A 70,384-nucleotide genomic window follows, 5' to 3' on the forward strand; every position below is an offset into this window, starting at 1 on the left:
CCTTGTTGTTAATTACAGCATCACCACTGCATGGCCGCCCCCAACACATCCAGAGCCCCCCCTCCACACCTGAGGGCCAAGACTTGCAACTTGTGTCACATCCTTTCAGCCAGCCAGGCACCAGCGCAGCAACAAACACTTCGGTGGGGATTATGACATCGGCTAGCGTCCTGGGGCACAGTGGAGAGGGCACTTCACAATCGCTGGAGGAGATGGCACGGACAGAGAGTGCCGATGGCGCCAGCAGCCGGAGGACTGCAGGGGACCAGGCACATGCTGAGTCCAGCAGTAATGATGTGCCTCTGGGGATGTCACCAATACAGCAGCTGCAGGACAAGCAGCAGGATGCACGGGAGCCTCTGGCAAGGTTGCATGAGGGTGTGCTTCAGTTGGTCTCTGTGGTGGAGGAATCCAGGCAGAGTATCAGTGATGGCATGAACCTCAGGACAGAGCTTCAGGCTTCCTCCATTGACAGATTGGCGACTCTCATGGAGAGGGGCTTCAATTGGATTGAGACTCTTCCGATTGGGTTACGCTCTGACCTGCAAGCCCTCACAGCGCTAATGGTCACAGGTGGTCATTCCCAATGTGGGAGATGTTCTGGGTACCAAGTGTCGGCGTTCGGTGCCCATGCATCTGTGGTGAGCAGGGAGGTCCAATGTGACCTCACGTCGGCGCAGCAGCTGCCTGTCTTCACTGCGAGCTCCTCTCAGGGCGCTCCAGATGAGGGCAGCAGCTCCTCCACCCCTCTGCCAGTGACCATTGCATCCGTTGAGGCTGCGACAACTGGGGAGGTGCCAGTTCTGGAACTGGCCACTCCCTCCCAAGCGGGGCCAGCACAGGCTCCACGGGATAGAGGACGCCCACCAAGGTCATCGAGGCCAACAGACAGCAGAGTCAGCAGGCTGTCTCACAAGCCACTCCGAGAGATGGGGCGGCACCTAGACGTAGCACCCGCAAACGAAAGCATAAGGCACGTTAGGCACTCCACGGATATGTCACTGGTGATTTTGTATTGGCCCTAGATTAGGGAATATATCATTATGTATGTCAGAGTGACGTTTATGGCTTATTTTGGTGGGAATAAAGTCCACTTTTCTGACCATGGCTGAGGGTGTTTCCTTTGTGCTGCATTTGTCTGTTTCACAGACATCTCATGCGTGTTTGAGTGGACATTGATGTTTCTGTACTAAGCCCTTAGTTGCAGCTGATGAGGTGGAAGATGCAGCACCTAAGTGCCACGTGTGGAAGCTCCAGGCAATGCTGGCCCTGCAGATCCATGTGTGTGGAGCTAGATGAAGGTTCGATAGATTAAATTGTCCCAGGTGTCCCTGCCTCCTTGGTGTAGTAGCAGGTCAGCGTGCTGCCCCTCATCATTGCCCTGTGCTTCCTCATCCTCTGAGCCACTGCTGGATTCATCATGTGCAGCCTCATCCAGGGCGTCAAGGTCTTCATCGTCAACTGCGTCCCCCCTTTCCAGCGCAAGATTGTGCAGAGTGCAGCATGCTACCACTATCACAGAGACGCGATCTGGGTGGTACTGGAGTGCGCCCCCTGAGTGGTCCAGGCAACGGAAGCGCATCTTGAGAAGACCGATGGCTCTCTTCACCACAGGCCTTGTGGTGCCCTGGCTCCTATTGTACCGCTGCTCAGCTTCTGTTCTTGGATGGCAGAGAGGCGTCATGAGCCACCTTCTGAGGGGATAGCCCTTGTCACTCAGCAGCCAACCATCCAGCCGAGCCGGAGCACTGAAGAGCCTCGGCACCTGGGAGTGTCTGAGGATGTAGGTGTCGTGGGAGCTGCCTGGGTACCTTGCACAGACTTGTAGAATCTGCATCCTGTGATCACACACTATCTGCACGTTCATGGAGTGGAAGCCCTTCCTGTTGATGAAGGCACCGGGCTCACCTGCTGGCGCCTTGATGGCCACATGTGTACAGTCTATTGCACCCTGGACACGGGGGAAGCCAGCAATGGCCGCGAAGCCTCTGGCTCACTGTGTCTGACTTGCCTGGTTGCAGCGGAAGTGGATGATGGTCAATGCCCATCTGAACAGAGCGTCTGTAACCTGCTTGACACAAGTGTGGACAGCTGATTGGGAGACATCGCAAAGATCACCCACCGAGCCCTGGAAGGAGCCAGAGGCATAGAAGTGGAGGGCAACTGTGACCTTCAGAGCCACTTGCATGGGGTGTCCGCCCACACAGTTAGGGAAGATCTCAGGGCCAATCATCTGACAGACATGGTTGACTGTCCCTCTTGACAGTCGGATCCTCCTTCGGCACTGCACCTCAGTCATATTGAGGTAGCTGCTTCGCCGCGTGAATGCCCTGGCAGCAGGATAGTGGCGTCATCTGCGGCCCCTTCCACCTTGAACCACCTCTTGGCCCTGCGCCCCTTGTGCCTCCCAAAGGTGGCTCCCCTGGAGGCTGAATGTCCAGTCCTGGCCTCCTCCTTATTCTATCCCTCCCTTCCTCCTCAGAGAAGCTGCCTCCAGTGGAGATGTCAGAACCCATACCCCCAGGCTAAATGGAGGCCTCCGGAAAGCTACAGGCCCAATAAAGATTACTGTCTGTAGACTGCTGAGCTGAAGCTTCAAAGTATAGAGAAAGCTTTTGGAAATCGATCTGAACTGCTAACAATCACACAGGCAAGTTTAAAACACTTTCTGCATTAAACACTTCAGAAAAAACATTAACCCCTCTGAGCCCACATATCCCACCAGTGGATGAGCTTTGTTAAAAAAATCAGTTACCCGCCTGCCCGTTGGGCCTGTGCACCGAGGCAAAGATCACACGGGCTCTTCAAAATCAGCTTCAATTGCCGAGTTCAGGGCCTTAACAAGGCCTTTAATTAATGGCGGGCGCACGTCACGCTTCATAGTGCACCCGCCCATGTAAATATCACGACACTCGCGCGACATCAGCGCGCAACATTTTAAGCACTGATGTGTGGGCTCCACCACCCGCACGTCACTCAGAAAATTCTGCCCTTAATGTCTGGAGACCTGTAAATCATTATTTGACATATGATAATGTTCTTACACCCTTTTTTGTCTACATAACTCATCTTTCTTTTGTGCAGCTTGAAATTTCTGATCTATTTCTTATAATTAGTAAGTCAGGTTCAGTGAAAGACACTGTTATTAACAAGACTGACCTGATGGCTTATTACGCATATAGATAATTACACTATGCCTTTCTTTATAACTCTTTGTATTTACAGATGCAATCAATATTAAAGTGAAAACATGAGAAAACCACATGGTCAGAATTGAAGTTAATGACAATTAAATATAAACTTTAGTTCTCTAGGCTTTTGATTATTTTGTTGTTAAGATTTTATGTTAATTAGAAGCTGAAGCAGACCCAGAACCCAGTCATCAATTAGACATACAGTTCAGAACTTAAACCAAGTGAGGCTTATTCACCCACAGCAGTTGTGTCTTTAAGGGTAGTCACAAATAAAATAGTAACACATATTTCAACCTACATCATCTCACCCTCAATTCCTTCCTCTCCAAACTCTTCAAATGAACTGTTTCCCAACTTTTTATCATTATAGGCTAGGTATTGTTCTTGATTAAAGGCAATTAATATCAATGGTTCCTTAAAGTTATACCACCTTGCCTTGGTCCTTCTGACCAATTATATAACTTCTTAAAGTTGTACCCCTATCACAGATACAGAACTGTCAAATGTCTATGGCTCACATATCATCCCTTTCACTGTTAAATATTTCCCCCGCTAGTAAAGGGCCAGGATCTCGAATGATTTCTGAGGTAAAGCACAACATTTGAGAGAGGGCATTTGCATTCCACGCATCAATCTAGCTCTACTCTCAACTATAATTATTGAGGTCAAGGAACAAAAACCAATGTGTGACCTGGGAACTCTTTTCCTCATTTGCCCTCTTCCAATTAAGAGGACATGATCCATCACCAGCCTGAAAGGTTCTTTCTAACAAATAGTGCTTTAGTGTCTTGACTGCCGTTTTGATCACTAAATGCCCCTTCTGAACAGTAGCATAATAGTGTTTTTGAAGTAATAACTTTCTATTATTAATTTATTCGTTCATGGGATGCGGGTGTCATTGGCTAGGCCAGCATTTATTGCCCATCCCTAGTTGCCCTTGGAAAAGTGGTGGCAGTCCATGTGGTGCAGGTGCACCCACAATGCTGTAACAGAGGGAGTTCCAGGATTCTGACCCAGCGATAATGAAGGAACAGCGATATATTTCCAAGTCAGGGTGGCGAGTGCCATGGAGTGGAACTCCCAGGTGGCGGTGTTCCCATCTGCCTGCTGCCCTTGTCCTTCTAGATGGTAGTGGTCGTGGGTTTGGATGATGCTGTCAAAGGAGTCCTGGTGAGTTACTGCAGTGCACCTTGTAGATGGTACACACTGCTGCCACTGTACATCAGCGGTGGAGGGAGTGGATGTTTGTGAAAGGGGTGCCAATCAAGCGGGCTGCTTTGTCCTGGATGGTATCAAGCTTCTTGAGTGTTGCTGCATTCATCCAGGCAAGTGGAGAATATTCAATCACACTCCTGACTTGTGCCTTGTAGATGGTGGGAGGCTTTGGGGAGTCAGGAGGTGAGTTACTCGCCACAGGATTCATAGCCTCTGACCTGTTCTTGTAGCCATAGGATTTATATGGTTAGTCCAGTTCAGTTTCTGGTCAATGGTAACCCCCAGGATGTTAATAGTGGGGGTTTCAGTGATGGTAATGCCATTGAATGTCAAGGGGCGATGGTTAGACTCTCACTTGTTGGAGATGGTCATTACCTGGTGCAAATGTTACTTGCCACTTCTCAGCCCAAGCCTGGACATTGTCCAGGTCTTGCTGCATTTGGACATGAGCTGCTTCAATATCTGAGGAGTTTCAAATGATGCTGAACATTGTGCAATCATCAGCGAACATCCCCACTTCTGACCTTTTGATGGAAGGAAGCTCATTGATAAAGCAGTTGAAGATGGTTGGGCCAAGGACACTACCCTGAGGAACTCCTGCAGTGATGTCCTGGAGCTGAGATGACTGACCTCCAACGATCGCAACCATCTCCCTTTGTGTTAGATATGACTCCAACCAGTGGAGAGTTTTCCCCCTGATTCCCATTGGACCCAGTTTTGCTGAGGCTTCTTGGTTCATGAGCACAAAAGAGCTCAGAAATCTCCCTGAGGCACGGAACTGCCTCAGGGAGATTAAGTTCAATATGAAACTTTAAAATAAAGAAAGATTAAAATTATTTAGACATGCCCCCTCATGTGACAATGTTACATGAGCTGGGACATGTTTATGAAATGTATATAATATATTTGATGAGGTTTCACGAAAAACCTGAAGGCCGCTTAGGCTCTTTGCCTGCCTGCCACCCTTAAGGTCAGACATGCAGCTCTGTCAATTAGTTCAATTGGTTTATTAATGGCCCTAACAGGCCTTTGACAGTTCGGTGGGCACACAGCTGCCTCCGGCACACGGCCACCGAACGGAAGGTCATAATGATGCGCTGTGATGTCAGGACGCACGCCACCGCACGTCATTTTACGCATCAATGTGTGGGGCCCGCCCCCACACGCCAAAGAGAAAATCCTGCCCTGTGGAGTTTGGTGAGGGAGGGTGTAGGTGGGGGGAAGAATGTGTTCATTCCCTCTTCCTTTCTTTCTCACCCCATAGAAATTGGTTCTTGCCCTACTACAGGCAAAGGAGCTAGCTGTTTAGTGAGTATCTGGAAGTGGTTAAGTTCTATTCTAACCCTAAATGTTTAAAATATTACACAAATTGATGATAAAATTAATAAAATATAGAAGAAAACAACATAAATAGGTGATTAATTATAATTAAGTAATTACTTAAAACACATTAAGGATGGCAGGACAGGTGATGTGTCAAGGCTGCAGTATGTGGGAGCTGCTGGATAACATTGTGATCCTGGGGAAACACATCTGCAGTAAGTGTTTGCGGCTTGAGGAACTTCGACTCAGAATAATTGAGCTGGAGGCTGAGCTACAAACTCTGCAACACATTGGGGAGGGGGAAAGTTACCTGGATGCTTTATACCAGGAAGCAGTCACACCACTTAGGATAGGGTCTTTTGATTTGGTCAGTGGCCAGGGACAGGAGGGTGTGACTGCGAGTGAGGCAGGTAAGGGGACCCAGAGGGCAGGAGTGAGAGCCTCTGCAATTGTCCAATAGGTTTGAGGTTCTCTCAGCTTGTTTGGATGAGAGCGGGGGCTGCAGGGTGGACGAACAAACTGACCATGGCGCCATGGTACTGGAAGCCATCCAAGTGGAGGGAGCAAAAATGAATGTAGTGGTAGTATGGGACAACATAGTGAAGGGGATTAACACTGTTCTCTGTAGCAAAGAGCGAGAGTCCAGATGGCTATGTTGGCTGCCTGGTGCCAGGGTTCAGGACATCTGTTCAGGGGTGGAGAGAAACTTGCAGTGGGAGGGGAAGGATCCATTGGTCGTGGTCCATGTAGGTACGAATGATATGGGCAAGATGAGAAAGGAGGCTCTGCGTAGTCAGTATGATGAGCTAGGCGCCAAATTAAGAAGCAGAACCTCAAAGGTAATAATTTCTGGTTTATTACCTGAGCCACGTGCAAATTGGACAAATAAGGTTAGAGAAATAAATGCATGGCTCAAAGGCTGGTGTAGAAGCGGGTTCTGATTCGTGGGGCACTGGCAACAGTATTGGGGAAAGTGGGATGTGTACCGTTTGGATGGTCCACACCTGAACCGTGCTGGGGCCAGTGTACCCATTGTACTGGCATAACTAGGAAAGCAGAGAGGGTTTTAAACTGAATAGTCGGGCAAGGGATCAAATTTGGGAAGAGGTGATAAACCAAAGAGCAGAGACAAGGCAAGAGAGACAGGTATTAATATGGGAAATGATAAATAGACTGTGACAGGAAGGGACAGAAAGTTCAATTCTAAGAGTAAATCAGCAGATGAGTCTAGATGCTAGAAAAATAATAAAAGGACAAAACTAAAGTCCCTTACCTAAACGCACGTAGCATTCAACACAAAACAGATGAACTGATAGCCCAAATGGAAATCAATAAGTACGATCTGATAGCCATTACAGAGACGTGGGGCAGAATTTTTGGGTTGTTGGGCGAGCGTGGTGGGAGGACCCAGGATCCCAACTAACAGCCAGCCAGTGTGAAGCGTGCACTGAGAAGCTCAATGCTGCCGGGGTGGGGGCGGGAAGAGGGCGAGCGCTGATGTCAGCGCGGGCGTGGTGGAGCATGGAATGAAAGCTCCCTGAAGGCAGAGAGCTGCCTCAGGGAGCTGAGAATTTTAAAGACAAAAATAAACAGCATGAAATTCTGAAAAAATTGACCACACATCGGATTCACTCACCTAAACATATTGATAATAAAAATTCTGCCCAAACATTTTTTTAAAAATTAATCTCGGAAACCTCATCCCGCCCTCGAATGAGATTTCCTCAAAAATGCAAAGGCTGCCTGGCCAGTTCGCCCGCCCGCCAACCATAATGTTGGACAGGCAGCGAAAAGTCAGCTTTTTAATGGCCTAAATGTGCCTCTGAATTGTCGGCGGGTGCGCTGCCGACTCTTGCGCATGCCCGCCAACCAAAATATTGCGCGAGTGCATGATGATGCTGGGATGCTCACCTGACATCATCTTAACACCCAATTGGGTTAGGCACGTGCCCCACCACAGGACGAAAAATTCTGAACATGGCTGCAGGATGACATAGATTGGGACCTGAATATTGAATGGTACATGACATTTAGAAAGGACAGAAAGTTAGGAAAAGGTGGAGGGGTGGCTCTGTTAATTAATGATGATATTAGCACATTAGAGAGGGATGACCTAAGTTCAGGAAACCAGGATGCAGAAGCGGTTTGGGTTGAGATATGGAGCGATAACGGCAAGAAGTCACTTGTGGGAGTGGTGTACAGGCCCCCTAATTGTAACTACACAGTAGGACAAAGTATAAAAGAAGAGATAATGGGAGCTTGTCAGAAAGGTATGGCAATAATCATGGGGGATTTTAACCTACATGCAGACAGAAAAATCAGATGGGCAAAGGTAGCATGGATGAGGAGTTCATAGAATGTTTTTGAGATAGTTTCTTAGAACAGCGCATTCTGGAGCCAACCAGAGAGCAGGCTATACTAGACCTGGTATTATGCAACGAGATAGGATTAATTGATAATCACATAGTGATGGCACCCCTAGGTAGCAGCAACCATAATATGATTGAATGTTACATTCACTTTGAGGGAGAAACGAATGCATCCAAACTAGTATTTTAAACTTAAATAAGGGCAATTACGAGGGGATGAAAGCAGACTTAGCTAAAGTGAACTGGCAATTGAGGTTAAGGGATAGATAAATAGAGGCTCAGTGGCAGACATTTAAAGGGTTATTTCAGAATACACAGAATAAATATATTCCAATGAGAAAGAAAAATCCCAAAGGAAGAGCCCATCATCTGTGGTTAACTAAAAACATTAAAGAGAGATGCTGCCAACTTAATAGTCTGGGGTGGGGATGGTGGGGGGTGCAAAGGAACCAGAGGCTCCATCCCCCAAAGCGGGAGCCACGGGCAGAAAAGGCAGCCCCTGGAACCCCAATGAGCCATCTGGGGGGGATTTCCCATGCCTTCTTTGCCCCTCTAAGATTTTATTTTGAACCTACCCCTCCAAGGCTACCTCTCCCTCTTGATCCCCAACCTGCCTCATTAGTACCCACCTCTCCTGATGGGGCTGCCAAGGCTTCAGGATTGCCAACCCTGTGAATGTGCCAACAGCACATCCTTAATATGAAAGTGAGCTTGAAGGTGGCCAATTAGGAGGCAGATTTTGGGAAAATGTTTCCCTCGGCCTCGGTGACAGCAGATGTGGGCTTGGGGCCCCCATTTGATCCTGATGTCAGGGTCCCGAAGTGTGTGGGAAAACCCTGCCCAATGTTTTAGGTTGATAACCATGAATACTTACTAGCCCATCTGCAAGATAAAGTCAGCGACGCATGAGACTCTTGACACCCAGTTCATGATCAGCTAAAGGTAGCATGCACCAATTGGCTTTTTACAGTTGTGTCTGAGGTCAGTGATTTTTCTTGTTGACCGCTGCAGCATAAGGGAGGGGAGCAAGTGAATGGCAGCTTGCATGAGGCTCTGGATTGGCAAGGATAAGTCAGTGGTGTTGGGCTGGTGGTGGGTAGAGGGGGTGGCACTATGGAGAACGGTTAGGGGCAGAGATGAGTGGAAGAAGGATCCAGGGGACGACAGAGGGTGGAATCTGGGGCCTGGAGGAGTGAAATGGGAAGGGCCTGGTGTCTTGGGTGTGGTGGGGGGGTGGTGGGTGCAGTCAATCAAGTGAGAAATTGTGGCGCCTGAAGGGCAGTGTCTGTACTGTCCAAATGTGTGTCCATCTCAAGGCATTGGCTGGCTTTAAGTTCACCTATAGCATTTCAATTATCCCCACTGAGAGCGATCTCAGACACTGTCCTCTACAATGCATAGAAGGGGGACCAGCTGAGCCTGCAAAATGTCCTACAGGGTGGCGAGTACAACATTGGACACTAACATGAACATTCCATAAAGAGTGAACAAAAAAAACCACATTGTTTCTTCCACAATAAAGGAAACATTCCTAACTCCCCTGTAACCATCAATGTGTGCCAACCATGAGGTGTGCCAGTACATTCAGCTCTCTGACTCAACAAATAAGGATGATGCACATCTGAATAAAGTGAAACCAATGTTATGTGAAATATTTATGTGAAGTTTAATTTTGATAAACACCCATGCCACCTTTGTGCTCTAAAGCCTTATATTAATAGCAATGGAGTTGGGCGGACAGTTGTGGCCATGACACAGGGCCTCACTCTTTGATCAGAGGCTCTTTTATAGCCCATTCCTAGCTGCGGCATTGTCAGCTGACAGGGAGTTTCACCACTGAAATGCTTCCCCGCTGCATGATTGCTCATATTTTCCATGCATTCCGCCTGCACTTAGAATTTTAATTGTAATCTCATGGGAAACACAAAAAAAAGAGAGAATGTTAGTTCTGGTCATGACGTTGGTGTAGGAGTTAGGAGTTTCCTGTAGTTATAAAATAGAATCAAAGTATCTAAACGTACTTTTTGTATTAGGTTTAACTTCTGTTAGTGAATGGTTAGTTTTGTAACTATACGATCCCTTTTGACTTTTATTGCTCATGACTGTACCAACTGAATGTGTAAGAATATTTTACTGAGCCCACTTTGTAAATACTGATGATTACATAGAAACATAGAAACTAGGAGCAGGAGAAGGCCATTCGGCCCTTCGAGCCTGCTCTGCCACTCATTATGACTATGGCTGATCATCGAACTCAATAGCCTGCTCCTGCTTTCTCCCCATACCCTTTGATCCCTTTTGCCCCAAGAGCTATATTTAACTCCTTCTTGAAAACATACAATGTTTTGGCCTCAACTACTTTCTGTGATTTGGAAAGGGTTAATAAGGCTTGCTTTTCAGTGGTACAGTGTGCAGAAAGCAGAAAGAAGACAGCAGAAGAATTTCAGAAGAGACAGCACCCCTGCCAACCGAGAACTGGTATTCCATGGTGTATCGGCTGAGTCCACTACCTTATTAAGTGCCACTTCCGTTGTACTGGTTTTGATAACTTAATAAATTTGTGAACCTTGTCTAAACACACTCATACTTGGAGTGGTTTCGTTTTTGGTCAGGCTCTGTGTCTTACAATTAATGTTAAATTGGATTTCAGAATCCTAAAACGGGAATGGCACACTGTTGGCAAAACCCCAGCCAAAGCAGGTAAAGAACATTTGGTTGCCTCGGCCCCTTCAATTGTTCTGACGTTGAGCAGTCATGATGCTATTCACTGGGAAAAAAGGTCAGATTTTTAAAATTTGATCATGGGATGTGAGCTTTGCTGGCAAAAGTAGGAAATTCCAGGATTTTGAACCAGTGACAGGGAAGGAACAGTGACATATTCCCATGCGTAAAGGAAATATCACTTTTTCCCTAATATTACTGTGGGGGCTGTGTGTGTGTTATGTGTTGTGTGTATGTGATGAGTTTAATTAAACTGAAGATAGTTGGACTGCAATGTTTAAATATCAAAGGGATTAGGTGTAAAAGCTGGCATTTTCAAATGGAAATGGATAAGCTAATATTTGCATTTGTGGATAAATTGAGAGGCAATTTGAATTTTAAAGAGGAATTAGAAGGAAAATGTTTGCATCTTGCATGAGTTCATAGATAAACAAGCAGTGGGGATATCATATTTTTATTGACCCAAAAGCAAAGACAAGATGGATACATGAAAGATCTTATATTTGGAAGAGTTTGAGTTTCAAAGGAAGTTTAGAACAATGCATTTAGAGATAAAAGAGGAATAATATATTGAAGGAAAGATTGAAAGTTGTATGGGGATCTTGAAAGGTGGGCTGTGCGAAGACAGACTTGTGAAAAAGCTGTCTCTAACCACCCCAGAGAAGTGCTTGCTTGTTCCAGAAAACAAGGTTTTGTTAAAAGCCTTGGAATTCCATTGTCAAGTGAGAGGAAGAGAGAAGCTGTGAAATACCTCCCTTATAGCAATATTGGGTGCCTTGCAGTAATATCGCTGAATGTTTTATAGATTAAGAATCTATTTGGACTGTTGCCTGGGAAAAAGATATTTATTTGGGAGACTAGCTAAGTAGAAATCTCTTGGGAAATGTTGTAAGACTAAATTTAACTGTGTAACTGTAATCTTGTGTGTTTAACTTTTCTTCTCTTTTGTTAATAAATATTTTAATTTAATATTTAAAATCGCCAAAAGTGGTAGGGGAAGCTTTACTTCTGACTTCAGTGCACATACCTTCTCATAATAGAAAAAAAAATTGCAAATCATTGTGATAGCTTGGCCAAGTTTCCCTTCGGGATTTGGTCAGCCCAGTAATTACAACCTGCCATATCATGACGCATGTCAGAATGGTGTATGATTTGGAGGGGAACTTGCAGGTGGTGTTGTTTGCATGCTGTCTTGTTCTCTTAGCAAGTAGAGGTCATGGGTTTAGGAGGAGGTTATGGATCGAAGGAGGCTTGGAGAGTTGCTGCAGTGCATCTTGTATATGGTATTCACTGTTGCCACTGTGCACCTGTACAGCCTCCTCCTCAGATTAGTTGTTCAATTGCCCACCACAATTCATGACTAGATGTGGCAGGACTGCAGAGCTTTGATCTGATTCATTGGTTGTGAGATTGTTAACTCTATCACATGCTGCTTCCACCGATGGGCATGCAAGTAGTCCTGTGTTGTAGCTTTACAAGTTGACATCGCATTTTTAGGTATGCCAGATGCTGCTGCTGGCATGCCCTCCTGCACTTTTCATTGAACCTGGGTTGATCCTCCAGAGATTATTACCTTGAAGTTCTGCTTCTTAATTTGGTACCTAGCTCCTCATACTGACTTTGTAGAACCTCTTTCCTTGTCCTTCTTATGTCGTTGGAACCTACATGGACCAGAACAATTGGATCCTCCCCTTCCCACTACAAATTCCTCTCCAGCCCTAAGCAGGTGCCCTGAACATTCCTGTGAATACTGTCATGAACAGATGCATCTACGACAGGTAGATTGGTGAGAACGAGGTCAAATAGGTTTTCCCCTCTTGTTGGCTTCCTCATCACCTGTTGCAGGCCCAGTCTAGCAGCTGTGTCCTTCAGGACTCAGCCAGCTCAGTCAGCAGTGGTGCTACCGAGCCACTCTTGGAGGTGGACATTTAAATCCCTTACCAGAGTACTTACTGTGTCCTTGTCACTCTGAATACTTCTTCCAATTGGTGTTTAACATGGATGAGTACTGGTTATCAGCTGAGGGGAATGGTGGGCGCCATAGGTGGTAATCAGCAGGAGGTTTCCTTTCCATGAGACTTATGGGGTCCAAGGTCAATGTTGAGGACTGTCAGGGCAATTCCCTCTGGACTGTATACCACTGTGCTACCACCTCTGGTGGGTCTGTCCTGCCTGTGGGTCAGGGCATATTGAGGGATGGTGATGGTGGTACATTGTCTGTTCATTGTCTGTAAGGTATAATTCACTGAGTATGGCAATATCAGGCTGTTGCTTGACTAGTCTGTGAGACAGCTCTCCCAATTTTGGCTCAAGGCCCCAGATGTTAGTAAGGAGGACTTTGCAGGGTTAACAGGGATGGGTGTATAATTGACCTTTCTGGTGCCTGGTGGATGCTGGGCAGCCCGTCCCATTTCATTACTTTGTGACTTTGTAGTGGTTTGGTATAACTGAGTGGCTTGCAAGGCCATTCCAGAGGGCAATTAAGAGTCAACCACATTGCTGCGGGTCTGAAGTCTGGAATCACATGTAGGCCAGACCAGGTAAGGACTGCAAAGTTATTTCCCTAAAAAACAACGTTTACATCTACTGGTTCCCCCCTCATCAACCCTACTGGTTACACGCCCCTAAAAAAAAATCTAATTAATTTGTCAAACATAATTTTCCTTTCATAAAACCATGTTGACTTTGTCTGATCATACAATGATTTTACAAATGCATTAATACATCCTTCATGATAGATTCTAGCACTTTCCTGACAACTGATGTCAGGTGAACTGGCCTGTAGTTCCCTATTTACTGTCCCCCTCCTTTCTTGAAAGCAATGTTACCTTTATTAAATAAACTTGGAATGCAGGGTTACTTTCTTGTTAGAAACAGTAAACTTCATTTACAGACTCCTGATGAGGCTACATGCTTGGTCCAAGACCAAGGCTAAAAAGATTCCCTGCGCTTAGGGCTGAATCGTTTGTACAGTCACATGATCCCCATTACAGTAAGAAATGGTTTAACTTACAATTACTACATTCCTCTCCCTTTAATTGTGTTTTACCCTCTTAGTTACAAAAACATCTTAACCCATATTATATACAATTATGTACAGTTCATGCCATTATAAATTTAGTCTTTGTGGAGGTTTTCGGATTCAGGTGGAGTGACGCAACTCTACAAATAGAAGTTCTTCCATTGAGTCAGCTTGACCAGGAACTGCAGCTTCAGGGACATCCTTAGACCTTGGCAGTTCAGAATTATTTACTTCAACAGAGACATCAGGGATGTCTATTCTTTGTTGATCTGGCACCTCAGGTGTTGAAGTTTCGATTTCGATTTCAGGTGGATTAACTGGTTGGTGGAGGGCTTCTCAACTTCTGAGATGATCCACATGTTTCTTAACAATCCTGTTTTCCACTTCGACTTGATAAGATAAAGGTTCTGTTTCAGAGACAATTATACCAAGGAACCATCTCAGTGCAGTTGCAAAATTTCAAACAAAAATTGTTTCTCCCACAGTAAACTCTCACCCTTTGCTGTGAACATCATGATTCACTTTCTCACTACCCTGGTTTCTCTCCACCTTCCCCACTAAATTAGGGAATACTCAATCTTGTACAAAGTCGGCATTTCATTAACAATTCTGAAGATGTTAAACCATTAGTCACATGAGGAGTTGTGCAATAGCTGAACAGAAATCTTGAAAGTCGTGTTCCCAACGTTCCCTCTGAGTTTCTTCATGCCTGTTTTAAATGTTTGTACTGCTCTTTCTGATAACTTATTGGATGAGGGATGATACAGTGCTGTTCTGACGTGTTTAATCCCATTTAGGTTCACAAATCTTTTGAATTTAGTGCTAGTGAAAGCAGTACCATTGTCTGACACAATAACTTTAGGTAAGCCATGTCCAGAATCTGGAGTCAGATGTAGGCCAGACCAGGTAAAGACAGCAAAGTTATTTTGCTAAAAAAACAATGTATACATCTCCTTATCAACCCTATTAGTTACATCCAAACTCTGGCGCAGTTTTTCAATGGTTGCAGACGAAGTAAACAATCTCACTTCAAACATGTCCAGTTTAGTGTAGAATCTTCCTCCTGTAAATTTAGCAAACAGATCTTCAATCTCTATGATTGGGTATTTGTTTAATTTCACAGCCTTGTTTACAGTTAATTTATAATCTCTGCAGATGTGGATGGTTTGGTCCGGTTTCATCACAGGGACTATAGGCGCTGCCCATTCTGAAAATTGGACTGGTTGTATTATTCCTAACTTCTCCAAATGACATAAATCCGCATCTACCTTTTCTTTTAGAGTGTAAGGCACAGGTCTGTCTTGTTTTAAAAAAATGAGGTGTTGCTTCAGAGTCCATGCATATTTTAGCTTGTAGATCTTTGATTTTCCCCTAACTCATCTCAGAATACTATGTCATACTTTTTCAGCAACTCTGTAATTCCTCCAGTCTTGACCTGAAAAATTTCCAACCAGCTTAGTTTGATTTCCTTCAACCAATCATGGCCCAGAAGGTTAGGACCTCCTCCTGTTACAACAATTATTGGCAGCTGAGCTGTCTGTTGTCTGTATGATACAGGTACAGAGGTGAAGCCTTTCAACCGTATTGCTTCTCCTGTGTATGTTTCTAACTGAGCAGTGGTTTTCTCCAAGCTCAATGGTTGGGTACCCTCTCTGAGGTATTTAAAGATGTGCTCCCCCACCACTATAGTCGATGCTCCTGTGTCAACCTCCATGGGCAGAGGCTTTCCATTTACTTGAAGTGTAACATTGGTTCAGTTTCCCTGGCCTTTGGATTGTGTAGGGAATAAACGTCAGCCTCAGTAACTTCTGGCCCATCTATATTGTGCACTTGACTTGCTGTCTGAATGGCTGTCTTGATTGAGTTCTGCACTGTTTAACACCATGCCCTTTTTTGTGGCAGTAGCGGCATTCTGCCTCTAAATCTACAGACTTCGGGTGCATGATTTCCCCCACAACAGTAACATTTTAACTTCTGGGTTACTGGTGAGCTGCTTCCAGCACTTCTTTTTGTTTTTCTATTGGTAGGGACCGTGTCCTACTTTGTGGTAGCCTCCCTGGTCTTTGCATCACGCCCGGCGGCAGGTTCCCGACCTAACTGCGGAGCGGCGCCATGTTGCACACTCTGCAAAGACTGCGAGTCCCTCTCAGCACTCTCCATTGCCAGCGCCATCTCCATGACGCACTTCAGGTCTATCTCAACTTCTGCAAGCAAATGGCGCTGAATGGCGTTATCATTTATGCCACAATACAAATGGCCTCACAACCTGTCATTTAAAGTATCACCAAAGTCACAGTGCTCCGTTAACTATTTTAACTTCACGATGTATGTTGTGATCGACCCACCAGGCCCTTACTCAAGAGTTAAACTTGAATCTTTGCATGGTCACTGAGGGTTCAGGCTGAAAATGTCCTTTCACAAGGCCTATTAGCTCAATGAAGGATCTGGAATTTGGCACGTTCGGAGCCATCAAGCTACGGATTAGGTTACGCATTTTGCTTCGGAGATGCTTAGGAGAATTGCCTTCTGTTTCTCCTCCGCCGTTATATCGTTAGCCACAATGTACAAACGTAATTGCTCAGGGTACTGACCCCACTCATCGACAGATGAGTCATACGGGTCAATCCTGCCAAAGAGAAGCATTGCTGGTGAGCATACTTCTTTTCTCTCTTCCCTTAAAAATATCGAAATACTCACAGTCGCGAGGTGAGGTGTTGTGTCGGTGTAGACTCATAGACTCATAGGGCAGAATTTTCTGCCTGTTGAGCGGGCGGGCCCGACCCAATCTCCGGCGGGCGGGGAGCCGATCGCCACCAGTGATTGGGGCCACACTGCCATTTTACGTGGCAGGCCAATTAAGGCCCGCCCAGTGTGACATCCACCGGGAAGCGCTATGCGCTCCCTGTGCGGGTGGGGGGGAATCCCTGAAATCGAGAGTGCGTCTTTCGTGCGTACGTCCAGGGAGATCGCCTGGACCTTTAAAAGTATTAAAAATAGAAAAAAAAAATTCCCTTACATGTCCCCTCATGTGACAATTTCACATAAGTTGGGACATATTCATAATTTACAGAACAACTTTATTACAATTTATAAAACCCTACATGAAACCTCATCCCGCCACTGGATGAGGTTTCATGTTTTCTCTATTTGCCGCCGGGGCTCCTGGCCGACCCGCCAACCCTAAGGTTGAACGGGCAGGTCCTTTAATTGGTCAAATGATCCTGTCAATGGCCTCAATTGGCCACTGACAGGTCGGCTGGCCCACAGCTGATTTTGCTGTGTCCCCTGAAAATTTAAATAGGGCAGGGGGACGTCGGGGGTTCCGCCCGACGTCATCCCGCGTCATTTTACATGTCGGCGAGCAGGCCCCGCCCCCTGCATGCCGACGGCAAAATTCTGCCCATAGACGTCTACAGCACAGAAGGAGACCATTTAGCCCATCGTGTCCATGCCAGTCAACAAAGATCTGACTACTCTAATCCCATTTTCCAGTGCTTGGCCCATAGCCCTGGAGGCTATGGCAATGCAAGTGAATATCTAAACACTTCTTAAATGCTCAAGAGTTCCTGACTCAACCACCCTTTCAGGCAGAGACTCCCACCACCCTCAGGGTGAAAACATTTCTCCTCAACTCCCCTCTTATCCTTCTACCTCTAACCTTAAATCTATGCCCCCTGGGTATTGACCCCTCTACTAACTGCCTTCCTATCCACCCTACCTATGTCCCTCATAATCTTATACACCTCTATCAGGTCCCCTCTCCACCTTTGCTGCTCCAAGGAGAACAACCCAGCCTATCCAATCTTTCCTCATAGCTCAGACCCTCCAGCCCAGGCAGCATCCTGATAAATCTCCTCTGCACCATCTCCAGTGCAACCACATCCTTCCTATAATATGGTGACCAGAACTGCACGTAGTACTCCAGTTGTGGCCTAACCAGCATTTTATACAGTTCCAGCGTAACCACCCTACTCTTATATTCAATGCCTCGGCTAATAAAGGCCAGTATCCCATATGCCTTCTTGACCATCTTATCTACCTTCCCTGCTACTTTCAGGGATCTATGGATATGCACACCAATGGCCCTCTGACCTTCGGTGCTTTCCAGGGTCCTACCATTCATCGTGTAATCCCATGCCTCGTTAGCCCTCCCCAAGTGCATTACCGCACATTTATCCGGGTTGAATTCCATTTGCCACTGCTCTGCCCACCTGACCAGTCAATTGATATCCTCCTGCAGTTTATGGCTATCCTCCTCACTATTTACCACCCTACCAATTTTCGTGTCATCTGCAAACTTCTTAATAATACCCCCTACAATTAAGTCCAAATCATTTATGTACACCACAAACAGCAAGGGCCCCAGCACTGAGCCCTGTGGAACCCCACTGGCAACAGACTTCCCATCACAGAAACATCCCTCTACCATCACACTCTGCTTCTTGCCTCTCAGCCAATTTTGGATTCAACATGCCACTTTGCCTTGGATCCCATGGGCGCTTACTTTCTTGACCAATCTGCCATGAGGGGCCTTATCAAAAGCCTTGCTAAAGTCCATGTAGACCACATCAAATACATTATCCTCATCAACACTCCTGGTTACCTCCTCAAAAAATTCGATCAAATTTGTCAAACACGACCTTCCCTTCACAAATCCATGCTGACTATCCCAGATTAATCCATGTCTCTCCAAGCGCAGATATATTCTGTCCCTCAGAATTCTTTCTTGTAAGTTCTCCACCATTGAGGTTAGACTGACTGGCCTGCAATTTCCTGGTCTATCCCTTCCTCCCTTTTTTAGTAATGGGACAACATTAGCAGTCCTCCAGTCCTCAGGCACCTCACCTGTGGCCAGAGAGGATTTAAAAATTACTGCCAGGGCTACAGATATTTCTTCCCTTGCCTCCCTCAACAGCCTGGGATACATCTCATCCGGGCCTGCGACTTTATCCACTTTTAAGGCTGCTAAACCCGCTAGTACCTCCTCTCTCTCTCTCTCTATATTAATTTCCTCTAATATTTCACAGTCCTCCACCCTGATGACTATACCTGAGTCATCCTTTTCCGTTGTGAAGACCGACGCAAAGTATTCATTGAGGACTGTACCCACATCTTCCGGGCCCAAACACAGATTATCTCTATGGTCCCTAATTGGCCATACTCTTTCCCTAGTTATTCTTTTGCACTTTATATATTTAAAAAATCCCTTTGGGTTTTCCTCTATTCTACCCACAAATGCTTTCTCATGCACTCTCTTAGCTTTCCTAATTTCCTTTTTAAGTTCCCTTCTGCACTTTTTGTACTCCTCTAAGTACTCTGCTGCATTGAGCCCTCGATATCTGCCATAACCTTCTCTTTTTTTCTTAATGCTAACCTTTATGTCCCTTGACATCCAGGGTTCTCAGGACATGGTCCCCCATTTTGTCTTTACGGGAACATATTTGCTCTGTACTCCAGCTATTTCCTCTTTCAATGCCTCCCACTGCTCTGACACAGTTTTATCTGCAAGTAGCTGCTCCTAGTCCACTTGGACCAAATCACATCTCAACTTAGTAAAATTAGCCTTCCCCCAGTTTAGAACTTTTATTCCCGGCCTAACCTTATCTTTTGCCATAACTATTGTCAAAGAATAAATACAGCAAATGCAGGTTATTTCAGGAAAGAGTGCAATTTATTAAGTGCTGAACCGTACAATGGCCATTGGGAGAGATCATCTAGATCTGCTCGAAGTTACAGTGTTCAACAAGCAGTATTTATACAGTACAATTACGTGACTCCAGCATATTTACACAGTGATCTTATTAACTTGAGTGATCTTATTAACTTGAGTGATCTTATTAAATTGCCCTTCTTTATTCTCTTATAATTATATCTATGTTAGCTAATTGCTTTTGCTTACCCATACAGTTTCTTGATCATCCCTTATCTCTTCTAACAATGTACTATTCATTCCATGAAACAACATCTGTTTGTGTTTATTGTGTCATGTATCCTTTTTATCTACTCTTTGCCTAACCTTTGATCTCAGGTCATTTCACGTGTCCAGGCTTGTTCTTATTTTTTTGTTCTTGCTTCCCTTTATAATTTAACCCTTTAGGTGATTTTTCTTTCTCACTATTCTAAATCTAACTGAGTTATGGTCACTATCTCCAAAATGCTCCCCTACTGATACGCCTTCCACCTGCCCTGGCTCATTTCCAAATATTAGGCCCAGAATGCCCCCTCCCTTGTTGGGCTTTCTACACAGTGGCTAAAAACGTTCTCCTGGATGCAACTTAAGAATTTTGATCTCTCCCTACTTTGCACACTAAAACTATCAGTTAATATTTGGGCAGTTAAAATCCCCTACTATTACTGCGCTATTATTTTTACACTTCTCTGAAATTTGATTACATATTTGATCCTCTATCTCTCCCTGACTGTTTGGGGGCCCATTGTACACACCCAAGGTACATTTGCCCCTTTTGTGTTTTTTACTTCTACCCATATGTCTTCATTTGATGATCTTTCCAAGATATCATCCTTCCACACTGCTATAATTGATTCCTTCATCAATATTGCAACCCCTCCTCCTCTTCTATTCCCCTCTATATCTCATCTGAATACCCTATAACCAGGAATGTTGAGCTGCCAATCCTGCCCTTCATTTAGCCAAGTCTCGTTCAAAGCTATGATATCATACTCCCACATGTCTATCTGTGCCCTCAGCTCATCTGTCTTATTGCTCAGGCTCCTTGTGTTAAAATATATTCCATTTAGCCTTGCTAAACTCACTTCTTTCTTATCTAGCTTCTGTTTCCTCTGCGTGCTATGTATCCTCGTTGCCAATTATAATAAACTTGGAATGCAGGTCTAGTTTCTTGGTAGAAACAGTGAACTTTATTTACAGGCTCCAGATGAGGCTACATGCTTGTTCCAAGACCAAGACTAAAAAGCTCCACCCCTAAGAATCCCCACGCTTAGGGCTGATTCGTTCATACAGTCACTTGATCCCCACAACAGTAAGAAATGGCTTAATTTACAATTACTACAATTTGTAACTTCCAATCTGCTGGGATCATTCGAGAATCTTGAGAATTTTGGAAAGTCATAAACAGCGCATCCACTATCTCCACAGCTAGCTCTTAAAACCCTAAGATGTAGATAATCCTGGGGATTTGTTAGATTTTAGTCCCTCAAACTTCTCCAATACTTTTTCTCTGCTGATATTAATTACTTTAATGTCCTCACTCTTTTTAACACCTAGTTACCCTCTATTTCTGCAATGTAACTTGCGTCTTCTACTGTGAAGGTGGACAGAAAATATTGTTCCATGGGCAGAATCGTTCCAGATTTGGTAAGTGCAGTAACAGACGGGAAAAAGAATGTTTCACCCGCCGGTCACAATGGCAGCTTTTCAGGCCGTATCGTCCCAATCCTGCCTCATTAATTATGCATTCCCAGGAAACACGACGTTTCCATGGTGGGCAGGCTCTCAATTGCCCACCACGCCATCACCTCGCTGCCTCATCACTCCAGGTGCCATATTTAAAATTCAGCCATGCGTACACCTCTCAGTTCTTCCAGCCCGCCTGCTACCTGCTGCAAATAAGACATAGCTCCGAAAGGCAAGAAGACTGCAGCCCCCAGTTTAATGACGCTTCTCTTGAGCGACTTTTGGACACAGTGGAGGCCCACTGTGATGTCCTCCACCCCCGTTCTGGCCGCAGGAGGGGCAGCAACATCTCTAATCCAGCATGGGAGGCGGTGGTAGCGGTGGTCAGTGCCAATGCCCAGCAAAAGAGGGCAGCCACCCAGTGCCACAACAGGATGAATGGTCTCATCCGTTCTGCCAGGGTAAGTCAGTCTTCTCATCACCGTCAACTCACACACTCACAAATTCATCACACATCCACAGGGATCTCACAGGGACAACACCACTAACTCCCACACACACCCTCACATCTCCAACAGACTCATATCCTCTCGAGCTCACATCCTCATCCTGTCCATGTCTCCGCTCAACACACAAACATTCCATGCAGTACTATGTATCCTGCTCACACTCTCTCCATCTATTTTCATGTAGGAGATGCTGGCTCACAACAGGAGGGAGAGGACCGAGAACCGGGGCGGAGAGGCCCACATAGGGCCCCTCACTCACTTTGAGGAGTGTGCCATCACGTTGATGGTGAGGGTGTGAACCGTGCCTATGGCGACAGTGAGGGCGGTGGCAAACACCCTCGTAAGGATCCTGCACCACATCATCCCTCTCTCAACACAAATGTTTTTGACTTTACTGCCATGCATTAATTATCTCCATTTTGGTTCACAGGGAGCTCTGCCAAGAGACCGACACCCTCAGCCAGCCAGTCACTCAGCTCCATCCACATCCTCACCTCCAGCCAAGAAGACTCCTCCTTTATTGAAGAGCTGGAAATAAGAAGCCTGGAAGACCCGTCAAACCGCTTACCGCACCCTCCACCAGCACAGCGACACACACCTCAGTGGGACCTAGATCAAGGACAGGCTTGGGTTCACAATCTGGTGGTCAGACACGTCTCCATAGCAAGAGGAGGCAGATTCTCCCCAGCACTTGGAGGGCTGCTGGGGAATAGGCATCTGCGAGGTCCGAGTCAGATGATGAGCCTCTGGATTTGGCTTTTCAACTCATCCTGGAGAGTCGGTAGAAAGCAGGGAAGCATCATGTAGCGCTGTCGAAAGCCCTCAACTGAATGGCACACGAGTTGGAGGAGTGCGTTCGCATGATCTCTGATGAAGTGGTGCCCGTATGTGCACGTATGGAAGTCTCCAGGGGAGGTTGACAGATGCCATGGAGACTCTGGACCAACAGAACGTGGAGATGTGTGCAGACCCGCACTCCAACACGGGAGCTATGGGTGAGTTCCTGCAGTGGCGACGCGAGAGGGAAATGGGGCACCTCAACGTCCCCCCAGTTGCTCCTTCCCCTCAAGGAGTCCAGTCAATTCCCTCAAGCACCCAAAGGAAGGAATAGTGGCAGCTGGTCACCCCAGGTCATCCACTCAGCAATCTCAGAGGTTGTCTGCTCCCTCTGAGTCCCCTTTGCCTGTGACCCCCTCAACGTCATCCTCTGTCACTGCAGAGTGATCAGCTGGTCCACAAGAGGACAGCCAAAGCAAGCCAGGGCCCCCAAGGCCTTGGATCTCCCGAGGACCCACCCCAAAGGTATGAGAGGCAACAGGGCCGACCCTTGCATAGGCTTTGGATGCCAGGGTAGCACCTAGAAGTCTAAGGCATTCAAAAGTTAAGAAATTCTGGTCACAGTTGGTTGCATGGGTGAACACATTTTGTCACTTTACAACTTGGAAATATATTCACTTTCACTGAACAATGTGTAATGGTGTCTTTCAGCTTCATTGACAGGCTTTGTGAGTCCAAAACAAAAACAGAATTACCTGGAAAAACTCAGCAGGTCTGGCAGCATCGGCGGAGAAGAAAAGAGTTGATGTTTCGAGTCCTCATGACCCTTCAGCAGAACTGAAGGGTCATGAGGACTCGAAACGTCAACTCTTTTCTTCTCCGCCGATGCTGCCAGACCTGCTGAGTTTTTCCAGGTAATTCTGTTTTTGTTTTGGATTTCCAGCATCCGCAGTAGTTTTTTGTTTTTATGGCTTTGTGAGTCCTCCCACTGCATCCCCCTCACTAGCTGTTTAGCTGCACACAGCTGGCCCGCAAGTGATTCTGGAGGGAGAAGTGTGTGTGTGGCAGGGCCTTTTAGAGACTTGTGCAATCATGCTCCCATGCATGTTGATCCTTCCCATATCACATTCATCTCAATGTCCTGAGAATTTTCAATGCTGCATGCTGGGGTTCATTTTCAGTTGTCCATCTGAGCCGACCTGCACCTCCGCCCACCTGTAAAGAACCTACTTTTATTCTTCTTGGATTGTGGCTTTAAAAATTACCATGGCTGCAGCTGAAAGACATGTTCACTGGAATAGGATAAGGAATATCTACAGTGTTGCTATCCTGGAACATAGTGTGCCATAAAAGAACAGGATGGTGCTGGAAAGGAGCCCTGGTCTAAGGGAAACTACCTGATGACAGCATTTTACTTGGCTCCTGACCAGGTGGCCAGGGTTTTGTGTGGTAACAGTACAGGCAGTTCAGCTCCTAGCCTGCAAAGAGGGAAGACCTAAAACCTCTCTCTCCTGTGTTTGTAAGATTCCAATAATTCTGCCATTGTAGCTAGCTATTCCTCACATCTCTGTAATCTACTTTCTCTGAAAACCCCTGTCAAGAGGGAAAGGGGAAAAATCACCAGAAGAGACATTGAAAAGCAAGCTTTTCAACCAGTGACCCACCAGTGCTGGGAGACCACCTTGTGAGATCAACAACAAACTGCAAGGAATTTGGAAGACATCAATCAAAATCATCTAATCCTGATTGGTGCCATTGAACTGTTTTGTCTCCTCCTTTAAATCTATGCTATGTGTATCTTGTGTGTGTGTGTGAGTGTGTGAATAGGGGTTTAAGAAGGGGTAGAGTTCAAGTCAAATAGTTACAAGTAAGCAGCTCGTATTTCTTTCTTTTGCCACTACTTAAAGACAATTTGTTCAATAAACAGTTATTTCCTTATTAATTTTACAAACCTGGTGCTCGTATTCTGTTAACCTAAATTAAACAGTTAGGTAGAATTCGGGAAATCTGGTGGTTTGGTCAAACTTTTCACATTTGTTGTGGCTCGGGGAACAGTGGGGTTTGATATTACAGCACACTATCCCCAGTGAGTCGTGACGCCACCCACTGATCACACTCCCATGCAGCACCTGATCTTGCCCACCATGACTCTCGTTTCACTTTCAATTTGACAAGCATGGTAGTGCTACAGTTTTTCTTTTGCTCTCCCATCCTTTCCCCTCCCCCAGTTACCCATTTCCTTTCCCTAATCACTGTCGACTCCCCCTGGCATCACATTCTGCCTCCTCTCTGTAACCTACCAGCCGCAATCCTTTTCTTTCTGGAATGTCTAGGTGAAGGTGCACGTTCCCTTCCTTCCTGATAATCTCACTCCCATCCACATTAACCTCCCTGACCTCCTCCTTCTCACTTCCAAGGCCCATGTCTGCCTCCGAGTCCCCATCAACCGCCCTCATCATCCCTTGTACCAATACTGTTGCTCCCTCACCCTCCCACCCTACCGCCTCGCTCTGGCCTCGGTCATTCTCACCATTCCCTCATAGCATGCTCATCCTCAGTTCGCTCCCCAAGAGGCAGTCATGGACTTATCAGAGCCCTCCCTTGCACGTTCACATGTACATCCCCCCCCACCTTAATCCTTTCCCCTTCCTGACTCCTTCAGACACCCTTGCATCTTCCTCCTTACTCTTTCCCCCTACCCAACTCCTTCCTCCACTCTTACTTCTTCCTCCACCCTTACTCCTTCCTCTCTCTGGAGTCCTTCTCCTCTCCGCACTCCTTCCCCCGCTCTCTGGATTCTTCACCACCCCCCGTCCACACTCCACCCCTTCTCTGCACTCCTTCACCACCTGTCCCCACTCCTCCCCCCTCTCTGGACTCCTGCCCCCCCTGGACTCCGCCTCTTACACCTTCTACCTCCCCTTACACTGACCTCCTCCGTTGCCATCTTCTCCCCCATTAAACCCTCCTCCCACCCGTCTCTCCCCAACCTCACAAACTCCCCCCCGTCACCTTTGATCCCCCCTCCCTACCTCACACACACCCCCCCCCGACACATCTTCCTCTCCCAGTCAATCGTAGACCTTCCTCTCCCATCCCGTCTCCCCCTCCCCAACCTCTCAGTACATCTTCCTCTCCCAGACACAGCTGGACTTCCTCTCCACCCCCTCGACGATTATCCGTTGTAAGCCAACCCTCAATGGTGACTTTCCAACTTCCATGAGCTGCTTCGCGGTGGAGCCATGTCCATGAGAATCCACCCAGCATGACATGGACTTTGCTCCAGTGTGCCATTGGTGGCGGGCTCCAGCACCTTCTGCTCCTCAGATGTCAGCGATGTGAGTAAGGCCCTGGTGGTAAGCCCCGACTTCTGTACGTCACACTTGTCTAGACGCGTTCTGTACCAGCATGTTTTCCTGATGATGTGGGCAGATGATCCAGCGTGGGGGGGATGATTCTGGCGGGCTGGGCTTATAATGATATGCAGATGTGAGATTCCCAACGTCCAACAGCCGGAAACGCGGCCTGCCATTGACGGGCAGGGCGGGCGATTGCAAACTGGTTTCACAGAGTCGTGAAACTGATTTATGGCCTTCTCGCTATTTTGTCCGCTCACTCCACCAAACACGCCTGACGCCAGCGGGCACGGAAAATTCCGCCCAATATCTCTGCTATTTCCTCATCCCCATTATACTTTCTCCTGTCTCTGTTTCTAAAGGACCAACATTTAATTTAAATACTCTCTTCTTTTTTATAAACTTTTAAAATGTGTATTCCTGCGTAGTTTACTGTCATTCTATTTTTTTCAATTTTACCAACTTTATGGTAGCCCTTTGTTGGTTTCTAAAACATTCCAAATCCTCATACTTACTACTATCCTTTGCAAGATTATAAGCCTTTTCTTTTAATCCATTGTCTTCAACCTCCTTAGTAAGCCATGGATGGATCTTTCTTGCTGTGTTTTTGGCTTTCAATGGGACATACTTTGAATATTTTGAGTTGTTTCTTTAAATGTTTCCTATTGTTTATTTAATGCCATATCTTTTCATTATTTACCCAATCAACTTTAGCCAGCTTTCTCCTCATTCGTATGTAATTACCTTTGTTTAAGTTTAAAATTTTTGTTTGGGAGTCTAACGTATCGCTCTCAAAGTTAAAATGGAATTCGATTGCATTATCATCACTATTTCCCAGTGGATCTTTTACTATGAGATTACTAATTTACCCTGCCTCATTACACAATGGTGGTGGTGGTGATATGTTACAATTCACTCAGAGTCCAAGTTGCTATGGCAAGAAACACAGCATGTTTTAGTCTAGAGTTATGAATAGCGCTGGCAGAGGCTCCAACTCTCTTTCCCTCATATGGAATGATAAATTAACCCTGACTGACCAGAAATCTCTACCACTCTTACTACCTGCCATTGACATATGTTGGAAGAATTTGCAGGTCAAGTCAACTTGTTTGGCCATATTACGAGCGCACCAATTGTGGCACATGAACCTAGAGCTTCTGGTTCACAGGCAGGGACACTACCCATTGCACAATGCAAAGTCTAAAATAGCTTTATCCCTATTTGGACCCACAACGTATTGCCCCAGGAAGCTCATGAAAGCATTCTACAAAGTCATCCAGATTACCTTTGCCAATTTGATTACTCCAGTTTATGTGAAGATTAAAGTCACCCACAATTGTCACATTGCCTTTTTAATATGCTCCAACAATTTCTTATTTAATGTGCTGTCCAATGGTATAACTATTGTTAGGGGGCCTATAAACTTCTCCTAGCAGAATTTTCTATACCTAATCTCCACTCATACTGATTCTACTTCCTGATCTTCTGAGCCAAGATCTTTTCTCACTAATGTTGTTATGTCATTCTTTTCTCAGGGCTACCCACCTCCTGCACCCACCCCCCACCCTTTTACCATTCTGTTACCTTTTTCAAAATGTTGTGTACTTTGGAATGTTTATTTCCCAAACTTGGTCAACTTGTACCCACATTTCTGTAATGGCAATTAGATCTAAACAATTTATCTCTATTTGTGCCAATAGTTCACCTGTCTTATTGTGAATGCTTCATGCATTCAGATAAAGAGCCTATTTTTTTTACTACTATTATTTGCATGGACCTTATTTGCAGATGCACTATTACTGCTAGACTCGCTGCCCCTTCCTGTCTCACTCTGCTTTTCTTTACTTATATTGTTACACTGTTCTATTGCCTCAACATTTCTCTTTGGATTTCTAATTCTCCTTTCGCCCGCGCCCTTCCTCCTCTCTGTTAGTTTGAAGCATTAGTCACAGCCCTATTTATACGATTCACCCGGACACTGGTCCCAGCAACTCTGCAATTAGGATGCCTGGGCATTTAACTAACAATAGTGCAGAACCTTGCAGATTCACACTTACTTTCCTGAGTGAACAGCAAAGACGGTGCTTGCACATCCATTGCCCAAATATGGGATCCTGGAGTCACATGAGCTGGTTGAGCTATGTGATGTTAGGGTAGCACCAAATAAATATCTTCCAGCATACCTAGGGGGTGCACCTAAATGCAACCTTATCCTCTAAGAACACACAAGGGTCACACAAGCATCAGCCAGCAATGAGGGGCATATATGAAAAGCAGTGCTAAAATCTATAGCTGGAACTTTGGCTGTGGAATTGCAGTTTTAAAAAAAGCACATGACAAATCGAATAAATATCAGAAAACCTTAAGTGTCATAGAAGTTATTGAAGCAGAAATAATGCTTAACGATTGAAAACCTGTTGTCAAATGAACTCGTACCACAATCTCACATTGCCTTATACATGGACAGAGGCAGTGAATGCATAAGTAGTACAGTGATAATTAGAATTTTTCTTACAACTCATAGCATGATATTGAATTGAGATCCACAGATGACGATTTAATGCACTTTGAATCATGGGAAAAAGACAGATCAAGTAGGGCAAATAGTTCTTGATCGCATAATTTGTTTATTTAAAAATTGAAAAATGCAATCATGTACTGTTATGAACTACAGAATACACACCTATAATTAACCATGAAAACTGCAAGCAACAAGCATTTGAGGAAAGAAATCACATTTTCAGAGAAGAGAGTGTAATGTGGTTTTCTGCATGAATACTGCAATTTGCATAAAAGATTCTAGAAGGAATAAAATGCTGGCTTTTGAGTGATTTTAAATCAGTGGGCTGACAAATCCACTTTATCATAAATTCTGTGGGTAAAAATAAGTTACAGCTGACTTGGTGAGCATGATTAACGAATGCATCCAGCAGAAACGGGTAGGCCCAGGTGTCATAGGAATCAATCCTTGGCTCTCATTGTAATAATAGTGGGGAGCTGTTGGTGCCTGTTATGCATTGAGGCATCGTGACCATTTGCTGGAATCTAACTTGGAGTATTTGCCTCACTAACAGTAATCCTCAAGTAGATCTTGGGAGAGATGTGGAAAACAGGAGTGGGAACTGAGCATTGACCAGCAGCAGCATGAATAGTACTGTGGAGCTGAGAGGATAACTGATCCTCATAGAATATAGTTTACATTTTTGCTGGCAGCCCATTAAGGCCTGGTATCTACTCTGCCCTGCACTGCTGAATTTCCTAAAGGGTTCCTGAGACAGGCAATAGTGCCCTCATTTACATAGGTTTTGTACAGGTGCCTGGGGAATTCATTAATATGGCATCTGACCAGATAATCTGTTTTAGTCGTGTTGGTTGAGGGCCAAATGTTGGCCAATAGCCCTGTTCTTCTTTGAATTGTGACATGAGCATATATGAGGCCTCGATTTATCTAAAAGGAGGGATCTCTTAATGGTACAACACCACATTGAAGCCTCAACCTAGATTATACACTCAAATCTCTTGTGCAATATGTGTTTCTAACTCAGAAGCATGAATACTCTCACTGAAGCAAGGTTGCTGCTTAATAAGATGCTTAGTGGATTCATAATATAACAGCCCACCATAATGTTATGTAATGATTAATTAATATCTTCTGGTTCTTGTGACTCTCTCTTTTATGATATAATCATTTAAATGTTCAACAGCCACACAACATCCTTCAAAACACTAGGAAGGTTATTTGGGTCTCTTATGGAGCATAAAAAAATCTTATTGGCTGGGCTATTCTGTGTCATCAAGACTGGGACATAAGACAAATACCTTAATCTCCTTAAAGTACTTCTACCTGTCATTGAATAATTGCATTGGTTCATATACACATCCAGAGAAATGACAAGAAATAACCCATGTGAACATTAAAATTAGACTGGTGTTAACAGTATCTGGTTATGCAGTTCAGATCCTGAAAACAACCTTCAAGGAGAATGTCTGTAATGATAACATCAAGAAAGGTACTGATGGTTTTATAATTAGCATTTATAGAAAATTAAGGAAGTTAATAGTTTATCATTTTTTTTCTTATTATTGTGTACTGACCTATTGTGCAAAAAACTCAAATACATGTTAAACTATTTCAAATTCTCTTCTTCGACCGTTCTTTCTTGTGAAATATTGAGTAGGTACTGTGCATAATTACAGATTGTGGAAATGTTAAACAAGGTATAAGATTTATTCACTGCAAAACCTATATATTGTATTTTTTAGCGGTTACTTCGGTCCTCAGTAATTTCAAAAAGTATAGGAAAGTATCAAACCAATATGTAGAGAAAATCTGAGCATTTCATCCATAAGAGGATTAAAAATGAATTAGCTCAGGAGATACTCTTTAAATACTACCAAGTGCCGCATCTACATACTTATATATAGGCTCTTTAAACTGAAAGCTGCATTTTTCTTCATAGATATCTATGTGCTATATATTACAACTTACCTAAAATGTCTGAGAAATGTTGCTCAAGTGCAATGCTATTTTAGTCAAGATCATGTAAATACTACTTAAAAACGTTTATCATAATAGCAGTAAACAAATTCAATGCCAGAAAATTTAAGATGTTTGCTTCACAATATAAACATAGAGTACATGCTGTACTTTTTAATGTTATATTGAATGCTTGCTGTATAAATATGTATGAAGGATGAGGAGGGATCAAATGGCTCCTTCTTTTCCTTGTCTTCATTTAATTGTAACAGGGATTTTTGAAAAGGATACACTTGCCATTCCAGTGCGTGTTTAACTGTTTATGTGGTGTGATCATAAAAGATGCAATCAGGCAAGTTTTCTTGAGTTTTAACAAAGAAAGAGGTTTGGTTTATTATGCTTTACCCAGTCTAAGTATAAAAATAATAAACTACGCTCAGCTTTTCGCGCACACATGCACAAGCTCGAAGTTCACACATGCATACAAATAGATTACAGAGTGGGGAAGGATAGATTAATTGAATTAGCATCTAGAGAAATAAAAGGGGTACAAAGCCTGTGGAAGTTGGTGACTTGTTTAGCTTCAGGCTGAATTTGGTGCTCTTGCGACTTTCCCTCGGTGGTCCCAATGCTTCCAGTGTCATGGTGATTTAAAGATGTAGACGACTGATTTGGCTGTTCTCCTAGAATAGTAGTGTGAGGTTGATTTCCTTCCAGAAGCCTCTGTCTGGAGCAGGGTCATCCCTGGGTGTTCACAGTCAGCAAACAGGGTTCAAAGCGTACAAGGTGGGTTAGAGAGAGAGAGAGAAAGGAGAGACCCCGCTTGGGCCTCTCTCAACATCATCTCAGCCACTTGTCCTCTTACTGCAGAAAAAGCAGTAGCTTAAACACACAAAGGGTGGACCTGTCACATGACAGTCATCCAGTGTTTCAAGCATGGTAGCTACTAATGCATCCCCACTTTAACTTAATCAGTTCACATCTGGGAATGCCCCCTCTCAGTCAGGGTTCCATTGTTCAAATCATTGGGTTTAAAGCATATTCCCATTGTGGTTTAATGAGCTCATGTTTGGGAGCCCCATGCTGAATATCCGATGTGATTGCCTTCATGCCTTGCTAATGGGGACAGGATATGTGGCTCACTCATATTCTCCTGAGGTCATTGTCCTTGATAGGTCTTTGCAGACGTGGTTTCTCCATCTCAGTGGATTGGAATGTGGAGAGTACAGTGATGAAAATTGGGTATCCATCTTTAGCTGCAAGCTCATGTCACACTTAGGGCGGAACTTTCCAGCTCCGTCGCGGCAGGGGCGGGGCCATAAAATGTGGCAAGACATTGATTTAGGCAGGACCATAAAATCCTGCCGGCTTAAAATTCCACCCTTAGTCTTTGCTTTATAAAGTCTATATTTTTAAAAGTTCAGTTCAGGTTTCCAGCTAGTACATTAAAAAATCATTATTTGACATAAAGTATGTTTTCATGACAAGGAATATGCAGTTTTAATATAAAAAGCCAATAATTTAAATTGATAAGAGGGTATATTTTTTTTATCAATCATATATTAAAATTTAAACCTATGTAATGTGTTGCATTGAAATCTGCTATGTAAACCTTGCATGAAGTTCAATGTTAAAGTGCCAGCACTTAACTGTAGCTATTACCTTTATACAAATTAGTGCTCCAATCAGAAGTCCAGTGTTAAATGACCAGCAATGATTATCTGCCAAACCGCTAGGTGGTGTCATTTTATTTTTGCTACAAATAATTTAAACGTTAAACAAATCTGGCAAGTTTCTGAGTGATGAAAATTCTAATGTACAAAATATGGTTTTGAGTCTATTTAAAAAGTCAAATAATTGCTTTTTTACAATGGCATGAATAAATTGTCTGATATTACCTCTATTAGGTAAGACCTAATTAGGTCACTCCTCAGTTTTCTTTACTTCAAGAGATAAGAGACCCAGCCTGTCAATCCTTCCCTGATATGTATACCGATGTATTTCTGGTACTATCCTTGTAAAACTTCTCTGCACCCTCTCTCATGCCTCTATATCCTTTCTATAATATGACGGTCAGAATTGCACATATAATTTTGTGTGGTCTAACTAAGGCTCAATACAAGTTTAGCAAAACGTATCAATTTTTCAATTCTAACCCAGAAAATAAACCTTGCTCGATGCTTGGTTTACTTTGTTCATGGCCTTATTAATCTGTGCATTTTAGTGATTAGTGGGGGGAGACAGTGGTGAAGTGTTATTGTCACTGGACTAGTAATCCAGAGGCCCAGCCTAATGTTCTGGGGTTCAAAACCCATCACAGCAGCTGGTGGATTTTAAATTCACTTAATGAATGAATCTGGATTTGAAAGCTAGTCTCAGTAATTGTGGCCATGAAACTATCATCAATTGTCATAAAAATCCATCTCATTCACTAATGTCCTTTAGGGAAGAAACTCTGCTATCATTTACCTGTCTGGCCTATACGTGACTCAAGATCCACAGTGATGTGATTGACTCTTAACTGGCCTCTGAATTGGCCTAGCAAGCCATTCAATTAAAGGGCACTTAGGGATGAGCATCATTTGCTGAATCGTCAAAAGCATGTTTTACAGAGGAAACAGCTGATAAACGATACACAGACTTGCAGTTTGTTAAGGACTGAACAGAATTAAGAATAGGTAACTTGAACTTTATTGTTGGTCTCTGTCAAGCCAACTTGTTCGTTTTAATGCAAACAGTTGCAGAGACTGCAACTACACATGTGGAAGAAGTGCTCCCCTAGTGTTGTGGCACAAATAAACACAGCCTTTGAAGAAAAGCTAAGCAAATTTTAAAAAGTTTTATTCAACTAATGCTGATTTTGAGTTTGTTGTTTGAAGTAGAGAACTTGTGTGTGTCTATGGGCTGGATTTTTGAAATCATTTGGGTTCCCAATGTCATTTCCTGTGATGGCCATCTTCACCAAAGTAGGGGTGGGGGAGGATAGGCCCGCAATCATGCCCAATCCCTGAATAAAGCTGTTAAGGAGCTCATTTATAATAAGTTTGTTAATGGGTGAAGTTTGTATTTTTGAAGTTTGTAGGGGGTGCATGGGCTGCTCGTGTTTTCTGGGACAGACCAGCTGAATGCAGGGCATAGGCAGACAGTCATGGCAACCCTAGTTGGGGGGCAACCTTGGCCCCATAAAAGGATGAATGGAGCAGCAGGGGGCTCAGCCATCGATAAAAAGATACTCTTGACACAGGACAGGCAGTGGAGAGAGTATGCAGTAAGCGCGCAGGCAGTGCAAAGGGGCATCACTTTGCTGGCATCGAAGGGGCATAAGAGCAGGAGGCAAGGCTGTTAAGGACAATTGGGTAGCCATCTGACCACAAGGAATGCTGCAGCTGGCAATGAGGGCATGACTTTCAGATATTGGGCTCAGTGGTGATGAGGAGAAACACCCTTCACGGGAAGGGTTAAACACCAGGTTTCAGGAAGACAGTGGGAGGAGTGAGGGTTAGGAAGGACATGAAGGCTATTTCCTCAGCAAAGGATCTACCGGTGAAGACAAAATTACCTGGAGATGACCAAAAACCAGTGCTGCAGGAGACTGCGATGCTCCGTACTGAAGGCAACAGAAATGGATGCCCTCTTCACCGATGACCTTACACCTCACAGCAATGGTCGCCATGTCCTCCCAATAGCCATCAATGTCACAATGGCCTTAAACGTCTTCGCTTCTGGCTCCTTCCAAGGATCAGCTGCGGACCTTAGTAGCATCTTGCAAATAGCAGCACACCATTGCACTCACAGGTTACTGATGCCCTATTTGCCAGAGCTGATTAGTACATTCAATTCACAACAGATGTGGCTTCACAAGGACGGAGGGCTGTGGGTTTTACCACCATTACTGAATTCCCCAGGTGCAGGACATCATCAGTTTCACTGCAGTGGCCACCAAGGCACCAAGTGACCACCTAGCATGGTCCATCAACATGAAGGGTTTCGAGTCCTCCAAGGTTCAGCTGGTCTGCAGCCACATCAGGAGCTTCCTGTGTATGTGTGCTGGCTTTCCTGCCAGCTGCTATGACTCCTTAATCTTCCTTAAGTTCAAGGTGATGCAGCTCCTCACTCCAAACGCCAATGTTTATGGACAGATACTAGAGAACAAGGAACATTCCTTGAAGCAATGGCTACTGATCCATCTCCGAGAGTCCCAGACAGAGGACAAATGCAATACAACAGCAGCCATTTGCTCACCAGGACTACCAATCAATCAGAGCATTAGGCTGCTCTAGCTGGATTTCCAGTGCTTGGACCAGTCAGGTAGGGACCTGGAATATACTGTTGCAAGAGTCTCATTTATTGTGGTGGTCTAGCTGTACTCTCCATAACATGGCTCTCCAGAGAGGAGTAGACCTTGAGGATGATGAGGCCCTGGGAGGACACATTGGAGGAAGGTGAGGGGGAGGATGTGGAAGAGGAAGTGGAGGCAGAGGGAGAGGCTGCAGAACACCGAGATATTCTAGCTGCACAGCCAGATAGCTCGGCACAGCATGGGGCACAAAGGTCTCGCTAGGATGTCATGAATGTCAGGAAACATCTTATTCGGGAGCGTTCAACTGAGGCCCTTGGACCCAGGATAAACGGCATGGTATGGAACTCACTCTGAGCTGCCTGTGCTAACACATCCATTAAAGATGTAGTCTGGAACTTTAAACTCTTCCTATCAACAAGGAATGCACATCTGCTGAGGGATTTTGCCATCACTGTTGAGGAATACTTGATCTCCTTCAGCACCTCATGCCTCATTCCCTGTTCTATCGTCAATAAAAGCAGTCTCCCACATGTGGCTCCAAGTGTCTTTATTTACATAGTGCTTAGGAAGAAAAACTGTGCATAGTTTATTTTTCTTCATTCTTTCATGGGATGTGGGCATTCTGGCAAAGCCAGAAGTTGTTGCCCATCCCTAGTTGCTCTTGAGCTGTGGACTGCTGGGGCAAAAGGCAGTTAAGAGTCAACTACATAGCTGTGGGTCTGGAGTTCTATGTAGGACATCAGTGAACCAGAGGGGTTCTTTAACAACAATCAATGAGTTATCACAGAGACTAACTTTATAATTCCACGTTTATTAATTTTATTTAAATTCCACCAAATGCCATGGTGGGATTTGAGCCTATGTCCCCAGAGGATTGACCTGGTCCTCTGAATTACTAGTCCCATGACATAATCCAACAACAGATCTAGCAACTCAAGACTGGGGAACCATGAGGCACTGTGGGCCATCAGTGACAGCAGAATTGTACTCAACCACATTCTGTAACCTCATGACCCAGCATGTTCCCCATTCTACTATTACCATCAAGCCAGGAGATCAACCCTGATTCAATGAAGAGTGCAGGAGGGCATGCCAGGAGCAGCACCAGACATACCTAAAAATGAGGTGTCAACCTGGTGAAGCTACAGCACAGGACTACTTGAGTGCCAAGCAGCATAAGCAGCAAGCAATAGACAGAGTTAAATGATTCCACAACCAAAGGATCAAGTTCTGCAGTCCTGCCAGATCCGATCACGAATGGTGGTGAACAATTAAACAACTCACTGGAGGAGGAGGCTCCATAAATATCCCCATTCTCAATGTGGGAGAGCCCAGGACATCAGTGCAAATGATAAGGCTGAAATATTTGCAACAATCTTCAGTCACAAGTGCCAAATGGATGGTCCATTTTGGCCTTCTCTGTAGGTCCCAAGCATCATGGATGCATGTCTTCAGGCAATTTGAATCACTCCACGTGATATCAAGAAATGGATGAAGGCACTGGATACTGCAAAGACAATGGGCCGTAACAGCATTCCAGCAATACTAATGAAGACTTGTGCTCCAGAATTTGCTGCATCCCTAGCCAAACTGTTCCAGTAAAGCCACAACACCGGCATCTAGCCGGCAATGTGGAAAATTGCCCAAGTATGTCCTCTGCACAAAAAGCAGGACAAATCCAACCTGGCCAATTACCAACCTATCAGTCTACTCTCAATTATCAGCAAAGTGATGGAAGGGGTCATCAACAGTGCTATCAAGCAGCACTTGCTTAGCAATAACCTACTCACTGATGCTCAGTTTGGGTTCCACCAGGGCCACTCAGTTCCTGACCTCATTACAGGTTTAGTTCAAACATGGACAAAAGAGCTGAACTCCAGAGGTGAGGTGAAAGTGACTGCTCTTGACATCAAGGCAGCTTCTGACTGAGTGTGGCATCAAGGAGCCCTAGCAAAACTGGAGTCAATGGGAATCAGGGGAAAATTCTCCGCTGGTTGGAGTCATACCTAGCACAAAGGAAGATGATTGTGGTTGTTGGAGCTCAATCATCTCAGTTCCAGGACATCACGGCAGAAGTTCCTCGGGGTACCATAGAACCATAGAAAAGTTACAGCATAGAAGGAGACCATTCGGCCCATCTTGTTCATGCCAGCCCGAGGACACCCAGGTGCCCTTTTTAATCCCACCTTCCTGCACCTGGCCCATAGCCCTGCAGCTTACAGCACTTTAGGGGCAGATCCAGGTACTGTTTAAAAGAGTTTAAAGTTTCTGCCTCTACCATCAACTTGGGCAGCGAATTCCAGACACCCACTACCCTCTGCGTAAAAAAGTTCTTCCTCATGTACCCCCTACACCTTCTGCCACTTATCTTGAATCTATGTGCCCCGGTTCTAGAATCCTCCATCAAGGGAAACAATTTTATCCTGTCCACTCTATCTATTCCCCTCATAATTTTGTACACCTCAAGTGTAGTTTCCTAGGACCAATCATCTTCAGCTGCTTCATCAAAGACCTTCCTTCCATCATAAGGTCAGAAGTGGGTATGTCCACGGATGATTGCACAATGTTCAGCAACATTCACAACTCCTCAGATATGGAAGTAGTTCATGTCTAAATGCAGCAAGACCTGGACAATATCCAGGCTTGGGCTGACAAGTGGCAAGTAACATTCGTGCCACACAAGTGCCAGGCAATGATCATCTCCAACAAGAGAGAATCTAACCATTGCCCCTTGACATTCCATGGCATTGCCATCACTGAATCCCCCACTATCAGCATCCTGGAGGTTACCATTGACCAGAAACTGAACTTGACTAGCCATATAAATACTGTGGCCACAAGAACAGGTTAGAGGCTAGGAATCCTGCGGCAAGTAACTCACCTCTTGATTCCCTAAATCCTGTCCACCATCTACAAGACACAAGTCAGGAGTATGATGGAATAGTACCCATTTGCCTGGATGAGTGCAGCTCCAACAACACTCAAGGAGCTTGACACCATCCAGGGCAAAGCAGTCCACTTGATTGGCAACCCATCCACAAGCATTGACTCCCTTCAGCACCGATGCACAGTGGCAGCAGTGTGTACCATCTACAAGATTCACCACAAAAACTCACCAAGCCTCCTTAGACAGCATCTTCAAGCCCACGACTACGACCATCTAGAACGACAAGGCAGAAGACACATGGGAACACCACCACCACCTTAAAATTCTCTTCCAAGCCACTCACTATCCTGACTTGGAACTATATTGCTGTTCCTTCACTGTCGTCGGGTTAAAGTTCTGGAACTCGCTTCCTAACAGCACTGTGGGTGTACCTAGACTACATGGACTGCAGTGGTTCAAGAAGGCAGCTCACCACCACCTTCTCAAGGACAATTGGGGTGGACAATAAATGCTGGCCCTGACAGTGATGCCCACATCCCATGAACAAATAAAAGAAAAATTAGATTCTTAAGGCCCAGAAGGTAAACAAAAATGCTAATGGAATACTGGTCTTTATATCAAGAGTTTTGGAAATCAAAAGTGAGGAACTGATTCTTCAATTGAACAGTCTTGGTCAGAACCCATCTAGAGTATTGTATTCGGTTTAGCGCCTCAAGAAAGATATACTGGCCTTGGAAGGGGTATAGCGCAAATCAGGATGATACCAGGGCTTTAAAGGTTAAATTGAGGACAGGTTGGGCTTTGCTTTTATTCCTTTGAGTTTAGAAGATTGAGGGGATGATCTAATCAATGTTTTTATAGTTATTATCAGGTTCAATGGGGCAGAGCAATTATTTCCTCTGGTGGGGAATTCTAGAACAATAGGGCATAATCTTCAAATTAGAGCTAGGCTACATTGGACTGAAACCTGGAAGCACCTTTTCACACAACAGGTCGTGGAAATCTCAAACTCTATTCTCCAAAAGCAGTAAATGTTGAGCCAAATAAAGTTTTAAAACTTGGGTTTTCAAATACCTCATTGTCTCTTCCAGCCCAATAATTCTCCAAGACAATGTATTCCTCTAGCTCTGGCCTCTTGTGCTTCCCCAAAGTCCTTCACCCCCTACCATTGGTAGCTGTGTCTTCACACATCTAAGCCTTAAACTCTGGAAACTCCTTCACAAATTTCCACTTCTGTCTTCTCCCCTCAAAGCACAAATAGCATTCCATATGACTGTTACCGTGGTAAACTGACCCTCCTCATCCTTCTCGAACTGTCTGCAGCCTTTGATATAGTTTTCGTCCAATTCCTCTTTTCCATCATCCAGTTGGGTGGGACTGCTCTCACCTGGTTCCATTCCATTCTACCCAGTTACAGCCTAAGCGTCACTTGCAATGGTCTCCCTTCCTCTCCCAGGCCTTTACTTTTGGTATTCCCCAAGGATCTATCTTTGGTCTCCTCCTATTTCTCATCTACATGCTGTTGCTTGGTGACACCATCCAAAAGCGCGTTAGGTTCTATATGTTCGCTGACGACAGCCTGCTCTACCTCCCCACGACCTCTCTTAACCCCATCACTGTCTGATTTGTCATGTTGCTTGTCTGACATCCAGTACTAGAAGAGCAGAAATTTCCTTCAACTCAACTTGGTAAAACCCAAACTATTATCATCAGTCTCTAAACACACCCCATTCCCCAGCCACTGCCCAAGGCTGAACAAGACCATTCACAACCTTGGCATCCTATTTGACCCTGATATGAGCTTTGAACCTCATATCTGCTCCATCATCAAGTTTGTCCACATGCACCTCCATAACATGGCCCATTTCTGCTTCTCCCTTCTGCTGCTGAAACTCTCATCCATATTGTTGTTACCTCTAGATTCAATTAACTCAATGCTCTCCTGGCCGGCCACCCACCTTGCACCATTCATACACTTCAGCTCATCAAAATTCTGCTGCTCACAGCCTAACTCGCACCAAGTCCTGTTTACAAAATATTCTGGTTCTCACTGACTTACATTGGCTCTCAGCCTGACAAAACCTCAATTTTAAAACTTTCATCCCTGTTTTCAAATCCATCCATAGTTTCAACCCTCCCTATCTCTGTAACCTCCTCCAAACCTACAAACTCCTGAGATGTCTGCACACCTCCAATTCGGATCGCTTGTGCACCCCTAACTATAACCTCTGCACCTTTGGGGACAATGACCAGCTGGAATGCCCTCCCTAAATCTCTTCATTTCTCTATCTCTCTTCTCCTCCTTTAAGACACTCCTTAAAACCTACTTCTTTGGCCAAGCTTTTGATCACCCTTCCTAATGCACCCTCTTCTGGTCAATTTCTGTCTAATTATGTTCCTGCGAAATCTCTTGGGATGCTTTACTATGTTAAACGCGCTACATAAAACCAAGTTGTTGTTTTTGTTGTTCATTGATTTTTGTTAGGTAGTTGCACCAAGGGATATGGAAAATATTTGGGGAAAAAGAGTTCAGCTACAGAGCAGTTATGATCTAATTGAACAGTGGAACAGGTACAAGGGCAGACTCCTGATCCTCCATTTCTATACCAGTTGAAGCCTTTTCTCCCAAGGCAAAGGACCAGCTGGGCTGATCAAGGATCAACTTCATAGATTTCATAGGCTAACTCAAGATTGCCCCTGGTATGTTCCGAAAGTGGTTTTCAATTTATTTGGGGAATAGAAGAAGTGTCCCCTCCATGCATGTTGCAGAGCAAGATACAAGGAATTAAAACCCAGTAATTCTGTATTCTACCACATTTTTGCTCATAGTGTGGTGCAGTTTTACTCGCAAATGGAATTTCCAGCTTAGAATGTCTTTCCTCATTGTAATTTATGTTAATTTTTTCAAAAAGGACCCAGGAGTTGAATTTTGAAGATAAAAAAAACTCTATCCTTTTTTTGTTGATAGTAAGTTTTGGCATGGCAGATTTAGACAGTGACGTACACATTATTACGCAGATATGCTATATAGAATTTTAATGCCTATACATATACACATGATATTTATATATAGATAGATATTATTGAAAAGAACATTGGACACTGGCCTACAGCAGCTACTAAGTTGCTTTTGTGAAGGCCCCAAGCCACTTTATGGAGACACAAATTCTATGGAGTTCTCAGAGATAATGGCTAAGGTAAGCCCCAGATTGAAACTAGAGAGAGGCCATGTGACCCAGCTCTTGGTGTAAAATATACTGGATTTGAGCTAACAAACAGAGATTGCCACAGCAACAGTTGGGACAACAGCCTTACACCTTCTCTCTCTGAAACCTCCCCCCTTAGCAAATCTGAACCCTGTTGGTGGTTTGAAAACCCAACAGTAGACGTCATTGCTGCAAACTAAGAGTTCTTAAAAGAGAATTCCAATTCAACATCAGGGTCTTCAAGAGAAAAGAGAATCAGCCATGACTGCAGAGCAACTTCTTCAGTGAGAAACCAAAGTACCAGTAGCAACCGTGAAATGTGCCTCTCTCGCTGTGAACAAGCATTTGGACAATCTGTGAATATTTTTTTCTGACTTTACCTTCTTTTTACATGGAGATGTTTTAACATCTGATACTGTGTAAAGTTTTATGTCTTTTTATGCATGCCTGGGGAAGTTACATGTGTGCTTTTGGTATTAATGGGAAGTTGGGCATATTTGTCCATTTTAAACCTTATTATTAATAATTCCTGTATCTTTACCTGAGTGAGTTTTAGTAATAAAAGTAAATCCTTACTTGTTAACTCAGGGAACCTGACTAGCTAAATTATTACACTGAGCTGTATACAGTTAAGTACATATTGAGTTGTCGATATCACATCTTCTTTAAAATTCAAACTCTGTTATAACCAATCCAGGAGTGGGACAATGGATGGATGAAGAGAGATACAGACAGAGACAATGCATTTTCTCATTCAAATTTGCTTTATTTTTAAATAAAGAAGCAAATTAAATTTTGATAACAAACAAAGCCTTTGAGGGAAATTGATGTGGGCAGGATGTAGAAATAGGAGGAAGGAAAATAAATTGCTGGTGAGGACAAAGCTGCTTCTGTCCTCTAGCCAACTACCCTGAGGTTTAAGGTTGAGATAAATGACATTGAAGTTATCTGAATGTGAAATACTTGCAATGTCCATATAATAGTTACAACTGATTAATTCAGGTAACTTCCCTCATGCATTCGCTATGGCAACACCTCCACCAATCAAAGTCCACTTGCCAACCAATCAGCAGCCCCTTCTCATGCAATATGAATTGTTATTCACTTTGAGATTTGGGACGGAATTTTCCAACCCTGGCACCAGCAGGCATTGTTGTGGGCATGATGGGAAATTTTGGAGAGCTGTTAAAAGTCAACAGCTCTCCAAATTTTCCTGTCCCATCCGTCAGGAAGATATAATAATTTCCGTAATGTTATTGAAATTTATTATAAAGTAGAGTAACAGTGGGGCCTGTGTCTGTGTGTGTGTCTTCCCTAGTGGTTTTGGGGAACACCAAAGATGCCCCGCTTCTCGGCCTTTTGGCTAAGATCAAGTGTTGCAGGGGCGACACCATGGTCCTGCCAAGGCAAGGTCGGGATGGAAGGGCGATAACCAATCGCAATCCAAATCCATACCGTGGGTTACCTATCACCGTCCGAGTCACGGTGAACCACAGCGAAGGAGGATCACCTATGGATCGGGGCTTCTTCACCAGGAGGATCCTGTTGAAGGCGTGCGGCTTCCAAGCTACGGAGATCTTCACCCTGCACGACTCCCGCAAAGGTGGTTATTTTGACGTCACGTTCAAGCGGGTGGCAGACTGCGTCCGGCTCCTGAGGGTGTTCGAGGAGAAGAGAGACCTGCCGGAGATGAAGATCCTGACGGCGGAGCCGCACTTTTCTCTGCCGTTGCAACGGGAACGTGAGGTGATGGTGCATGTGTACAATCCCTTCGTCCCTGTCGCCGACGTGGTCACCTTCCTCACCAGGTACTTCGATAAGGTGGGGAGCGGCACCGAGATTCGAGACGACTTGGGGATCTGGACAGGCAAACGCCTGTTTAAGGTCACGCTAAAGACCGATGGTAAGGGAGCCATTTTCCACCCTCCCTCCAGTTTCGCCATCGGGGGAAACCGGGGCTACCTGGTCTACGCTGGGCAACCCAAGCATTGTCGCTCATGCGGCAAGGCTGGTCATGTGGCGGCCAACTGCAGCGCCTCCCTCTGCAAGATCTGCAAACAGGAAGGGCACCAGACAAAAGACTGCAAACAGGCCAAGTGCTGCAACCTGTGTGGCGAGGCAAGTCACCTCTACAGGACCTGCCCCAAACGCTGCCGTACTTACGCACAGGCAGCCAAAGCCGACCAGGGGGAAGCAGAAGAAATGTTCCGTGTCACTCCAACCACCAAGGCCCCCAGGGAGCTCAACGGGACAAAGGAGGACACAGAGAGAGACAAGGTGGAGAAAGAGATTGAGGCAACAGAGAGCCAATCAACAGCACTACCCCCTGAACCTCCCAGTCCTCAGGACAGCGAATCAATGGAGGAGGAGGCAGCAGTGGAAAAGCAGCAGGGGGAGTGGCGGACGGTGAAGAACAAGAAAAGTAAGAGGGAGCGAAGAAGAAGCAAAGGCGTTTCCCAGAGAAGCGGCAAGAGGCGTCTCCCATCCGACACGGATGACAAGGGCAGCAGCTCTTCGGATGATGAAGTGCCAGAGCGGCACCGACAGAAGAGGCGGCAAAGCTCCAGGGCGTTGGAGGACGAGACACCCGAGCTCCAGAAAATTGGAGACAACAAGGAGACCAGCGCACCCCAACTTTGCCTGCAACCTGAGGAGGCCAGTGCACCACAGCCCCTGGAATCTGGGAGCAGTGAGGCAATCATCGCACCCCAGCTCCAGGAAGCCGGGAACAGCAACACCCCAGAGGGGGTGAGTTTTGGAGAAGCTTCTCCAGCAAAGGTCATCTCAAAACCCGCTCTCTACGTGAACCTCCAGATGCCACCGGAGCAGAACACGGCCAAGGAGATCTACCTCAGCCCATCCAAAGTGAAGGAATTTGAGCTCACTACGGGTATGAAGGAGCAGACTAAAGGTCTGGGACTCTCAGAGACAGTGGGTTTGGTAGGAGAATAAATGCTTTAAAATGGGTTTAAAGATTGTATCCATAAATGTGCGTAGCATTAAATCTACTACGCGATGTGTTGCGACCTTGGACTACCTAGCCAAGGTCAAAGCTGACCTGTTGTTTCTGCAGGAGTGTGCGATACCGCACCTCAGCTCCTACAGGCAATGGTCACGATGGTGGTCCCACGGGCCATCGATCTGGTCGGGCGGAAACGACTCTCGTTCCTCCGGCCTGGGTATTCTGCTGCGGGGAGGCAACTTCACCGTCTCCGAGGTCAAGGAGGTGGTGGGCGGGCGACTCCTCGTAGCAGACGTAATGTACAAGAACGCTCCACTCCGGTTAATTAACGTGTATGGCCCGGCACAAGGGGCTGAGCGGCTGGAGGTTTTTCAGCAGCTCCCACTGCTGCTGGCGACCTCCAGGCCGGTCATTCTGGGCGGGGACTTCAACTGCATCATCGATGCGGCTGGACGATCCGGCAGGGCCGGAAGCAGATTGGACGCTACGTCCAGATCCCTGATGGAAACAGTTAAGGATGCCAAGCTGCACGACGTCTTCAGCAACCCTGCAGACGGAGCGCAGCGTAGATACACCTGGTCGCGGCCAGACGGGTCCATTCGTTCCAGGATAGACTTCCTGTTTGTGTCCCGTGCATTCACAGTCAGATCCACCGAGGTCAAGCCGGTGTTCTTCTCTGACCACTGCCTCCTACTGGCGGACTGCCACTTGGAGAAGGACCTGAGGGTGGGCAGGGGGGCATGGAAGCTAAATGTGCAACTGCTGACCCCAGAGAACATTGAGGAGCTCAAGAGGGATTACAAAGGTTGGAGAACCGTGAAACCCCTCTTTGAGTCCCTGACACACTGGTGGGAAGTGATCAAGGGAAGCATCAAGAGGTTTTTCATCCGCAAAGGCACCCAGAAAGCTAGAAAGGAACAGAGGGAAATGTCCCGACTCCAGAAAAAGATGCAGAATCTGCTCCGGCTGCAGTCGATGGGGGTCGATGTCAAGGAGGAGCTCCAAGAGGTGAAGGGCCAGCAAGCCTCGCACTTTGCCTCGGAGGCCTCCAAGATCATCTTCCGTTCCAGGGTCCGCTCCGTGGAGCAGGATGAGACGTGCTCACGTTTCTTCTTCCAAAAGGTACACAGAGAGCGCTCTGTGATCAGCAGCCTGAAGGAAGAAGACGGCTCAGTAAAGTCATCACGGTCCGACATTCTGAGGATCAGCAAATCCTTTTATGCCGGACTGTATGACGTGAAGCCCACGGACAGCACGGCCTCCCAGTCCTTCCTGTCCTCTATCACGGAGGTCTTAGACCACAGTACGCGGGAGAGCCTAGACAAACCGCTAACTCCTGATGAACTGACTAAGGCCCTTGAGTCCTTCGAGAAGAGTAAAACTCCCGGAAGCGACGGCTTGCCGGCGGAGTTGTATTCGGCTCTGTGGGACTTGATCGGCCCAGACCTGCTAGGAGTGTACGAGAGTATGCTCCTGGCCGGTAGTATGTCAGAATCCATGAGGAAAGGCATCATCACCCTCATCTACAAGCACAAGGGGGAAAGGGAGGAAATTAGAAATTGGCGACCCATTTCACTGTTGAATGTGGACTATAAGATTCTGTCCAAGGTCATCGCCAATCGGGTCAAATCCGCTCTGGAATTGGTGATTCACCCTGACCAGACCTGCTCTGTGCCAGGCAGGAAGATCTCTGACAGCCTGGCGCTGCTCAGGGATACGATTGCCTATGTACAGGACAGGGGTGTGGATACCTGCCTCATCAGCTTGGATCAGGAGAAGGCCTTTGACAGAATATCGCACACCTACATGGGGGATGTGCTCTCCAAAATGGGCTTTGGGGAGGGAATTCGAAATTGGATCCAACTGCTCTACACTAACATCAGTAGCGCAGTCTCAATCAATGGGTGGGAAACAGATAGCTTTCCGATTAAATCTGGAGTCAGGCAGGGCTGTCCTCTCTCGCCTGTCCTTTTCGTGTGCTGCATAGAACCCTTTGCCGAGTCCATCAGGAAGGATCCGGGCATAAGAGGAGTGACGATCCCAGGCAGTGGAGGCACTCAGGTAAAAGCCTCCCTGTACATGGACGACGTCGCCGTCTTCTGCTCGGATCCGCTGTCGGTGTGCAGACTGATGCACATCTGCGACCAGTTCGAACTGGCCTCGGGAGCCAAGGTAAATCGTGGGAAGAGCGAGGCCATGTTCTTTGGGAACTGGGCTGACCGATCCTTTGTCCCCTTCACTGTCAGGGCTGACGGCCTGAAGGTGCTGGGGATATGGTTCGGAGGGACCGGGGCATGCGTTAGAAACTGGAAGGAGTGAGTGGCTATGGTGAAAAGGAAACTGGGCATGTGGGAGCGACGCTCCCTCTCCATTGCGGGTAAGAACCTGGTCATCAGGTGTGAGGTACTCTCGCTGTTGCTGTACGTGGCGCAGGTCTGGCCCATTCCAGACTCCTGCGCGATGGCGATCACTCGAGCCATCTTCCGCTTTATCTGGAGGTCGAAAATGGATCGTGTCCGCAGGGACGCGATGTACAAGCCTCTAGATAAAGGGGGAAAAAACGTGCCCAACATCGCCCTCATACTGATGGCCACCTTTGTGTGCGGCTGCATCAAGCGGTGCGTAGACCCTCAGTACGCAAACACCAAGTGTCACTACGCGCTGAGGTTCTACCTGTCCCCGGTGTTGCGAAGGATGGGTCTGGCCACGCTGCCGCGGAACGCTCCAAGTAGTTGGACCGTGCCGTACCACCTGTCCCTGGTGGAAAAATTTATGCAGAAAAACACCTTTGACCACAAGTCCATCAGGCAGTGGTCAACACGTAACGTCCTAGAGGCCCTGAGGGATAAGGAGAGGGTGGACCCTGTGGGATGGTTCCCCGAGCAGACTGTCAAAGTCATTTGGCAGAATGCCTCATCGCCAGAACTTTCCAACAAGCACCAAGACGTAGCTTGGCTGGTGGTGAGAAAGGCCCTCCCCGTCAGATCCTTCCTACACGCCAGGAGGCTCACCCCCTCTGCACGTTGCCCTCGAGGTGGCTGTGGTGGGGAAGAGACCGTTGTTCACCTCCTTGTGGATTGTGCCTTTGCAAAGAAAGTCTGGAGAGAGATGCAGTGGTTGCTGTCGAGGTTCATCCCGAGCAGTTCTGTGACACAGGACTCTGTGCTCTACGGGCTGTTCCCAGGGACACACACCGAGACAAACATCGACTGCAGCTGGAGGATCATCAACTCGGTGAAAGACGCGCTTTGGTCTGCCCGAAACTTGTTGGTCTTCCAGCACAAAGAGTTGTCCCCGACCGATTGTTGCGGACTGGCACAATCCAAAGTCCAGGACTACGTGCTGAGGGACGCACTAAAGCTTGGGGCAGCTGCCGCAAAGGCGCAATGGGGAAGGGTCGCTGTCTAAGACCTTTCTACCACAGCGCACCGAGAGACTGGGAACTGTTTAGAGCCCCTCGGGCTGTACAGATCAAAATGAAAGGCTGTAAATGATTGTAATATTGTTTGCACTGATGCACCTGGTGATACATTTTGTAAAAGTTTAACCTGGATTGTACCCTTGTAATGTTGTTTTTGAAATGGTTTTGAATGTGATTGAAGATATTTTATGAATAAAGTATATTTTTACAAAAAAAAAAACCAAAGATGCCCAGGGGAGTCCCTCTGGCACATTCCCTGGGAAGGGTTTGCACAGCAATTGCCCAGAAGTGCTAGCTTCCTCTGGATAATTGCGCTGAGCCGGGAACCATTCGAAAATGCGACTTAAATCGCAAACTTCGGATGGTTCTGCCGGGGTTATACCAATTGTTGGCAAGAAGTTAGAAGAATTAAAACCTCTTCTACCTTCTGGGTAACTAATGTAAAGACCCAGATCAAGCCCATGGGACTGCCCCCAACCCCAACCTCCGACAACCGTACCTCACCCCCACACCAACCTCATCACTGCTCCCCACCGACATTGGATCCCTGCCCCCAGCCCCTGGACCCACCCCCCACCTCCGGACCCCCTCCACCCCCAACCCCCACAACCTCGGGAAATCCCCCAACCCAACCCTATCCCCTTTCCCTGAACGCCCCCACCCCCACACCCCCCTGATGTCTGGACCCCACTGACCTCCAGACACCTCCCACCCCATCCCACCCGAATCCCCATCCCTGCCACCCACCCCACCCCGACTCCACCCCAAGCACACCCCAACGCCCCTCGAACTCCCCCAACCCCACCGAACACCCCGAACACCCCCAAACCCCCCCGGACACCCTCAAACCCCCACAAACTCTCCAAAATCCCCCAACAGCTCCTGAACACCCCCAACCTCCCCCGAACATCTGGAATCCCCCTCCCCGCTGATCATCACCACCCCACATATCCTATGCACTTACCTTAGACACTTACCTTCCCCTGGCCTGTAAATTTCCCTGGCCTTTAAACTTACCTGCTTTATGGCAGCAATTGCTGTAAAAAAGGCAGGCGTGGGCTCCTTGAATATGCTGGATCTAGACTTCACTGGGGCCTGCAAGGATTCTTTCGATGTAGGCACCATGCAGCTCCAGTGAACAGAAGTGGCAACGCAATTTTCAAGACCAGATAAGTATGTACTTAATGCTTCTAATTTCTGTGGTCCAGCACTTTCTGACACTAGTCAGAAGTTCCGGCCCAGTGGGTTTATTTTTCCCAAAGGTTACTGGAAAAATTGGCACTATGAGAGATTTTTATTATTCTTTGCCTGTGTCTTTTAAAATCTATGTGTCTTACTGTTGCCTTAATGAAAGTATAATTGGGAGTTAGATTAACTAGGGGATTTAGAAGTTATCATAGTAGTAATTTGTAGATCCATGTGCGTACTCAAAAAGCATTTCTTCAATTAATAAAGGTTTAATTTGGTTTTGTAAGAAACCTGTAAGACACAGTGGTCTTACTACTACTGAATTCAAGGCATGCATCTTGAAATTTATACAATTTGCAAAACAGTTGTGGCAATTGCTTCAAGTTTTCTTTTGCGATTTGAGCAGCTCAGCATTTACGATTGGCTGTGCCATAACAAATTTGGGGGCTCTTTGCAGGATATATTTGAAATTCTTTGATGGGTTTGGAGTTGGTGAATCTTAAGGTTACGAGGACAATAAGTGCTTTGATTTCAGGAGTTGGTGTGAGGTTTTTTTTAAAGTGGTGAGATTGTAATATGGCTTTGGCAGTTGCTAAGACTTGTCTGGGAGTTGAAGTTATAACTTTGGCTGGTTTACAAAAAGTAACTAAAGTTAAGTTAATGGAATTGGCAGAGAAGTTACAATTGGGATTACCTGCAGGAGCAAAGAAATCAGACATCATTGAATGTATAGCACAGCATTTAAAGTTGGAAGTGATACCTGACACTAGTGAGTCACAGCTGGAGGTAGTGAGATTTCAGTTTGAAATGAAGAAGCTTGAATGTAAACAAGCAAAGGAAATGAAAAAAATTGGAGCTGGAGGCAGCAGAAAAAGATAAAGGAAGGGCATTTCAAAGGGAGCAAGCGGAAAGGCAGGATAAAAAACAGGCTGGAACTGGAATTCCAGGCAAGAGAGAAGGAATGAGAAAGGGAATACCAGCTTAAAAGGCTATAAGTTTAAAAATGCATCTCAGATTCAGGGGAAAGTTCTGATGATGAAAAGGAAATGTTTATCCTAAAACCCAGTGGGGGGATATTTAAATTTGTATAAGCTCTTCCAAAGTTTGAGGAAAGAGATGTCAAAGCATTCTTTATTTCACTTGAGAAGATAGTTAAACAGATGAAATGGCCACAAGAAAACTGGACATTGTTGTTACAATCCAGGTTGGTGGGTAGAGTGCATGAGGTTTATGCTTCACTGTCAGAAGAAATGTCGGTGAACTATGATGTGGTTAAAAAAAAGGCTATTTTGAGTGCATATGAGTTGGTTCCTGAGGCAGACAGGCAGAAATTTAGGAGTATGAGAAAACAGCCTGGGAAAATTTATATTGAGTTCAAAAGAGTAAAACAAAGTAATTTTGATTGGTGGATATGGGCATTAAAGATAGAGACAACATATGCAGCACTTAGAGCAGTAATTATTTTGGAAGAATTTAAAGATTCACTTCCTTTGGTAGTGAAAACTCATGTGGAGGAACAGAGGGTTCAAATGGTAAGATAAGCAACAGAGATAGCTGATGATTATGAGTTAGTTCAGAAAGCTAAACATTTTTTCATCACCCTTTTAAATCTGAAAAGGATAGAAAGTGGGAAGAAGAATGGAAGGTGGGTAGTCAGGGAAGAGGAGTAGGTGGAAATTATCAGGAAGTTTTTTTTCAGAATAAAAAGGAAGGTGCTGAGGGTAGAAGTGACATTCGAAAATTGAGGTGTTGTAATAAAGTGGGGCATACAAAGTCAGTGCGTTGGAAATTGCAGGGAAAATCTGTTGGAATTATAGGGGTGCAGAAAAGTTCTGGAAGTAAAAGTACTGTGGGTTCTGAGGTTCAGGCACAGGAAAAAAAAACAATGGTTTGTGTACAGGTAAAACAGGAAGAATCAGTGGTCGGTAAAGAAGTGGGAATGTGTTCACAGTTTACCCAAGAGAATTCTGAGGAGCAGGTTGCAGAAATCTTTAAAGATTTTGTATGTGAAGGGAAAGTCTTTCCATGTGTACAGGGTGGAGTAGGTAAAAAATGTTAAAATTTTAAAAGACATTGGGGCTAGTCAATCCTTAGTGTTGTGCGATAGTGACTTTTGTTGTTCAAAGGGAGTATTGCAGGAATAGGTGATTAAAAGGTGGGGTTCATAGAGATGCTAAACCTATTCCATTGTGGAATGTAAATTTAAAGAGTAAGTGGAAAACAGGTGAGGCAATTGTTGGAATAGTGGAAAAATTGCCCATTGCAGGGTTCCATTTATCCTGGGTGATGATATAGCTGGATCACAGATGTGGGTCATGCCTATAGTAGTTGAGCAGCATGTCGAAGTGTTGCAGAGCGAGCATCCTGGATTGTTTCCAGATTGTGTGATAATGAGATCACAGGCTCATAGGTTGAAACAAGAAGAACAGGAAGTTAAAAGGCAGGGGAAAGGTGTGGAAATCCAATTAGCTGACACTGTGTTTGATAACATTGTTCAGGGGAAAAGAACAGAGGAAAAATCAGCTGAAGTGTTTAACTCAAGGCTGTTGGTAGATTTACAGAAAAAAAGCTTCGCAAATAAAATATTTATATCAGACAGCCTACTCAGAAATGGAGGCAAAGGGTATTCTAGAATTGTATTACCTTAAAGTAATATTTTAATGAGAAAATGGAGGTCTTATCATGCTTCAGAAAATGAAAGCTGGAGGGAGGTGCATCAAGTTGTAATACTCTGTGGATATAGAAATGAGTATCTGAGGATAGCTTATGAAATCCAAATGGGGGGACATCTAGGAATTAGAAAGACACAGGCAAAAATACAAAAACATTTTTTTAGCCTGGATTGCATAGGATGTAGTTAAATTCTGTAGGACATGTCACACATGTCAGGTGATAGGAAAACCACAAGCAGTGATTAAGTTAGCACATTTAATTCCCATTCCAGCATTTGAAAAACTTTTTACTAGGGTCATGAATGATTGTGTAGGACCCCTCCCTAAAACTAAAAGTGGAAATCAATACTTACTGACAATAATGGAGATGTCTACCGGGTTCTTGAAGCAATACCTTTGAGAAATATTACAACAAAGAAAATCATGGAAGAGTTAACTAAATTGTTTACAAGATATGGTTTACCTAAAGAAATACAATCAGATCAGGGTTCAAATTTCATGTCACAGCTGTTTAAGGAACTAAAGAACAGTTTGGAAATAAAACAGTTTAAATCAACAGCTGAGTCCTGATTATCAAATCCTGAGTCACAAGGGGCTTTGGAAAGATGGCTTCAAACTCTAAAAACTATGATGAGGGCATATAGTCAGGATTATCCACAGGATTCAGATAGGGGGATTCCATTCCTGTTATTTGCTAATAGGGATGCTCCTAATGCATCAACTGGTTTTAGTCCTTTTGGGCTAGTTTATGGTCATGAGGTGAGAGGACAACTAAAATTGATTCCTGAGAAATTGATGGGTCAAAATTCAGAAACTACTCTCCTGGATTATGTGTCAAACTTCAGAGAGAGATTGGATAGAGCATGCGAGTTGGCTAGGGAACATTTAAAGATAGCAACTGCTAAAAGTGAAGGCAGACAGGAAAGCTACAGCTCGTAGTTTTGTTGCTGGGGAAAACGTGCTAGTTCCATTACCAGTACTAGGTAACTCATTAAAGGCAAGGTTTAGAGGGCCTTACAGGATTTAAAAGAAACTGAGTGAAGTAAATTATTCAATTAATACTCCAGAAAAGAAGAAAGAAGCAGAAGGTATGCTATCTAAATATGCTTAAAAATTACCTTGACAGGGAAGAGGACCAAAAGGAGGCATTAGTGGTGGTAGATAATGAGAAAGTAGTAGAAATGCAGGATTCTGAAATTGATTTTCCTCTAATAAAATTGGATAATGAGGGGGTACTTGAAAATTTAAATGTAATATTGAGTTACCTTCCAGACAAGTGTCAAAGTGATTGGGAAAAGCTATTGCAGTCACATAAAGATGTTTGTGGGAATAAGCTGGGAAGGACAAATTTAGCTAAAAATTATATATGTGCAGAAGTTTAATCTCTGCTAAGGCAACATCCGTATAGATTAAATCCGGCAAAGTTATCACAAATACAGAAAGAAATTGAATTCATGGTTCAAAATGATATAATTGAGTCTAGTTGCAGTAACTGGAGTTCGCCTATTGTGCTGGTACCAAAACCAGATGGAACACAAAGACTGTGTGTGGACTATCTAAAGGTGAATGCGGTGACAAAAGCGGATTCATATCCTGTACCACAGTTTGAAGATTGTTATTGAGAAAGGGGGACAATCAAAATTTAGCACAAAGATTGACTTGCTAAGAGGATATTGACATGTGCTGTTATCAGAGAGAGCAAAGGAGCTATCAGCTTTTGTGATGCTAGATATACTATATCAGTTTAAATTCATGCCATTTGGTGTGAAAAATGCACCTGCAACATTTTAAAGACTGACAAAGTCATTGCAGGTCTGAGCAATTGTGCTGTGTATATTGATGACTTGATAGTTTTCAGTCAGACATGGGAGGAGTATTTACAACATCTGGAAGAATTATTTATTCAATTACAAGAAGCTAATTTGGTGGCGAACTTGGCTAAAAGTGAATTTGCAAAAGTACAAGTTACGTATCTAGGACAAACCATTGGATATGGTAAAGTGGCTCTGAGAGATGTGAAAGTCAAGGCTATCGTGGGTTTCCCCGTGCCTACAACAAAATTAGAAGTTTTGAGTTTTCTGGGCATGAGTGGGTTTTATTGGAAATTTGTACCAAATTTTAGTTGTGCGGTTGCTCCACTGACTGAACTATTAAAAAAGAACAAGAAGTTTCAATGGACACAAGAAGGCATTTGATAGTTAGTAAACTGTATTTATTACGACACCAATTTTGACCAATTACACCAAGCAATTTAAGTTGCTTGTTGATGCAAGTGATATAGGCATTGTGGCTGTACTGTTACAAGAAGATGACACTGGAATTGGAAAATCGTATTTTTCACAGAAGTTGAATGTACAACAGAGAAGATATTCAATGATCAAAAAGGAGACTTTGGGATTGGTGTTAGCATTGCAGCATTTTGAAATTTACATTGCAAACAATTTGTCAGAAACAATCGTTTATAGAGACCTCAATCTTTTAAAGTTTCTGGACAAATTTCGAGACAGAAGTACAAGGCTATTCAGATAGAATTTATTATTGCAACCATTTAACCTACAGGTTATACATGTAGTGGAACGAAAAAATCTGATTGCAGATGTATTGTCAAGAGTTGAAACTTAAAGGGAAAATTGGACATTTAAAATCTGGACACTGGACTAGAATGATTTTTGTTGATACCAAGGATTTGTATATATTGTTTTGTTAATGCATGCATCTGGTAATGTAATAGTGGAATAAGTATAGGAAGTAATGTAAGATGGGTTCAGGAAATGAAGCCGTCTTTTTAAATTATGACGGTTCATTTTTCTATAAGGAGGGGGATGTCAGGAAGGTATAATAATTTTCATAATGTTATTGGAATTTATTATAAAGTAGAGTAATAGTGGGTCTGTGTCTATTGGTCTATGTCTGTGTGTGTGTGTGTGTGTGTGTGTGTGTGACTTAATTGTCCAGCTGGTCTGAAGGCTTTGATGTAATAGGAGATAAGCTAGGTTTGAAATGTTAAGTAGGTAAACATAGGTATAAATGGAACATTTGCATTTTTAAATAAACCAGGCTAGATTTATTTCAAAAGAGGGAGTGAAATATTACACCTAGCCAGAGGAAGTTCAGGAACAGGGGGCAGAATTTTACGGCCCCATTTCAGCGGGAATGGGGCCATAAAATGCGGCGGGCCGTTATAAATCCCATTGACGACAGCGGGAAAGTAAAACCCCGCTGTCACAAAATTCTGCCCAGTGTGCTTATTTTTCCCAAAGATTACTGGTAAAATTGGTACTATGAAAGATTACTATTATTATTATTAAGGTAAAGTCCAAAAACATAGTGGCCTGGATTTTTCCTATGGCAGGCGGGCTGGGCAGGCGCAGGCGGGGGCAAGCGCGGAGCTGATTGGTGCCCACGATCGGCTGCGTGCCACCATTTTAGGCAGGCGGGCCAATTAAGGCCTGCCCAGCGTCATGGGTGGCTGGTAGCGCTAACTGTGCGAGCGGGGGGTGAAAGGAGAGTCAGGGCCTGCGCTCTTTCGCGCATGCGCGCAAAAGAGTGCAGCAATCTCCCTGAGGCACTGAGCTGCCTCAGGGAGATTGAATGGTTATGAAAATAATTAAAGAAGCGATTGATAAATTTATTCAAAAATGAGTTGAGATATGTTTGCAAAGGTGGGAAAAATTATTTATTATTTTATAAAAGCTTCAGGATACCTCATCTCGCCTGTGGATGAGGTTTCCTGAAAAACCTGAAGGCCACTTGGGATTTTTGTCTGCCCGCTAACCTTAAGGTTGGATGGTCAGTGCTCTTACGTACTTTAATTAATCCCTTAATGGCCTTAATATGCCCTTAACGTTTCGGCTGGCGTGCAGCCGACTCCAGCGCATGCCCGCCGAATGAAATATCACAATGGGATGCACGCCCGACGTCATCACGCATCATTTTACATGTCAGCTTGTTGGGCCCACCCCTGCACGTTGACCGGAAGATTCTGCCTAGTGAAACAATAGGAATTTATATAAAAGAGTGAAGGCTGTATTGTAAGGGTAGGCATTCTAAGATCTAACAAGTGTGAAATGCCTTCAGCATCTGTGCCTCAAGCTGCTGTCTACAAAGAACTGAAGTTAATAAAACTCACTTTGAATTGGATTGTCCAGGGTATCGTGTTTCTTTGCCTGGGTCCTATAAAATCTATGTGTCTTAATCTTGCCTTAACAAAAATATAACCGGGACTTAGATTAACTAAGGGATTTAGAAATTATCATAGTAGATATTTGTAGTATGTACTTAAAATCATTCCTTCTATGAATAAAGGCTTAATTTAATTTTGTAAGAAACTTATAAGACTCAGTGGTCTTATTACTACTCAAGGCACACAAATTGAAATTTACACAAATTGCAAAACACTTGTGGCAGTTGTTTCAGGTTTCCCTTTGGGATTTGAGCACCTCAGCATTTACCATTGGCTGTTATAACACCGCGCATGATGATGCCCGCTTCTGCCAGGACCAGAAAATCCCAGCCTTGATATTCTTGCATCTGTCCTGAAGAGTACTAGGTGAAATGTTTCGACAGCATGTCTCTTTTTTCAGCAGTACCTCATAATTATAAGATAGGAACATATAGCAAGGAAATTACTAGTAAACAGTAAAATCTTTTTTAAAAATTATATAAAAATGAATTTAAAAAAGGGATTAGATTCTAATTGATGTCAAGCACGGATAATAATTGGTTTCAACTTAACTTTAGAGCATGTTCATGCACAGAAATTTAGGATTCATGGCCTTAAATGAACAGGTTATTTGAATGCAGTTTCAACCTAACAACAAGATAACCACTGCAATAATTTAAGTTTTCGAAATTGTGTAAAACAGAAGATATCTGGTTGCCCACCCTATTGATTCAGTTGAATTCAATAGAAAGGAAAATCAGAACCTGTCGGTTTTGCATTTTTGCCAAATTCTTTCTTTCCTCCATTTTGGTTCTTTAGATATACAAAGTTACAGGAGCATACAATGCAAATACTAAACCATATGCTTGGGGGAGAACTTTCTCACCGTCAGGGGGGCTGAGAGGGAACGGGCATGGGCGGGTGATTAAGGCCCGCCTAGCGGAACACACACCCAGAAGCGTTGAGCGCTTCCTGTGTGGGCGGGAGGAGTAGGCTGAGTCGAGGCCTGCGCTCTTTTGCGCATGCGTGCGAAAGAGCACAGAAATCTCCCTGAGGCACGGAGCTGCCTCAGGGAGTTTAATTTCATTATCACAAAGTCAATAAAATATTTTTTAAAATTATTCTGACATGTCCCCTCATGTGACAGTGTCACATGAGCTGGGACATGTCTATGAATTTTATTAAAAATTTTTATTAAAGTTTAAAAACCTTCATGAAACCTCATCCCGCCCATGGATGAGATTTCATGATAAATGCGAAGGCCGCCTGGGCTCTTCACCTGCCCGCCCACCTTAAGGTTGGACGGGCAGCTCTGTTAATTCTTTTAATTGATATTTAAATGGCCTTAATTGGCCTTTGACAGTTCGGCGGGCGCGCAGCCAACTCCGGTGTGCGCCTGTCGAACTGAAGATCTGAAAGACGCACGGTGACCTCGGGACGCACGCCTGACGTCACCGTGCATTATTTTATGCATCAAAGAGCTGGGCCCGCCCCCGCACGCTGACCAGAAGTTTCAGGCCTTAGTTTATGAATCTAATTTTGTGATGTCTTGAACCTGCGTGTAAATGCTTAATTGGTTAATGATTGTGGTAAAATATGGAACAAATAAATTTGCATGAGCATTACAAATAATGTGTTGCCACATTAAATTAAGCCTTCTGCATTGTGTCTTTTGTTTAATGGGACATATTCAATTCTGAGATTTTATTCTTTAGAACCTAGTTTTCAATCCTCAAATCTTTCTAACACTAAAAATCCTTTCCATACTTTTGGAAAGTGCATTTCCATTGTTTCAAATATGCCACTAATAATAGGTTGTTTCTACAGAAATCACAGATTAAGCGCAAGTGAAGAAAATCACAGTTCCTGGTAAAGACCACTCCAATCAACAACTGAAAACACAGCTTTGTCGTCTCACTGTGATCCAAGACTTTGGATTATCAATGTGAAAAATAATGAGTTTAACAGATCTTGAGAATTCAAAAGATGTGCAATATTGTTTTGAATTTGTCAACACATCCTGTACCAGAGTCACCAGGTCAACTGCAATCAATGCAGCACTGTATATTTTTATTTCCATTTCAATACTAATTACTATATTTGGAAATCTGGTGGTGATCATTTCTGTTTTTCATTTCAAGCAGCTACAGACACCCACTAACTGTCTTCTTTTATCTTTGGCTGTTGTGGACTTCCTGGTGGGTTTTATTGTGTTGCCTTATAGTATGGTTAGGTCTGTAGAAACATGCTGGTATTTTGGAGAAGTATTTTGTAAAATTCACTCAATTATAGATATTGTGTTAACCATAGTTTCAATTTATACTTTATGTTTTATTGCCATTGATCGTTACTATGCTATGTGTGACCCTTTGCTCCACCCTATAAAGATCACTTTGCCTGTAACAATTGTGACTGTTATATTAATATGGGTGTTTGCTGTGTTTTATGGACTTAGTGTGGTTTTGTTAGACTTTAGTAAAAAGTCAGTAGATGATTATATGGCTGTTAGGTCCTGTGAGGGCAGCTGTACTGCATATCATAAGTTTGAGGGGCATTTGGAGGCACTGATTGTATTTTTTATTCCAATTTTTATTATTTTAGGTATATATGTGAAAATATTTTTTGTGGCAAGATGCAAACGTGGTAGAAAAATTGGAAACATGCCAAATAATAGCGAGTATACAGAAGAAAACAATATTAAAATCTTGAATAAAAAGGAGCAAATGGTTGTTAGAAACCAAGACATATTAATAGGAATTTTTACATTCTCCTGGCTGCCTTTCTACGTAAACAGCATTCTTAATCCATATTTTAATTTTTTAATCCCACCATCTTTAGACAGTGTATTTGCATGGTTTGGTTTCTTTAATTCTACTTTAAACCCTTTGCTTTATGCTTTTTTGTATCCATGGTTTCGCAAAACACTAAAGCTTATACTCTCTTGTCAGATATTTAACCTTGATTCTTCTACAATTAATTTTTTTTCAGAGTGAATAAATACAGATATAATGGAGCCACATAAAATGAAATAAATACAATTTATAGAAAACTCACACCCATTGTGTTGGGAAGTCTCTGATCTTCTTTAGCCAGCCATGGTTCATTTGTTGCACTCTTACCTCTGAAGAGACTGAAGAAGAGCTCATGAAAAGGACACAGATGGAATTAGACAAAATATTATTGTTACAGCCCCAGGCTATGCTATTGTGTAAATCCATAGAAGGACCAGTGCAACTGAGTGGGAGACCTGTTGTACAACAGGCCCCACATAGTCTTGAGGGGGCATTGCCTGGTTTCAATGATCAGGTGAGCCTGTATCATTGAGGACAAGGCCCTACTGTAACATTTCATTCACCTGCACAGCCATCAGTTGACCTATCATTGGAAGATTTTGTTGTGGTAGGACTTATTGAAAGATTGTCCTTGATTGCCATGTCACAGGGGGCTGTGAAGCAGGCCTATGGGGATTTGAATAGTGTACACACACCACACTCTACCTCACCCCATCCTAAACAACCCGCCTCCACAGTCGACATCTGCTTATTCGTCAGAAGGGGTCCTGCTTATTTTCAGCAAGCCTCCATATCTGGAGGTTGTTCCAGCTATCTACCACACACTGACAATGCTGGTAGCTGCAGCTCGTCCCAACTGTACAAACAAATACCGGACGCTGTAAGTCAAATCCCACAAAAGTCAAATGCTTACAAACACCTTTGGACCCAAGAAGGTATCTACAGTAGATTCAAATTTAATAACCCTCAGCCTATGCTGATTCCATCCCCACCTCATTGGCCTCACACAGAATCACAGGAAGAATGCACCAGCCTGTTTAACCCTGAGCTGAGTTTCAAATATTAATCTTCTCCAATGTGAAGTTAATTTATTTTTATCTCCACAGTTACTTGACTCCACCCCTCCCCAGCCGCTGCTGTCTTTACTTATGTCACCTCCATGTACTAAATTATCTCCATGCTCTCCTTGCTAGTCGTTTTATATTCACACTCCATAAACCTCAACTTTCCTAGAATATATCAGATTGCAGCCTGCAATGACCACCAGATGGCCATCACTATTTTCCTCCTGGATTTACGCTGGCTACTGTGTTATATTTAAAATCCTCATCACCATCTTGAATTGTCTCCATAGACTTTCTCCACCCTACCTCTGGAACCTCCTCCAAGCTTATTTTCTCTCCCATGCCTTTCAGTTTTCCATTATCACTAGCGCTGAATTCCATAAATGATTTGCAGTGCAAGACTAAGGTGCACTGCACATGTGAAATGAGTGGTTATCAAATTGTATGTTATGCGATTTATGTCATTTATCCCCTTGGGGCCCAATTGTCTTAACTGGAGAAGAATGGTCGTATATAGTGGACACTTAATTGTCTTTCCAGTATGATAATGTTTAATGAAATGTAATTGTGGTGCCTCAGCTGGGGAATATAGGTGGAACCTTTTCTTTTATTCTTTCACAGGATGTGGGTGTCACTAGCTAGGTCAGCATTTATTGCCCATCCCTAAATGCCCTTGAGAAGGTGGGGGTGAGCTGCCTTCTTAAACTACCGCAGTCCATGTGGTGTAGGTAAACCCACAGTGCTGTTCAGAAGGTAGTTCCAGGATTTTGACCCATCGACAGTGAAGGAACGGTAATATATTTCCAAGTCAGGATGGTGAGCAGCTTGGAGGGGATTCTGTAGCTGGTAGTGTTCTCATGTGTCTGCTGCCCTTGTCCTTCTTGGTAGTAAAGGTCACGGGTTTGGAAGGTGTTGTCTAAGGAGCCTTGGTGAGGTGCTGCAGTGCATCTTGTAAATGGTACACACTGCTGCCACTGTGCGTCGGTGTGGAGGAAGTGAATATTGAAGGCAGTGGATGGGGTGCTAATCAAGTGGGTGGCTTTGCTCTGGATGCCATTAAACTTCTTGAGTGTTTTTGGAGCTGCATTCATCCAGACAAGTGGGGATTATTCCATCACACTCCTGACTTGTGCCTTGTAGATGGTGGACAGGCTTTGGGGAGTCAGCAGATGAGTTGCTTTCTGCAAGATTCCCAGACTCTGACCTGCTGTTGTAGCCACAGTATTTATATGGCTAGTCTAGTTCAGTTTCTGATCAATGGTAACCCTCAAGTTGTTGATAGTAGGGAATTCAGCTACGGTAATGCCATTAAATATCAAGGGGAGATGGTTAGTTTCTCTCTTGTTGGAGATGGTCATTGTCTGGCACTTATGTGGTGTGAATGTTACTTGCCACTTATAGCTTAATCCTGAATGTTGTCCAGGTCTTGCTGCATTTGGACATGGACTGCTTCAGTAGCTGAGGAGTCGTGAATGGCTTTGAACATTGTGCAATCATCAGCACTTATGACCTTATATTGGAGGGAAGATCATTGATAAAACAGCTAAAGATGATTGGGCCCAGGACACTATGATGAACTCAATCATCTCAGATTGAGATGATTGACCTCCAACAACCACAACCATCCTCTTTTGTGCTAGGTATGACTTCAACCAGTGGAGAGTTTTCCCCGATTCCCATTGACTCCAGTTTTGTTCGGGTTCTTTGATGCCACACTCAGTCAAATGTTGCCTTGATGTCAAAGGTAGTCTCTCTTGTCTCCCCTCTTGAGTTTTGTTCTTTGAACCAACGCTGTAATGAGGTCAGGAGCTGAATGATCCTGGCGGAACCCAAATTGGGCGTCAGAAAGCAGGTTATTTCTGAGTAAGTGCCGCTTGATACCACTGTCGACAACACCTTCCATCACTTTACTGATGATCAAGAGTAGGCTGATGAGGCGATAATTGGATGGGTTGGATTTGTCCTGCTTTTTGTGTAAGGGACATACCTGGGCAATCTTCCACATTGCCAGCCAAATGCCAGTGTTGTAGCTGTAGTGGAACAGCTTGGCTCTAGGGGCGCGGCAAGTTCTGAAGCACAAGTCTTCAGTACTATTATCTGAATGTCGTCAGGGCCCATAGCCTATGCAATATCCAATGCCTTCAGCTGCTTCTTGATATCAAGTGGATTGAATCAAATTAGTTGAAGACTGGCATCTGTGATGCTGGGGACCTCAGGAGGAGGCCGAGATGGATCATCCACTTGGCACTTCTTGGTTGCAAATGCTTCAGCCTTGTCTTTTGTACTGATGTGCTGGACTCCCCCATCATTGGGGATGGTGATATGTGTGGAAGCTCCTCATCCAGCAAGTTGTTTACTTGTCCACCACGATTCACGACTGAACGTGGCAGGACTGCAGATCTTAGATTTAATTCTTTGGTTGTGGGATTGCTTAGCTCTGTATCACTTGCTGCTTATGCTGTTCAGCATGCAAATAGACCCATGTTGCAGCTTCACCAGGTTGACACCTCATTTTTAGGTATGCCCGGTGCTGCTCCTGGCATGCCATCCTGCACTCTTCATTGAACCGGGATTGATCTTCCAGCTTGAAGGTAATGATAATGTGAGAGATATCTTGGGCCATGACTTTACAGATTGTGGTTGTATACAGTTCTGCTGCAACTAATGACCCACAGCGCCTCATAGAACCCCAGATGAGTTGCTAGATCTGTTCAAAATCTATCCCATTTAGCATGGTGTTAGTGCCACAGAACACGATGGAGGGTATCCTTAATGTGAAGGCAGAACTTCATCTCCACAACTTCAACTCCACAACAATTGTGCGGTGGTCACTCCGACCAATACTGTAATGGACAGATGCTTCTGCAACAGATAGCTTGGTAACGACGAGGTCAAGCAGGTTTCTCCCTCTTGTTGATTCCCTCACCACCTGCTGCAGACCCATCTAACAGTTATAGTTCATTCTGAGCCCTTTCCGCTCTCAGTGCTTCTTCCAAGTGGTGTTCAACGTGGAGTATTGATTCTTCAGTTGAGGTGGCAGTACGTGGTAATCAGCAAAGCTTTCCTTGCCCATGTTTGACCTGGTGCCATGAGACAACCTCATGGGGTCCGGAGTCAATGTTGAGGACTCCCAGGGCTTCTCCTTCCTGTCTGTATACAACTGTGCCCCCACTTTTGCTGGGTTTGTCCTGTCAATGGGATAGGGCATACCCAGGGATGGTGATGGTGGTAATGAAAACAGAAAATGCTGGGAAATCTCAGTAGGTCTGACTGCATCTGTAGAGAGAGAAACCGAGTTAACATTTCAAGTCCTTGTGACTCTTCTCCAGAGCTAAAGAGAAGTAGATGTGATGGAATTTATACTGTTTAAGTGGGGTGGAGCAGGTAAAGCAAGATAAAAGGTCAGTGATAGGTGGGGGCTAAGGAGAGATTGACAAAGATGTCATAGACACAAGACAAAGGGAGTGTTAATGGTAGTGTGAAGACTAAAGAATGTGCTGATAGTGGCATAAAGGTAAGAAAGCAGAATGTGTTAATAGCAAAACAAAGATCAGCACTCTGTGTGAGAAAACAACATAGAACAAATGACAGGCGGCCCTTATCCGGTGGAGTGGGGGGGGTGCGGTGGCATGGGGGCGGTGGTTGTGGGAAAAGAATTGAAAAAAAGGGATTTAAAAAGGGGTATAAAAAAAGAGATAAAACAACAAATAGATGAATAAAAATGAAAGTAAGTTTTTTTAAAAAGAGATTTAAAAAGGAGTGAAGTTAGAGGAGAAAGCGAATGGTCTGAAGTCTGAAGTTGTTGAACTCAGAGTTGAGTCTGGAAGGTGTAAAGTGCCTAATCGGAAAATGTGCTGTTACTCCAGTTTGCGTTGAGCTTCACTGGAACATTGCAGCAGGCCAAGGACAGACATGTGGGCATGAGAGCAGGGTGGTGTGTTGAAATGGCAAGCGCCTCTTCTCCGCCCCCATAATATCATTCGCCTGGAAGAAGAACATAGATCAACAAAGTGGGACCAGTCGTCCGAGGTTGGATCGAAAGGCTCCACTCTTCCAAATTGCGGCATGATCTGAGGGGATTGCTTTGATGACCAAGAAGGAAATTTTCTTTTACTTACAACTATTTGCGAGGTATGGCCCGATTTCGGTTCTTCTGATTTCCTTTATTCTTTCCTGCTTTTTACCTTGTTTTTTCCATGTTTTTTTGTGTCTTTAGTCTCGTTGCCAGTTTGTTGGATCCAGTTCCCTTGGTTTTTTGGGGCTAAAGGATCCGGGTTGCACACTTGTTTCGGGGTGACCGAGTTGTACCAAGACAGAGAAGACTTGTAGATCATTCTTAGAAAAACACATTCTGTTTATTTACAAAAGGAACTCAGCAGCTACACTTGTGTGCTTACTACTCAAAACTCTGTCTTCACTCTTCAGACTCTAACTCAAGACTTCTCTGCAGAGATAGCCCATGCTACTCTGCTTTTGGGTGTCAAAATCATGTGATCTTAGATTACAATATGTGTCTTAAAGGTATATTACACATCAGATTACTGCAGTGTTGCACCTTATGTGATTGCACAGGAAGGTGTTGTGAGAAGGGGATGATGGAGGAGTGGACCAGGGTGTCATGCAACGAACGGCTCCTAAGGAATGTTGACGGGGGGGGTGAGGGGAAGATATGTTCGGTGGTGGCATCATGCTGGAGTTGGCAGAAATGGTGATGGTGGTGTCAGGGACATTATCTGTAAGGTATGATTCTGTGAGTATGACTATGTCAGGCTGCTTCTTGACTAGTCTGTGGGGCAGCTCTCCCAATTTTGGCACAAGACCCCCAGATCTTAGTAAGGAGGACTTTATATGGTTAATGGGGCTGGGTGTGCCATTGTCGTTTCCAGTGCCTAGGTTGCTGGGTGGTCCGCCTGGTTTCCTTCGGTTCGGCTTCGTAGTGGTTTGGTACACCTGATTGGCTTGCTAGGCCATTTCAGAGAGCATTTAAGAGTCAACAGCATTGCTGAGGTTCTGGTGTCACATGCAGGCCAGACCAGGTAAAGATGACAGAAATCCTTCCCTAAAGGACACTGGTGAACCAGATGGGTCTTTACAACAATGGTTTTGTGGTCATTATAACTTATACTAGCTTTTAATTCCAAATTTATTAATTGAATTTAAATTCTGTATTATAAGGAGCTAGACATGGAGATAGCTCCTTGCCTATACCCTTACTTTACTGTATATAGTTACAAGTAGTTAACAAAGATTTATTGCTAACATACAAATTACTACAAAGACTTCCTAAGTTAACATGTTCTGTGATCAGCACCATTATGACAAATTCCACCAGCTGCTGCTGCAGAATTTGAACCCATGTCCTCAGAGCATTAGCCTGGGCTCCTGGCTTACTAGCCCAATAACATTACCGCTACACCACTACCTCTCCACCCCTCCCCTTAAGTTCTGTTCCTTCCTGTCACTAATTTAGACAAGTGATAATGAAATTTCATAATCTAGCAGTGTCCAACCACAAATTATTGTGAAATATTTTCTGATGACAATTAAAGTACACTAACTGGCGTAGCCATAATCAGACAGTTAAGTCAGGCTCATAGATAAATTAGAATGAGGCACAGATATAGTTAGAAACATAGATATGTTTGGAGATTGGAAAATGATGTGAATTATGAATATATATCTCACTATGTTTTGGTATCTTTTTTAGAATGCAACATGAAGCTTTTCTTTTCACTGAAAGGGTTTTGTATTGATTAATTTGAAAACATTTATTCTCTTCTAACTGATAAATTGTAAATAGTAACCATCCAATTCAATATTATAAAACTAGGGGTCAATTTTCCTTTAGCTGTGCAAAAGAGCATTTCCCATTGTGGTCATGGGGATGAAACCTCCTGGTATTTGCCAAAATACTATCATTTCAATCATTATGCAGTGTTCCTGTCATTGGTTACGCCATGTCCTGGGAGCATGGAGGCCATGGCACACGATATGTGAGGCCGCATCCTAACAAGATCAATGGTACACCATAAAGGAACTATCTACACTAGTGTGCTCGTAAAGTTCATTGGCTCCTTTTATGTTCCAAGGAAACCTTTACTTGCTGGTGGGTATAGCCGGAAAGGACTCACATGTTGCTTGTTGACAGAGCTTGGCTGCCTGATAGTCTAAATGGGAAGTCTGGTCAGTATTGACAGTCAGGACTCATCAGCATTTGTCTGTTAGGCTGCAGGTGGAAAATAAGTGGCTGCAGACCACTACAAAATCTGGAGGCCTGGCAGTCCTTCAGACCAGAAGGAGGTAGATCTGAGAGGTTTCTAATCTTGAAGCAAAGGGCCGGGATATCAGAGTGATAGGAGTCCAGACACTCTGAAGTCTTCACTTAGGAGTTTGATATTGACTTCGATTCCTGGGAGAAGCTCGTCCAGGATCGCTGGACCTGGCGCAAATGAAATATGGTGCGGCCTCCTTCAAAAGCATATCTGAGGCAAAGAGAAAACACAAGGAGAGGAAATCCTGAGCCAGCAACTCATCCAAAACTCAATCATCTACATATCCTGTCCTATTTGTAGGAGAACTTTCTGGACGCAGATCAGCCTTAGCAGTCACCTAAGTACCCACCAGAAACCTACCAAACACCTCACATGATGAGCAAGGTCATCTTCGCCTTGAAGTACGAACAAGGGCTGGATTTTATGAGCACCATGGCCCCTGCTCCCCAGCCAAAGAAGTCAAGGGGGGATGCCCCGCAGCAGCGATTTAAAGACAGGGGCAGCATTAATTGCTTTAAGGTGAGACTTCCACCCCTTCAGAGGGCAGATAAGAGCATTGCTGTAGGCCAGACCAGGTAAAGATGGCAGATTTCCTTCTCTAAAGGACATTAGTGAACCAGATGGGTTTTGTGGTCATTTCCAGATTTTTATTGAATTCAAATTGCACCATCTGCCATGATGGGATTTGAACCCCAGTCCCCAGAACCTTATGCTGGGTCTCTAGAATACTCATCCAATGATAATACCACCATACCACCACCTCCCCTTGTACAGCACAATGAAACACAAACAAGATTTGAATAATTGATAGATTGGCATAATTAAATGTAGCATTCACAATTAAGTGTAAACAGGGGATATCAAAACTCAGGCACACTGTTATTGTCCATGAAAAGATAATTAATTTGAAATAATTAGCTTTAGTCATTGCTAGGTTCAATAGGTTACGTAAAATAAGGAGTAACAGTAATTACACAACACAGGGCTACCGCCAGTAAATATGAATAAACATTGTCAATCCAAGCATATTATAGTGGCTGCACTCCCTCATCCTTTCTGTGTTTACTTGTCAGGATAATACATGTTCTGTTTTACTTGAATGAACCAATAAACACTTGACAAAAGGAGATTGCAGCACCGATGCAAAGCAGGAATGGCTAATTGGCTGCACTATTCTACGCCAATTAGACTGGGATTCAAAATCAGTACTTTATACCTCTCAAGCTAGAGCTGCAAGTATGTCCCTGTAAGTCAGTACATGCACTGGGTCAAAGGTATTTCAAGAGAAATAATGAATTGGAGTAACATATCAGTTTTCACCATCAAGAGTCCAGGAACAACCACATTCTCTGATTAAGGTATTCATTTGGCTGCAGTGAGGTTTTCTGGACGTGAAATGGGATGTGATCAGCACTTACATTGCTGCCACAGTCCTGTATCATAGTGACTCCAGTTCAGGGGTGCAGTGCTGCCACAGCGCATCAGAGCACCACTCCAGCACCTTCTATTTAAAGCAGGCTTGTCCAACTCAATGTGGCCCGCCAAACCTGCTGGACATTCAACTGACTTATAGTTGAAAAATGCTGTAAAGCTGCTCATCCAATCACAGGTTGCTGCACATCAGCAGTAAATGCAGAGAGAATCCACCTCGAGAAGACAGTCACTAAACCGGTCAGCAACTGTGCTTTGGGACTGTTGAAACCCGGTTGATCCCCGGTTAGCGCACGTTGCAGCCTGGCAGGTTGGAGGCCGGTTGATCCCCGGGTTAGTGGGCAGTTGACCTCGGCTGGTTGCAAACCGGCTAGCGGGCGCTCGTCCCCCATCGAGTTGGAAGGCCGTTGGTGCTGATTGCTGGCTCATTGGCTGGAATTGTTTGGAGGCAGTGATTCCAGGTTGGCCCCTGGGTTGAGCCTTAAGAGCTGTGATATTATTGTTAGTGACTCCACTCCGTGATGAAGTTGTGTGCTTCGCCACGTTATTACTGTGTGTGATTGTGAAAATCCAGTGAAGACACTGGCTGAGCTAGATTTCAAGCTTATTGGGGAAAAATTGAATTAAGTCAACATAGTTACTGTACAAGTATATGAATTCCTAATCTCCCAGAAGACCCAACCCAAATGATCAATTGGCCTTAAGTGCACAGAAATGATGTGCAGAATTGTAACTAAACTGCTGACCAAGAAACTGAGAGAGACAGTAGCTGATTTCAAACTTCTATTGTAAAAACAGAAAGTAAACAATATAAAACTCAACTGAAAGAAACATGTTATTTACAAAATCAAACACAACTAAAATAAACACATTACATAATACCCATGGAATGTAGCTTCTTGTTCAGATCCTGATTTTTTTTTAAAATGTGGTCATTCATCTTCCTTATTTCCTTTGCTAAATCCTCCACACTTGGGCCCTGGGTGCAGAGTTGGGGTATGAAGCATACTGGCGGACAGAGAACAAGGATTATAACCAAGGAAAGCCTTTATCACAGCAGAAGGGTCATTTAGGCAAGTGAGAGCAACAGTAGGTCAAACACACTGAACAAAGATGACAACACTTAACAGTCAGATACACATTTGAGTGGTTACCTGTACTGCATTCAGCTTTATTGGTGAAAGTGCCGGCTTTGCAGTACCTCCCACTGCTCACGAACTACAGGCATGCTCTGCTGCAGACCACTGGGCAGGATTTTCTGTTCGTCTGTGGGCGCAGTGGGCAGGTCTGGGAGCAGCCAGGAAACGGCCCGTGATCGGCCCCCGACCACGATTTCACACTGGCTGGCTAATTGACAGTCAGCCAGCGTGAATGGTGTGCTGAGGAGCTCAGTGCTGCCTGGGGGGCGGGGGCGTGGAGGAGTGTGAGCGCATATGCAGGGGAGCGCGCATTGAAAGCACAGAGCTGCCTCATGGAGCTGAAGAATTTTAAATACAAAAATAAAGAGAAAATGAGGGAAACATGTCCGCACGTGTGACTCAGTCACATGAACAGGGGCATATTAAAAATTATGTTTAAAAAATTTTATTTTTTTAAATTGCTGTTGTAACGTCATCCTGCCCATGGATGAGGTTTCCTAAAAAATGCAAAGGCCGCCTGGCCGATTCACCAGCCCGCCAACCAAACGGTTGAATGGACAGTGAGGAATAGAATTAACTTAATTAATTGAGGGCCTTAATAGGCCTTTTAATTTTCGGCAGGCACGTCGCCAACTCTCACGCATGCCTGCCAACCGAAATATCATGGGAGTGCGTGACGATGTCTGGAAACTCACCTGATGTCTCATAGACGTTTACAGCACAGAAGGAGGCCATTCAGTCCATTGTGTCCACGCTGGTCAACAAAGATCTAGCTATGCTAAACTCATTTTCCAGTGCTTGGCCCATAGCCCTGGAGGCTATGGCAACGCAAGTGAATATCTAAATACTACTTAAATGTTACGAGAGTTTCTGACTCAACCACCCCTTCAGGCAGTGAGTTCCAGACTCCCACCACCCTCTGGATGAAGAAATTTCTCAACTCCCCTCTTAGCCTTCTACCTCTTACCTTAAATCTATGCCCCCGGTTATTGATCCCTCTACTAATGGAAAAAGTGCCTTCCTATCCACACTATCTATGCCCCTCATAATCTTATACACCTCTATCAAGTCCCCTCTCAACCTTCACTGCACCAAGGAAAACAAACCCAGCCTATCCAATCTTTCCTCATAGCTCAGACCTCCAGCCCAGGCAATATCCTGGTGAATCTCCTCTGCACCCTCTCTAGTGCAATCACATCCTTCCTATAATGTGGTGACCAGAATTGCACACAGTGCTCCAGTTATAGCCTAACCAGCATTTTATACAGTTCCGGCGTAACCTCACTGCTCTTGTATTCCATGCCTTGGCTAATAAAGGCAAGTATCCCATATGCCTTCTTAACCACTTTATCTACCTGCCCTGCTACCTTCAGGGGTCTGTGGATATGCACACCAAAGTCCCTCAACTCTTCAGAACTTTCCAGGGTCCTACCATTCATAGTGTAGTCCCTTGCCTTGTTAGCCCTCCCCAAGTGCATTGTGCGCGCCCACCCGCAGGACATAAAATCCTGCCCACTCTTTCTCGGAGCATCCGTGGCTAACAACCAGGGACTTTACAATTTTGTCCGCCGGCCATGGACAAAACCAACTCGACCCAGCAATTAAACCTATAAGTGAAATAAGGGCAGAGAGTTATTATACATCTAAAAAAATTTATACATTCCATTAAGGTTCACATTGGTGTCAGCTTTTTATTTCATTCCAGGGATGTGGGCATCACTGGGTAGACCAGCACTTATCCCTAATTGTCCTTGTTCAGAGGACATTTAAGAGTCAACCACATTGCTGTGGGTCTGCAGTCACATGTAGTTCAAACCAGGTAAGGACAGCAGGTTTCCTTCCCTTGTGAACCAGGTGGGTTTTTACAACAATTGCTTCATGGTCATTGTTAGAATTTTAATTCCAGGTTTTTTTATTGAATTCAAATTCCACCATCTGCCATGGTGGGATTCAAACCCAGGTCCCAAGAGCATTAACCTGGGTCTCTGGATTACTAGACCAGTGACAATACCACTACACCATCGCCTCCCCTGAGTGCTCTCATGCTTTTTGTTATTCATTTTTATGGGATGTCGGTGTTGCTCGCTAGGCCTATCCCTAATTGCCCTTGTTTGAGGAAATTTAAGGGTCAAACACATTGCTGTGGTGGGTCTGGAGTCACAAGTAGGCCAAAGATAGCAGGTTTCCTTCCCTAACCAGATGGGTTTTTACAATAAAAACCAGCAATGGTTTCATGGTCATTATCAGACTTCGAATTCCAGATTTTCATTGAATTCAAATTTCACTATCTGCTGTGATGGGATTTGAACCCTAGATCTCTGGATTATTCCAGTGCAATACCACCATGCCAAGGCCTCCCCATTATTCATAATTAAGTCCCAGATGATGAGAATCATTTAAGATCAGTTACTTTGCCATTACTTGGATTGTCAGAGTCTGTGGCTGTGTTTCCAGGTGCCACAAGCATTTGGCGGTGGCTTGACTTTGCTGTTGCTGCACATCTGGGTGCTGCCTTTGGTACTTCAATGCTGGAAAATCATTAGTGCCATT

The 70,384-nt window shown here is 44.5% G+C and overlaps 1 protein-coding gene across 1 annotated transcript; it reads left to right on the forward strand.

Annotated features, from left to right (window-relative positions):
* The first annotated feature begins 29,745 nt into the window (after nucleotides 1–29,745).
* Nucleotides 29,746–58,180, forward strand: LOC144680307 (trace amine-associated receptor 4-like). Its single transcript, XM_078541290.1, has 2 exons — nucleotides 29,746–29,871; nucleotides 56,964–58,180. Exon 2 carries the CDS (start codon nucleotides 57,092–57,094, stop codon nucleotides 58,127–58,129), a length of 1,038 nt encoding a protein of 345 aa, XP_078397416.1. The 5' UTR covers nucleotides 29,746–29,871; nucleotides 56,964–57,091; the 3' UTR covers nucleotides 58,130–58,180.
* The last annotated feature ends 12,204 nt before the right edge of the window (nucleotides 58,181–70,384 follow it).

The sequence above is a fragment of the Cetorhinus maximus genome, chromosome 5 (assembly GCF_964194155.1).
Source record: "Cetorhinus maximus chromosome 5, sCetMax3.hap1.1, whole genome shotgun sequence".
NCBI classification, from domain to species: Eukaryota; Metazoa; Chordata; class Chondrichthyes; order Lamniformes; family Cetorhinidae; genus Cetorhinus; species Cetorhinus maximus.

What these genes read in the sequence shown, in the direction of transcription:
- LOC144680307 (XM_078541290.1), top strand. Translation starts at nt 57,092, where the DNA reads ATGAGTTTAACAGATCTTGAGAATTCAAAAGATGTGCAATATTGTTTT.